At 38.2% G+C, this 72,089-nt stretch overlaps 2 protein-coding genes across 3 annotated transcripts; both read right to left on the bottom strand.

The window, feature by feature from the left end:
* Positions 1 to 20,383: 20,383 nt before the first annotated feature.
* On the bottom strand, positions 20,384 to 21,633 carry LOC111892955 (probable 6-phosphogluconolactonase 4, chloroplastic). Of its 2 annotated transcripts, none has more exons than XM_042896495.2 (3): positions 21,380 to 21,633; positions 21,120 to 21,270; positions 20,384 to 21,001 (listed from the first exon to the last, which is right to left on the bottom strand). In XM_042896495.2, the coding sequence occupies exons 1-3, from the start codon at positions 21,529 to 21,531 to the stop codon at positions 20,531 to 20,533; spliced, it is 774 nt and encodes a 257-aa protein (XP_042752429.1). In that variant the 5' UTR covers positions 21,532 to 21,633; the 3' UTR covers positions 20,384 to 20,530. The 2 variants fall into 2 exon arrangements, with proteins under 2 accessions (XP_042752429.1, XP_023744800.1); XM_023889032.3 differs by having other exon boundaries at positions 21,120 to 21,255; positions 21,380 to 21,631.
* Positions 21,634 to 27,096: 5,463 nt separating this feature from the next.
* Positions 27,097 to 28,354, bottom strand: LOC111892952 (probable 6-phosphogluconolactonase 4, chloroplastic). The gene is made up of 3 exons (XM_023889029.3): positions 28,163 to 28,354; positions 27,919 to 28,054; positions 27,097 to 27,698 (listed from the first exon to the last, which is right to left on the bottom strand). Exons 1-3 carry the CDS (start codon positions 28,318 to 28,320, stop codon positions 27,231 to 27,233), a joined length of 762 nt encoding a protein of 253 aa, XP_023744797.1. The 5' UTR covers positions 28,321 to 28,354; the 3' UTR covers positions 27,097 to 27,230.
* Between the last annotated feature and the right edge of the window lie 43,735 nt (positions 28,355 to 72,089).

Genomic DNA, 72,089 nt, shown 5'->3' on the forward strand with positions numbered 1-72,089 from the left:
GTATAATAAGAACTACTGTTGTACTGATTACTACTACCTTAAACCGGATTTATATTAAGGTATAATGTGATAATTGCACCATACTATCGACTGATAACAACGACATAAAGAACGGTCGTAATAACGGAATGACGTTTGGCACCCGCAGACCTGCAGGTCCGGCTGTAGCTAGCAGCAAGGTGTAGGATAGTCAATCCAGTATAGATCTATACGCAAACTCAACGCTCTCCCTCCAAGAGAATTCTGGCTACAACTCGGGCCATGACATTTAAGGCATGCTCCGATACAGTGGATCACATTTGTTATCGTATTCTTGCATGTGTGATGAAATGTTTCTTGTTCTAGTATAGTTGTATATGTTCTCGTAGTATAGTTGTATATATTCTCTTCCTAGTATAGACTCATGAATGAACTGACTCATTGATCTAGCAGTTGTAATAGTATGATTCTGTGTTACCCCGATGGTAACTTGTTAACAGTGCGTTTAGTACATATGATTATGGAAGTACTTTCATGTCTATATATGTATATTTGATATATAATTAATATGGAAACGACCTTCGGATGGTCACCCAAAATCCTATCAGACCACATCCAAATCGAGGAAAAGGAAACAAGGTGGATAGCCTTCCTAAGTCCTTTAAACATTATTTATACGTCTATACATATATGGGCATGCAATTTGTAATATAAAAGCATAAATAAGTATTTATAAGGCATTTGAAACATAAGTATTATTTTTAAAGAAAGATTGACTTGATGTCAATCTATAAAACCATTTGAAGGTGTAGATTTGATTAAAACAGTTTAAGTATAAGGAACATTTGCTTAAATCACAGTTGCAGTGTAAATTCGAAAACTAAATGGGTTTGGAAAACATTTAGAAGTAAAACAGTTTGATAGATAGTTTGAATAGTGATAAAACCACTGATTTCCCTAGTTATTAATCACATGTGATTAGTACAATCACAGGTGATTGAAACAATAACTATAAGTATTTAACTTGCATTCCCCCCCCCCCTTTTGAAAGCATATAAAAGCATTTAGAATATTTAACAGGTTGATTAAGGGGTATGAAACTCACTTGATTGATTGAAGAAAGCGAGATGGAAAACCGGGCAGAGTTTCGTCTCGGAAAACGGATTTTTCTCGGGAATCTCGGGAGTAAAATCGACCCTCGGGACTTGAGCAAAAAGACCAGAGCTTCGGGTTATAACGGGCACGGAAAACGAGACAAAGTTGTGAGAGAGAGGAGAGAAATGAGCAACATTTTCGGAAAGCCTCGCATCCTATTTATAGGAAGGCTGAACCGCCTCCGAACGCGGGGCGTACGCTCGTACGCAGCGCGTACGCGTACGTCATGCATGACCGAAGCCTCGACTGCCTCGGTTCGGATGGGACGGGTTGCTGGGTACGCGGGTCGGATGGGACGGCGGGTCGGATGGGACAGCGGGTCGGACGGGTCGGAGCTTCGGACGGGTCGGACGGGTTAGAACTCTTCGGATAGTGCGACGTGGACGATCCGAGACCCTCGATCTCAGTACGCGGGGCGTACGAAGGTACGCAGGGCGTACTTCGGTCCAATCCGATGACTCCTCTTCGGATATTACCGGGAATTTATAATTAAATTCTTATTTATTTTAAATAAACTTCAAAAATTCATATCTCTCTCATACGAACTCCGTTTTTGACGTTCTTTATATCCACGCGAAGGTGAGACCATGATCTACGACTTTCGTTTAGATTCCGTTGGCTAATTCCGAAATTATTTTTATTATTTATTTATTAAAATGACGTGATTAAGGAATTTCTTCAAAATTTCATAACTTCCTCATCCGGAGTCAGATTTGGACGTTCTTTTTATGTACGCAAACCTTGATATGATTCCTATTACTTTATTTAATCCGAATAAGATTTTAGGAAGGTTACATTTTGACCTAAATTTGATCGGTTTTACATTACATTGACCCGAAATATCGGGTTGTCACATCATCCCCCCGTTAGAAGGAATTTCGTCCCGAAATTAGAATTTTAAGCAAGTTAGAAATTACGAATAACTAAGCAAAAAGGTGACGGTATTTCAGTTTCATCTGATCCTCACGTTCCCAAGTGAATTCCGGTCCTCGCTTGGCATTCCAGCGAACCTTCACGATAGGGATACGGCTTTGCTTTGTCTGCTTGACCTCACGGTCCATGATCTCTATAGGTTCTTCCACGAAGTTGAGGCTCTCGTTGATTTCGATCTCGTCGAGTGGGATTACAAGAGTCTCGTCGGATAGACACTTTTTCAAGTTAGATACGTGGAATGTAGAATGTACGTTACGAAGTGCGTCTGGTAGTTCAAGTTTGTAAGCTACGGGGCCGACTCTTGCAAGAATCTCGAAAGGCCCTATGTACCTCGGATTAAGCTTTCCACGCTTGCCGAAGCGTATCAAGCCCTTCCAGGGTGAGACTTTGAGGAGGACTCGGTCTCCCACCTGAAATTCCAAAGGTTTCCTTCGCTTATCAGCGTAGCTCTTCTGTCGGTCTCTAGAGGCTTTCAATCGTTCACGGATCTGAACGATCTTCTCTGTTGTTTCCCGAATGATCTCCGGACCGGTGAGAGTACTGTCGGAAGTTTGCCCCCTGGCTAATTGGGTATCACCCACCTCAGCCCAGCACAGAGGGGATCTGCACTTACGGCCGTAGAGAGCTTCAAATGGAGCAGCCTTGATGCTCGTGTGATAACTGTTATTATAGGAAAACTCGACAAGGGGTAAATGAGTATCCCATGCCTTCCCAAAGTCAATCACGCAGGCTCGCAACATATCTTCTAGAGTTTGGATGGTCCTCTCACTCTGTCCGTCGGTCTGAGGATGGTAGGCTGTGCTCATGTCCAGCCTCGTTCCTAGGGAATGTTGTAGTGATTGCCAAAATCTTGAGGTGAACCTACTATCTCTATCGGAGATAATGGACATAGGTACACCATGTAGCCGTACGATTTCCCTAATGTATGTTCTCGTAAGCTTCTCCATCTTGTCGGTTTCTTTGATAGGCAGGAAGTGTGCAGACTTGGTCAATCTATCAACGATGACCCATATGGTGTCAAGTCCACCCGTTGTCTTGGGCAACTTGGTTATGAAATCCATAGTGATCCGCTCCCACTTCCATTCCGGGATCTCTGGTTGCTGCAATAAACCAGAGGGCTTCTGGTACTCGACCTTAACCTTTGCGCAAGTAAGGCATTTACTTACGAAGGTAGCAATCTCTGCTTTCATATCAGGCCACCAGTATAGCTTCTTAAGATCCAGATACATCTTATCTGAACCTGGGTGGACGGAATACCGAGTGTTGTGCGCCTCGGTCATGACCAAGTCTCGGAAGCCACCATGCTTCGGTGTCCAGATCCGGTTCATGAAATATAAAGCTCCGTCACCCTTGGCTTCTAAATTCTTGTCCATTCCTCTAAGGGATTCACTTGACACATTTTCAGATTTCATGGCCTCAAGTTGAGCCGCCTGAATTTGCTTAGTCAGGTGTGAATGGATGGTTATCGATAATGACTTGACTTTGCGACCAGAATATTCCTTCCGACTTAGGGCGTCTGCTGCTACGTTGGCTTTACCCGGATGATAACGAATATCGCATTCGTAATCACTGAGTAGCTCGACCCATCGTCGTTGTCTCATGTTGAGCTCCTTCTGATCGAAAATGTGTTGTAGACTCTTGTGGTCGGTAAAGATAGTGCTCTTCGTTCCATACAAGTAATGTCTCCAGATCTTCAGAGCAAACACTACTGCTCCTAGTTCAAGATCGTGGGTCGTGTAGTTAACCTCGTGTGTCTTCAATTGTCTCGAGGCGTAGGCGATGACCTTACCTCGCTGCATCAGAACACATCCGAGCCCTTGATTTGATGCATCGCAATAAACTACGAAGTCTTCTATTCCTTCGGGAAGGGATAGTATTGGTGCGGTGCACAAGGCTCGTTTGAGCGTTTGGAACGCTCTTTCTTGTGTCTCTTCCCAGTCAAAGGCCACACCTTTCTGGGTTAGGGTTGTAAGAGGCTTCGCTATTCGTGAGAAGTTTTGAATGAACCTGCGGTAGTAGCCAGCGAGACCTAGAAATTGACGAATTTCTGTAGGAGTCTTCGGTGCTGACCAGTTCTCAATGGCCTTAATTTTGGATGGGTCCACGTGGATTCCCTCTTCGCTTACCACGTGTCCTAAGAATTCGACTCTTCGGATCCAAAATTCACATTTCGAGAACTTCGCATAAAGTTTCTCTTTTCGTAATGTCCCTAGAACTTGTCGCAGATGATCGCCATGTTCTTTCTTACTTCGGGAGTAGATTAGGATGTCGTCAATGAAAACGATGACGAACTGATCTAAGTAGGGTCGGCATACTCTATTCATCAGATCCATGAAGACTGTGGGCGCATTGGTCAATCCGAATGGCATCACCACGAACTCGTAATGTCCGTAACGAGTTCGGAAGGCGGTCTTCGGCACATCCTCCTCTAGCACTCGTAACTGGTGATATCCGGATCTCAGATCAATCTTAGAAAAATAGTTCGCCCCTTGCAGTTGGTCGAATAGATCATCTATGCGTGGTAGAGGATAACGATTCTTGACCGTCAGTTTGTTGAGTTCTCTGTAGTCAATACACATACGGAAGGATCCGTCCTTCTTCTTAACAAACAAGACCGGTGCTCCCCAAGGTGAGAAACTTGGCCTTATAAAGCCCTTACTGAGCAGTTCGTTAAGTTGACCAGAGAGTTCTTGCATCTCGGCTGGTGCTAAACGGTAGGGCGACTTGGCTACTGGGGTAGCTCCTGGGACTAAGTCGATTCTGAACTCGACTTGTCGTTGCGGAGGTAATCCGGGTAGTTCTTCTGGGAAAATGTCGGGGAAGTCGCTCACTACTGGGAGGTTCTTTAGTTCTTTCGTTTCTAGGTTCGTGTCGACGACGTGAGCAAGGAATGCGTGGTATTCCTTACGCAGGTATTTCTGTGCTTGAATACTTGATATGATGCGAAGACTTGCACCGGGTTTGTCGCCATAGACTATAAGAGTTTCGTTAGACGGGAGGTTTAGACGGACTGCTTTCTCGAAGCACATGATGTCGGCACGATGAAGGCTTAACCAGTCCATGCCAATGATGACGTCGAAACTTTTTATTGAGACTGGCATGAGGTCGATTAGAAATGAATGGTTGTCTAGGGTTAGGGTACAACCTAAGTATATGCTACTCGTATTTTCAGTTTTTCCATTAGCCATTTCTACTGTAAATAGTTCTTTGAGTGCGTGCGGTGGTTGATTAAGCATGCGGGCGAATTTATGGTTTACGAAGCTTCGCTCCGCTCCACTATCGAATAGAATGCATGCATAGGAGTTATCGAGGAGGAACGTACCGGTTACTACTGTCGGGTCAGCAACTGCTTCCCCGTGGCCTATAGCCAGTACCCTCCCTGCTCCTCCAGCATTCCTCGCTTTGGGGCAGTCCCTCTTAAAGTGGCCTGCTTCGCCACATCCATAGCAGGTTGGGCTTGCGCCAGGGCCAGGGACTTGGTTGATAGGTTGTGCCGGGAACTTACAGAATCGGACGGTGTGTCCTTTCCTGTTGCAGTTAGAGCACTGCAATTCACGGCAGGGGCCGTTGTGGTGGTAGCTGCATTTGGTGCACTTGGGCGAACTTCCAGCATACCTACTCACCGGAGCAGTAGTAGCAGCAGTAGGGGTTACTGCGGCATGAATTGCCACCAATTGCTGCTTTTTGGCAGCCTGATGCTTCTTCCTTTCATCCCAGAATTTCCGCTTAGTATCGGCGGGTTTGGAGGGTTCCGGGATGGCTAAGGTGGTTGTGGTTGCAGGGGTTTTGACTCCATGGTCAATGAGTCGTTGTGCCAATCGTTTGGCACTGTCGAAGGTAGCGGGGTTTGACGCTAGCACATTCCCCTGATACGGAGGCACTAGTCCCCATATGTACCTCTCGATCTTCTTCCCCTCGGTGGGAACCATATTGGGGCAGAGGGCCACCAGCTCGCTGAATCGGGCAGTATAAGCGACCACATTGGTGCCCTTCATCGACAGGTTCCAGAGTTCCTGCTCCAGTTTCTGGATCTCGCCCCTCGGGCAGTATTCCTCAGTCATGAGGTCTTTCATTGTTTCCCAGCCCAGGTCGTTGGCTACGACGAGAGTTAGGGCTTTGACGTGGCCGTTCCACCACGTTAGGGCTTTACCCTCAAAGGTGCAGGCGGCATATTTCACCTTGCACGCAGCAGGGCATGAACAGATTTCGAAGACTAATTCAGTCTTCTCGAACCACTGCGAGAGAGCAATGACTCCGCCGGTGCCATAGAAAGGCTTCGGCTTGCAGTTTGTAAAATCCTTGTAAGAGCACTCCCTTGAGCGCACAGGGATTTCGATCGGAATAGATTCCACAGGGGTTCCACCTCTGCTGGCATCAGAAGAGTGATACTGAGCCATGGCAGTTGCCACTGCTGCAGCTACAACAGCATTCAGGGCTACAGTATCGATGACCGGAGGCGGAGGAGGTGGTGGAGGTGCAGGATTATTCCTATTCCTGGGAGACTTGCGAGGAGGCATCCTTCAGCTAAAAGTTTATAAAGATAAGAAAGATGGTAAGAATCAATTTGTAAGCAACGTGAGAGTGACACACGGACTAACTAACCATAGTCCAACAGTTGAAAGAGTGTTTGAAACCTTAATAAGAAATATTTGAAGGAAAGCATAAGTGTATAGACTTTTCCCAGATAGATAGATCTCAAAAATACTGGCATTACCGATGTAATAAGTTCAGTGAAAATCGACCTAACAGTAGGTCATACATCATACCATATAGAAAAGTTTGACAGTTCTTAGATTTCAAATTTGAGTACGGAAGTTAGAAACATTTTACACATAAGTGCTACTTGGAGCACAGATGTTAAAGGCTATCCTTTAATTAAAAGACGAAGCCGTACTGGACATCAACCAACGGCGATGGGAAAATCCCGGGCGAGTACTGCGGTCGGATACTTGACGAAACACCTCTTGAAGGTGTCGATCCTGAGTCCTCTGACAAGCTCGGAGTTCCAATATTTCATCTCGTGAGGCAGCCAACTGCTACAGCAGGGTTTTATTTGTCCTCCGGGTCCCTTCCATGTCTCCTTCAAGACGGCGGATGTTGACTGTGTTGACACCTGAGTCGGCATCAATCTCTATGACCCGGTCGACGGCTGCTCCACCGTGCTCGACAATACGAGCTATTCTGCGGATAATGACAGGCAGAGCTCGGTCAGTAGAGCCACCATCGCTGACGTTTGTAAAAGTTTCGGTCCCCAAAGTATGGTAAGGGTTGACCCTGATCATCACTCCAGCGGTTCGGTTGTTTGCCCACATGGGTGTAGGACCTGGAAACGCTGGTCGAGGGTTGTTGTTCGGGGCTTGACCTACAATCGGTAGGTTGTTGACTTCAGGCTCGGAGTCGGACCCATCTGAAAAGCCTTCTGCGAGGTGATCATCCAAAGGGATTGGGTGATCAACTTCGGGCTCTTCATCGATCCACCCGGTCATTGCCTTCATTGGGAAAGTACGGGTCGCCATGATGGATACCTAGCCATCAAGATCTACGCGAGAATAGAGGTATAAGAATATAGTATACGTGTAACTAGTAGCGCAAAATACTCCTATAGTATTTTAAGTTTAAGTTCTATTGATCTTCTTGTGGTATTGTTGGTAAGTTTTTAGACTTGCTAACCTATCACAACCATTCTAAGGCATGTGCTAATCACTCCTAGGGGCTTGGCGAGTAGGATCGGGTTAGTAGGAGAAGTACCCGGCGAGTCTGTGCCACGACTCGGTGAGTCCACTCAACTGGAAGTTGACTTTGACCAAAGAGATTGTCACACCCCAAAACCAAGAACGGCGGAAACGTTCTGAGGCGGAGGACGTCATGTAAGGTAATCACAACACAGTAAATGTAAATAGGCAAACAACATCATCCATTGCATTAAATATATAAATTTAATACATGTGTGTTCTGTAAAATTTTTAGACACCAAAAATATAACGTAAATCAAAATAACAAAATGATGAGTCTTGAGTACGCTCCATCATCTCAAAAGCTGGCATCGGTACCTGTCTACTGATGACCTGAGAATACAAGTTATTTTGAAAGAGTTTATCAGCATTAAGCTGGTGAGTTCATAAGAATTTTAGTGTCAATGTTCATTGTCAAAAACGTTTGAACTTGTCCCAATGTATAAGTTTGTAAAAATGTAAATAAATGTTTAAAAGTATTTGCAAAAGTTTGAATCTCTCAGAAAATCCTATATTTTCTATAATAGTAACCTTCTACCAAGGCTTAACTGTTTTGTAAACTCGTCTGTTGTAAAAGTGTGTGATTACCCAAGTATAACTATCATTTGATAAAATATAGTTTGTACATTAATGCTTAAGTGAGATTATCACCAAAATATGTAATGGGTAAATCATTGTAGTACTGTAGTTTTGTATAATAAGAACTACTGTTGTACTGATTACTACTACCTTAAACCGGATTTATATTAAGGTATAATGTGATAATTGCACCATACTATCGACTGATAACAACGACATAAAGAACGGTCGTAATAACGGAATGACGTTTGGCACCCGCAGACCTGCAGGTCCGGCTGTAGCTAGCAGCAAGGTGTAGGATAGTCAATCCAGTATAGATCTATACGCAAACTCAACGCTCTCCCTCCAAGAGAATTCTGGCTACAACTCGGGCCATGACATTTAAGGCATGCTCCGATACAGTGGATCACATTTGTTATCGTATTCTTGCATGTGTGATGAAATGTTTCTTGTTCTAGTATAGTTGTATATGTTCTCGTAGTATAGTTGTATATATTCTCTTCCTAGTATAGACTCATGAATGAACTGACTCATTGATCTAGCAGTTGTAATAGTATGATTCTGTGTTACCCCGATGGTAACTTGTTAACAGTGCGTTTAGTACATATGATTATGGAAGTACTTTCATGTCTATATATGTATATTTGATATATAATTAATATGGAAACGACCTTCGGATGGTCACCCAAAATCCTATCAGACCACATCCAAATCGAGGAAAAGGAAACAAGGTGGATAGCCTTCCTAAGTCCTTTAAACATTATTTATACGTCTATACATATATGGGCATGCAATTTGTAATATAAAAGCATAAATAAGTATTTATAAGGCATTTGAAACATAAGTATTATTTTTAAAGAAAGATTGACTTGATGTCAATCTATAAAACCATTTGAAGGTGTAGATTTGATTAAAACAGTTTAAGTATAAGGAACATTTGCTTAAATCACAGTTGCAGTGTAAATTCGAAAACTAAATGGGTTTGGAAAACATTTAGAAGTAAAACAGTTTGATAGATAGTTTGAATAGTGATAAAACCACTGATTTCCCTAGTTATTAATCACATGTGATTAGTACAATCACAGGTGATTGAAACAATAACTATAAGTATTTAACTTGCATTCCCCCCCCCCCCTTTTGAAAGCATATAAAAGCATTTAGAATATTTAACAGGTTGATTAAGGGGTATGAAACTCACTTGATTGATTGAAGAAAGCGAGATGGAAAACCGGGCAGAGTTTCGTCTCGGAAAACGGATTTTTCTCGGGAATCTCGGGAGTAAAATCGACCCTCGGGACTTGAGCAAAAAGACCAGAGCTTCGGGTTATAACGGGCACGGAAAACGAGACAAAGTTGTGAGAGAGAGGAGAGAAATGAGCAACATTTTCGGAAAGCCTCGCATCCTATTTATAGGAAGGCTGAACCGCCTCCGAACGCGGGGCGTACGCTCGTACGCAGCGCGTACGCGTACGTCATGCATGACCGAAGCCTCGACTGCCTCGGTTCGGATGGGACGGGTTGCTGGGTACGCGGGTCGGATGGGACGGCGGGTCGGATGGGACAGCGGGTCGGACGGGTCGGAGCTTCGGACGGGTCGGACGGGTTAGAACTCTTCGGATAGTGCGACGTGGACGATCCGAGACCCTCGATCTCAGTACGCGGGGCGTACGAAGGTACGCAGGGCGTACTTCGGTCCAATCCGATGACTCCTCTTCGGATATTACCGGGAATTTATAATTAAATTCTTATTTATTTTAAATAAACTTCAAAAATTCATATCTCTCTCATACGAACTCCGTTTTTGACGTTCTTTATATCCACGCGAAGGTGAGACCATGATCTACGACTTTCGTTTAGATTCCGTTGGCTAATTCCGAAATTATTTTTATTATTTATTTATTAAAATGACGTGATTAAGGAATTTCTTCAAAATTTCATAACTTCCTCATCCGGAGTCAGATTTGGACGTTCTTTTTATGTACGCAAACCTTGATATGATTCCTATTACTTTATTTAATCCGAATAAGATTTTAGGAAGGTTACATTTTGACCTAAATTTGATCGGTTTTACATTACATTGACCCGAAATATCGGGTTGTCACAGAGATGACCTTGGACCAGGGGTGGGTCAGTCAATTGACCTAAGGGTATTTATGAATGGCTAATCTATGTTTATGGATTTTTAGTTGGAGGATTACCGGTGCAGCAGCCAGACGTTCAGCAGCCAGAGGTGAGTTTCCTTCTAGTAGTAACGGGTCTAAGGCACCAAGGCCGGCCCGTATAGACGATATGTTAGCGTCGAAGTGTGGGCAGAGCCCGTATCTCATGGTTGAGTTTGATTATGATATATGCCAGTATGATAGAATTGTTTATACTCGTTGTCTGTGTGATACTTGTATGTTATGGTTTAGCAGCTGAGTGTGGGCGAGGCCTGTATCTCTTTGATAGTGGAGTGTGGGCGAGGCTCGTATCTCTCAGATAACAGAGTGTGGGCGAGGTCCGTATCTCTCATATAAGGGAGTGTGGGCGAGGCCCGTATCTCCCAGATAGCGGAGTGTGGGCGAGGCCCATATCTCCCAGCTAGTGGAGTGTGGGCGAGGCCCGTATCTTCATGAGTGTGGGCGAGGCCCGTATCTCCTAGCTGTTCATTGTATGTTTGTATGGTATGAGGTATTATGGGGGAACTCACTAAGCTTCGTGCTTACGGTTTGCAGTTTTGTTTTCAGGTACCTCTTCTTCAAGGGGGGAAGGAGTTGGCGCGGTAGCGGCACATCATACACGTACCTTGTTTTCCGCACCATGAGTAATTCTGAGATTTTGTACTCTGATAGTTGATTGTATGTTATGAAATGGTTTGACCAGACAGTGTTTTAATTACAATTGTTTTCTAAAGTATTGATTTAGGAAGAAAATTTTTTGGACGTGAAATTTGGGTCGTTACAAGTTGGTATCAGAGCCCTGTTTTGAGGGATTCGGACACACCGTCGAGGGTGTCTGAACTCAAATCGAGGGATTAAAAGATTTTGAAAAAGGAAATGTTTTCTACAATTTAAGAAAGAGTTTTAGAAAGAACGAAGTGTGTGATGTGCGCGACCGGCCGAGCTCAAGTAAGTATTCCCCAAAGTACCCATACAAGTTTATGTTTCGTTTATCAGTTTCAGTAGAACAACATGCTAGAATAGGACTAAGGATCTAGGAGTGATGCCTTATGTGCCTACTTTATGTGCTTTAGCTTATGAGAGTTGCATGCTAGTATTGAGTAGACAATAGTAGGATAGTCTGTTTAGGTTATGCCTAGTAGTATGAGCTTAGCATTGTATGCTAGTTTAGCTTCTCATTATGAAGACAAACTTGCTTGGTAGTTCTCCTGCGTCCGAATGCTGCTTGCTATGTGCTTTGTGGGACTCTGAGTGAGGAGAGTTAGTCATTAGGTGAATACATCACATTACATGTGATCAAGGTTGGATAAACTTAGAGTGCTGGATTTGGCCCTATTGTGCAACTCTCGTTTGAGTCTAACCGTTGTAGGGACGAGTCTGTTACTCGAAGGATTATCTGAGCCTCATCGCATGTGATGGTATTCAGGTAATGGCTAATTAACATTACAAGGAGGCCTTCGACAGCTGAGGACCGGGCAGGGTGGAGTCAGAGATTCCCTAGGGCAAACCTAGGACGAGTATAGCAGTGACTAGCAGTAGATAAAGGGATCTGGTGGAGTCGAGGCAGTCCTTGAAGAAGGTACGGATAGATGTGGAAGGTAGTATGGGCCCGTACTACTGAAAGCAGAGGATCCGTACCCGAACTAAGGAAGGCTGAGACAAGACCAGGGAACTTGAAATAGATGTGATCCCTTTAGAGGTATCAGTATCACTAATGGTTGCTTGTGTGTATTGCAGAATGGTGGTACTACGCCAGAGGCCAGCTGGTGGCAGTTCTGGAGAGGGATCGGGTTCGGGATCAGGTTCCGAGCCAGTAGATGAGAGGCTATGCGAGTTCATCGCGTCAGAGATCACCAGAGGCATCCTTGAGTCGACCCCCATCATTTTCGGGTCGATCAAGGAAGGGATAGTTGAGCTGATGGAGGACCGCCTCAGAGCGTTCAAGAGTGACATGGCATCTGGCCAGTCAGGATCTTGCACACTGTCCTTTAAGGACTTCAGGGGCAGTGGTGCGTCGGATTTCCATGGGGAGAAGGACCCCATTGCTGCCAGATGATGGATTGCGGACATTAAGTCCGCACGGCTGACCAGCTTTTGCCCCGAGGGGTCGAAGGTGAGATATGCAGCAGGATGTTTATGAGACCGAGATAGAGATTGGTGGGAGTCCTTCGGTGACTCATTTGGAGCCTCGGCTGTTGAGGCTATGACTTGGTCGGACTTTGTGACCAAGTTCAGGGCAGAGTTTGCGCCGGTTGTTGAGCTTCAGCAGCTGGCCAGGGAGTTTTTAGACATGAGACAGACTACGGAGACTGTAGCGGAGATCACCGCCATGTTCCAGGAGAGGGCATTGATGGTGCCCCAGTATGCGGGAGATGAGGATATGAGGAGGACCCGCTATCATGACATGCTACGGGATGACATCTAGGAGCTTGTTAGCTTTTCAGCTTGCCCTACCCTGGAGTCCATGATTTCCATGGCGAGGGAAAGGGAGATTGATTTGGAGCATATTCGGAAGAGGAAGGCAGAGACGGGGCAGGTGGCTGGGGCTTCGGGGAAGAATCCCAAGGGATCGGATGGTAGGCCGAAAGGCCAAGGAGGGTTGGGTCGCTACGGGAAATGCGGCAGGTCGCACGAGGGAACATGTAGATTGGGATCATCAGGCTGCTACAAGTGCGGCAAAATGGGGCACTTTAATAAGGATTGTACTGCCCCTGTCTCAGTTGTTCAGACATCTGAGTTGCTGTGTTTCCACTGTAACCAGAGGGGCCACAAGAGGGCCAATTGCCCCCAGTTGACAGCAGCATCAGCGCCAGTGAAGGCGCCAGCTCCAGCGACTATGAGGATCACAGATGGCCGGCAGGGCAAGTCAGAGGCTCCAGTGGTGAGGAGCCGAGCCTTTCAGCTGACTATAGAGGAGGCATGCGCCACGCCCGATGTGGTGACGGGTATGATTTTTTTTTTATATATTTATGCTTTATGTTATGCTGTTGTAATTTTGATATGCTATATGTATGTGCTCTGTTTAGGGTCGTTTCATGTGAACGGTATCCCAGTTCAAGTGTTGTTTGATTCGGGGGCTACCTGATTATTTGTTTCTCTTGCGCTTAGAAAGAAGTTTCTTGAGTCTTCGGGCACGTTGGATTGCCCTTTAGAGGTGGAGGTTGCCGATGATCGATCGGTGCGAGCATCAGCAGTGTTCAGGGATTGTGTTCTAAGAAGAGCGTTACTTGGTGGATTTGGTTCCCATTCTGTTGCGTGGGAACAAGGTGATTACAAGCATGGACTAGTTGAGCCCCAATGGGGCAGTGATAGATTGCGCACAGCAACTGGTGCGGATCAGGACCCTAAGTGGGGGAGAGTTGGTGATCCACGGTGAGAGGCAACAACGTGGACCCGCAGTGTGTTCAGCAGCAAGAGCTAGGCGCTACCTTCAGCAGGGTTGCGCGGGATATGTCGCGTATGTTATGGATACCCGGGAGGCGGGTAAGGTGACGGTGAGCGAGGTTCCGGTGGTACGAGACTACGCTGATGTATTCCCTGAGGAGCTTCTGGGAATACCTCCAGAGCGACAGGTAGAGTTCAGGATCGACCTAGTCCCCGGTGCGGCTCTGATAGCCAAGGCACCGTACCGGTTGGCTCCTCCCGAGATGCAGGAGTTGTCTACAGAGCTGCAGGAGCTGTTAGACAAAGGATTCATTAGACCGAGCAGTTCACCCTGGGGAGCCCCGATTCTGTTTGTGAAGAAGAAGGACGGGTCGCATCAGATGTGTATAGACTATCGGGAACTGAATAAGGTAACGGTGAAGAACCGTTACCCACTCCCGAGGATTGATGACCTCTTTGACCAGTTACAGGGAGCATCTTGGTTCTCCAAGATCGATTTGCGTTTGGGATATCATCAGATGAGGGTCAGAGAGGAGGATGTGCAGAAGACCGCGTTTCGGACGCGCTATGGCCATTATGAGTTTGTGGTGATGCCGTTTGGGCTCACCAATGCCCTTGCCGCATTCATGGACCTCATGAACCGCGTGTGCAGACCGATGCTGGACCGGTCTGTGATAGTTTTCATTGATGACATCTTGGTTTATTCCAAGACGCAGGAGGAACACGAGGGGCATCTACGAGAGGTGTTGGAGACCCTGAGGAGGGAGAGCTTATATGCTAAGTTCTCCAAGTGTGAGTTCTAGTTGCGCGAGGTGCAGTTTCTTGGGCACCTTGTCAACCAGAACGGGATTTCAGTGGATCTGGACAAGGTGGAGGTCGTGATGAGGTAGGAGGTTCCGAAGTCTCCATCTGAGATTTGGAGTTTCCTGGGATTAGCGGGCTACTATCGTAGATTCATTCAAGACTTCTCCAAGATAGTCGTACCCCTGACACGGTTGACTAAGAAAGTCGTGGTCTTTCGATGGGGGCCTGAGCAGCAGGCAACATTTGAGGTTCTGAGACAGAGATTGTGCGAGGTGCCAATCTTAGCCCTGCCAGAGGGCGTAGAGGATTTTGTGGTATATTGTGACGCGTCCATTTCAGGGTTGGGCGCGGTACTGATGCAGATCTCGGTCATGTCATTGCCTACGCTTCGAGGAAGCTGAAGCCTCACGAGGCGAACTACCCGACACACGATTTAGAGTTAGGGGCGATGGTCTTCGCCCTCAAGATTTGGCGACATTACCTCTATGGGGTTCGGTGTACCATTTACATGGACCACAAGAGTTTGAGGTACCTCATGGATCAGCCGAATCTGAACATGAGGCAGCGTCGATGGCTCGATGTGGTGAAGGATTATGATTGTGAGACCCTTTACCACCCGGGGAAGGCCAATGTGGTGGCCGATGCACTTAGCCGCAAGGCGGCGCCGATCAGGGATATTTGCATGCGGATGACAGTGGTGACTCCGCTTTTGGAGCGGATTCGGGAGGCCTAGCAGGAGGCCATGAAGGAGGAACATCGGAAGAGTGAGCGCATAGTTGGTCAGGTTTCCTCCTTCGACTATGATAGCAGGGGATTATTGACATTACACCGTAGGGTGTGGGTGCCATACCTCGGAGGCGTGCGCCAGGTCTTGCTAGAGGAGGCACACAAATCTCGATTCTCCATTCATCCCAGGGCGACGAAGATGTATAGGGATCTTCGTCTGTACTATTGGTGGCCCTGCATGAAGTAGGATGTGGCTTGGTACGTCGAGCGGTGCTTAACCTACAGGAAGGTCAAGGCCGAGCATCAGAGACCGCACGACAAGATGTAGCTGTTAGATATCCCGTTATGGAAATGGGAAGATATTACGATGGATTTTATCACGAAGCTATCCAGGACCGCGCGGGGAGTGGATTCTCTATGGGTCATCGTGGATCGATTGACCAAGAGTGCCCATTTTATCCTGATTCAGGAGAGCATCTCGGCCGTGAAGTTGGCCGACATCTATATCAGGGAAATAATGGTGCGGCATGGGGTGCCAGTATCAGTGATTTCAGACAGAGATGTGCGTTTTACTTCCAGGTTTTGGAAGAAGTTTCATGACGAGTTGGGTACTCGTCTACATTTCAGCACCGCTTTTTACCCGCAGACGGATGGTCAGAGCGAGCGGACCATCCAAACATTAGAGGATATGTTGCAGGCATGCATTCTGGATTTCGGAGGTAGCTAGGATACCTACCTCCCGTTGGCGGAGTTCTCAAATAATAATAGCTATCATGCAAGCATCGACCGTCCTCCCATCGAGATGTTGTATGGGAGGAGGTGCAGGACCCCGATATGTTGGAGAGAGGTTGGCCATAGGGTCATGGGAAGCACCGAAGTGGTGCTCCAGACGACAGAGAAGATCCAGCAGGTCCGGAGTAGGCTTTAGACTGCTCAGAGTCGGCATAAAAGTTATGCCGACAAGCGCCGTTCAGACTTGGAATTCCAAGTCGGGGATATGGTTCTCCTGAAGGTGTCGCCGTGGAAAGGTGTCATCCGATTCAGGAAGTGAGGCAAGTTGGGCCCAAGGTTCATCGGGCCATTCAGGGTTGTAGCCCGGGTGGACAAGGTGGCGTATAGGTTGGATCTGCCAGCCGAACTCAGCCAGATCCACAACACTTTCCACGTCTCTCAGTTGTAGAAGTGTGTGGTAGACGACTCAGCAGTGGTGCCTTTGGAGGATATTCAGGTCGATGACAGCCTGAATTACATCGAGCGGCCTGTGGCAATCCTCAACAGGAAATCGAAGGATCTAAGGAACAAGAGGGTGGAACTCGTGAAGGTGCAATGGCAGCACCGGAAGGGATCAGAGTGGACTTGGGAGCCAGTGGAAGAGATGATGGAGCACTACTCCGAGCTGTTTCAGGATCGAGCAGTAGACTTCGAGGACAAAGTCTAAAATAAGTGGGGGAGATTTGTTGCACCTGGTTCCTGGTACGTACTCCTTGTGATTAATATTTTAATAAAGTGCATTTTTGCCTTGGACTCGGCGAGTTGAAGGACCAACTTGCCGAGTAGGAGCGGGATAAGACGCGGTGTTTGAACTTTGGACTCGGCGAGTAGACCCTGTTTGGGCAAAAACCCTAATCCGGGTGTTTGCACCCTATTTAAACGCTCTAACTTGGCCTCCTTTGTCCCTAACACTTCCAGAGAGCTGTAGAAAGAAACCCTAGCCCCCACATTGTTCTTGAGAGTGATTTTTGGCTTTCTGAAGAAGGTTTGGAGCTTAGAAGAAGAAGTAAGAGGTTGAAGTGAGCAAGGAGGGGAGGTAGATCCGGAATCTACACTGTGAGAAGCTTCCATTCAGGTAGAAAAGTTCTTACCTTGATCACTAGTTCATTAGATCCCCTTTTTGTCCCAAATTAGTGGATTTCAAGCCTAAAACCTCAAACTCCCTGTATTTATGCTCTATGTTCTGAAAGGACTTCAGATTGGGACCTTGTGGACATCTTAGAAGTGTAAAGTCTCTGTGGTTGGAGTTATTGAGGTCTCTATTGAGTGTATGACCTCTTACAGAGCTTGGATTTGCCTTCTTGAGCTTATAAGGCCATGCATGCACGTAAATTTTGCAGCTTTACGTGATAAGCATGCCCTAGGAGCATAGATCTACGGTTTAGAAGCGTTGCATGTCTCAGTTTTGGTCTGTTTGGGAGGTGAGTCGAAGGGACTCGGCGAGTTTGATGAACAACTCGGCGAGTCCTATGAAGATTTCCTAGAACTCGACGAGTTGTTCTTCAAACTCGGCGAGTCATATGAACTTTCACTGAGTAAGAGGGGTTTAAGTGTTGAAGGTCCAACCCTTCGTATCTGCATGCGAAATTAGCAATTTAACGTTTAGCAATAGTCCCTGAACCCCAAATCCTCTTAAGGGATGCTCTGGTGAGGATTTGGAAGCGAGTAGGAGATCTGCTCGTGGGGACTCGGCGAGTTGTTCTTGAACTCGGCGAGTCTGTGCCACGACTCGGCGAGTCCAGTCAACTGGAAGTTGACTTTGACCAAGGAGTTGAACTTGGACCAGGGGTGGCTCAGTAAATTGACCTAAGGGTATTTATGAATGGCTAATCTATGTTTATGGATTTTTAGCCGGAGGATTACCGGTGCAGCATCCAGATGTCTAGCAGTCAGACTTTCGGTAACTACTTTTCGAGGTGAGTTTCCTTCTAGTAGTAATGGGTCTAAGGCACCAAGGCCGGCCCGTATAGACGATATGTTAGCGTCAGAGTGTGGGCAGAGCCCGTATCTCATGGTTGAGTTTGATTATGATATATGCTAGTATGATAGAATTGTTTATACTCGTTGTCTGTGTGATACTTGTATGTTATGGTTTAGCAGTTGAGTGTGGGCGAGGCCCGTATATCTTTGATAGTGGAGTGTGGGCGAGGCTCGTATCTCTCAGATAGCAGAGTGTGGGTGAGGCCCGTATCTCTCAGATAAGGGAGTGTGGGCGAGGCCCGTATCTTCATGAGTGTGGGCGAGGCCCGTATCTCCTAGTTGTTCATTGTATGTTTGTATGGTATGAGGTATTATGGGGGAACTCACTAAGCTTCGTGCTTACGGTTTGCAGTTTTGTTTTCAGGTACCTCTTCTTCAAGGGGGGGAAGGAGTTGGCGCGGTAGCGGCACATCATACACGCACATTGTTTTCCACACCGTGAGTCATTCTGAGATTTTGTACTCTGATAGTTGATTGTTTTCATGTTTCGGTTTTCAGACACGATGTATGTTATGAAATGGTTTGACCAGACAGTGTTTTAATTACAATTGTTTTCTAAAGTATTGATTTAGGAAGAAAATTTTTTGGACGTGAAATTTGGGTCGTTACAACAAACATGACAAATAGGCTAATATGATAATTTTTCCTAGATATACCTAGGAGAGAGGTGTCTAGAATAGCCACCATTAGCTTGGTTATTGGATTTTCCAAAAGGTTTTATACCAAAGTGATGCAATACATCTAGCGATCTAGCGATTTTTAAAGTTTATGAGTGATTTATTATTTATAGTTACTTCAATTTTAATTTTAATAGTTAAAAGCGAAAATGATCGCCACTGGAAATATCACCCTCCCTCCAAAAGGCATGATAAAATATACGTTTTAAATCCTTTAGGTAAAAAAAAAAAAGTAAATTTACTCGACGGGTCCATTCATAAATACTTGTCTCAACTTTTATAAATATGTTAAATTGTCATAATGACTTAAGCGATTATATATAGGGGTGGCAACTCTCGACTCATCCCGTAACCCGATACTAACCCAACCAAAAAATAGACGGGTTTGGGTTGAGATTTTTTGACCCACCAACCCGTTTATTTCATTAGTTGGGTTGGGTTATCTGTTTGAGTTCACAGGTCAACCTGCCAACACGTGTGTGTGTGTGTGTATATATATATATATATATATATATATATATATATATATATATATATATATATATATATATATATATATATAAAAGAATGATATATTTAATTATTCATTAAATTTGATTTCCATCCGTGTTCGTAATATTTTGTATCATTGTATTCTTTCCATATTCGTATGTGACTAATCTATATTTACGATTTATTAATTAGAAAAAGAAAAAATACATGTCGTTATTTTCTCAAGTCACGAACGAAGAAAACATTGACTTCTATTAATGTTTTCATTTTTCATTTTTATTTAGATGTTATGGACTTTATCAATTTATGTTGAAAATCTTTTTTTTTTTATGTTAATTACTTCAATCATTTTATGAATTTTTATTAAAAAAAAATCCCATTTTTTAAAATGTGTTGTTTATTTATTAAACGGGTTATATGGGTTGGGTTTGACCTTTTAACTTGTGAACCTGCGAACCCATATACTTAAACGGGTTATATGGGTTGGGTTAAGGTTTCCAACCCACCAACCCATGACCCGTCAACCCGTATATTATATTGGTTGAGTTGAGTTTATGTTTTCTGACCCGCCAACCCGAAGCCAACACAATTGTGAGGCCTAATTATATGTGTTAAAAAATATAATTTAAACGCTTTTCCATCCACATAACGTGTTTTTTCCTATTAACTTCTATTTTATTTAAAGATAAAAGATAATGCAAATCAACATATTTACAAATAAAATTAGTAGAAATTGTCTTCTATGCCTACATAGTAACATATCCGGTCTGTTTTTGTGCAGTTTCTCCTAAAAAAAGACCCGATCTAATACTAAAAAACCAAACTGAAATAGAACATATAAGTTGATTAAATTGGTAGAATGTCATAGCTTTTGGTTTTGATTTTTTTTAACCAAAAAAATCTCAAAAATGGTTTTTGGTTTTTTTTATTACAAATCTTTATAGTTTAAACCCTACATAACTTAAAGCTCACAAAGCCAAAAACTATGACATTGTACCATGGAACACATAAGTTGATTAACTTGTTTATTCCATCATACATCATGCCTTATCAATGCAAACATATCATCATCCGCTCATATCCACACCATCATCAATATCAGTGTCAGTATCAGCGTCAGTGACAAGTGACAAAAACAGTAATAGTAACAGATTACAGTTTATTTGAGTTGTGATGTAGTGGCCTTGTCCAAGAACCATGTGAACTCTCCTTCGGGTGAAACCTTCTGCACAGGCAACGGATAACCATACGAAGCATGTGGGCCCAACGCCACCTTCACTGCATCAGCTGCATCTTCTCCGGTCACCACCATTGCAATCTCAGAAGCTGAATTGATCAAAGGGAAGGTGAAAGTGATTCTTTCAGAAGGAGGTTTAGGTGAATCCAAGATGAAAGTCACCCATTTCTCCTTCTCAAATCGTTGAAAATGCCAGCAAAAAAGTGATGCAACATGTCCATCTGGACCCATTCCAAGTAACATCAGATCAAACTTTGGAAACCCTGTAATTGGTGATGTTCTTAGGGTTTTGTTCGCTACCAAATGTTTAAGCCTCTGCTCATATTCATCTGCTGCTTCTTCAGGTGATAGTCCTTCCTTGATAGGATAGATGTTAGATTCAGGTATCGCAACCTAACACAACATTGAAAAGACACAATAACGCCTCAATTAACATATACAATAACATCTCAATCATAAACCTCTTTCATCTTCTCGAAACCCTAAATGCTACAGTAAAAAATAAGATTACCTTACTGAGAAATCCGTCAAAAGCAAGTTTGTGATTGCAATCAGGATGATCTAGAGGAACAACTCGTTCATCAAGGTAGAATATCAACCATTTGGACCAATCTATTGAACTAATATACGGAGGCTCTACTAATTTCCTGTCGAGAATTAAGCTCAAATGAAGCATAGTGCACGATCAATTAACAAACATACTACGTTCTTATAATCATTCAGCAATCAAAGAGTGAGGTAGTATATTTCAATTGTAGGTTGTATAGTTACCTCATAGTATCGATTAAAGTACCACCGGAGAGTACAACGGAGAAAGAGCCATTGGCGGCGATGAATTTAGCAGACAGATCGGCGATATAGTTAGCAAGAGCGACAGCGACGTGCTCCTCCGTCTCAAACTTCAGAACATTGGGTGGCGACATTTTTTATCGCTGAACAGAGTGAGAGAGGTGACTAAATTCTGATGGTATCGTTGAAGCTCATTTCTGATATGGAATCCTTTTCGCGTCCACCACACCCTGTTTTGCACTTTTTGAAGTGCCAAATGTCACTTCGTTTATTATTATTATTATTATTAAAATTTCATTTAAAACTTTTTTTATTAAAATTCATTTTAAACGTTAATAGTTCAGTTTTTTTTTCTTTGACAAAATTGCAAAAATATCGTTGTGGACGTATTACCAATTCATTTAAAACGTCGAGAGAGTAACAAACTTTTTGTTTTGTATAAAAACTATATATAAATCTTTTTATATACAATTTACAAATAAGTTTTTTTTTGTACATGTAATTCGAACAAAGTTTCTAAATTTTCTTCATTAGATGTATTACCAATTGTAACGATCCATATTTCCTCTTCTGTTGTCGTTGATAGTTTCCATTATGTTCATTTGTTGTCGATGATACGACAATGCATGCTAGTGATGTGATAAATTTTAATATTATGAGGATGTATTATGCATGTTTATATAGCTGTTTTTTGTTTTTTCAAATCGAAATTTTTTGAAGTTTGTGGATAATCTCTGCAACTCTCTGCAGCATAAGAGATGCACCAAACGGCTGTAGCCTATAATAAAAAGTTTGTTTGTTTATTAAAATCTAGAGGCAGTTGCAATAAACTAAGATTTAAATACAATGATTTTACAAGCTGAAATAATTATTAACATCGAAATTTTAATATTAATCTTAAAACATTGAAAGAATAATAAAAAAACATGTAAAAGAAATAAAATTTAAAAATTAAAATATATATATATATATATATATATAAAAGAAGTTATTCTATTTTTTAGAAATAACTAGTTTTAAAAAACATAAAAAAAATTCTAAAAAAATTAAGAAAATATTGTAAACAATGTCTAGAAAATTCGTAAAAGAACCACACATGCTAAAAAAGGTACAATCAAAATCAAAGGAGAGAGAGGAAGCCAACATCCATTGTAACATCCCAAAATTTTCAGAAAAAAAAAATCATGTTTAATTCATTTCAAAACATCCAGTAATCATGTCAAAACAATCAAAACTGTATCATAGTGAAATAATATCGTAGTACAAATCCCTAAAATCACATAATGCGGAAAACGTGGGCGGGTATGGTGCGATCAAGTCGGACCCTTCCCTTTTCGAGCTGGAACTACCTAAAAATCAAATTGAAAACCGTAACCACAAAGCTTAATGAGCTTCCCCAAATTACCCCTTACCATACATACATAACAATCAAACGATAACTGGGTCTATTTCACCCCCTCGGTATCTTTCAACCAGTTCTGGGTCTATTTCGCCCCCTTCAGTATCTTTCAACCAATACTGGGTCTATTTCACCCCTTACATCTAAGCATACAATCATATCAACGAAAGTCACAAAGACAACAAGCATAAACAAACATAACATGAAATTGTCATGAAGACAACTATCATCGTACTAACATAATATAGTGGGCCATCATTGGTGCCTTCGATCCACGAGTATAGTGGAAGAAACCCACGAGTACAGTGGAGGAAACTCACCTCACAAAGCAGCTCAAAAGTAAACATGCTCTCAAAATCCTACAACAGGTGTTAATGCCACCTAGATAACCGCACAAGGTAGGACCTTAATCTTTCTACTACGACATTAACAACTGCATAAAACCACAAGTCAAAAGTCAACCATCAAGGTCAATGGTCAAAGTCAACGGTTAATGTTGACTTCAACTGACCGCCACGATGTGGTCTTCCTTAGCCACGTCGTGGTTCACATATGACCCAACAGGCGGGAAAATCACAGCCGCCACGCTGTGGTGACCTAGGACTACGCCGTGGTTGCCGAGGTTCCAATAGCTTAATGCTTTAAGTTGTTTCCTTCGATTCCAAGAGCTCCAAAGCTCATATTTGGACCAAAATATGATCTTAAGGGATAAAGTTTCAAACTTTATTCATTAGGACCACCCAAAGGTCCTAAAAAGGATTAATAATACAAGAACTTAACCAATAAGCACTTATTCCATAAGGTTCGAAATTCATCCATTCCCGGAGTGAGTCTAGCATCGAAACTACACTAAAAGTTGGTGCTTTTATAGATTTGCATGTCCAATGCATGTCTTGAACCTATATTAGGTCAAAATGAGGGTTAATGACATAAATCACATGCATGGCTTGAAAATCCAACCAAACTCCAGATCCATGACACAACATACTCCAAATGCCTAGAGATTCATAAAGTTGCAAACTTTATGAGACCTTATCCTCCCAACAAACAATAACAAGAAGTTAATGGGACAAAACTCAAGATCTATCAACCTAGCATGATAAAAATCGAGTCTTGGATGCTTACAAAGGTCTAGAAGAATGCTAGAGTGAAGAATGGAGACTTGCTTGCTTGATCCTTGCTTCCATCTTCATTCTTTAGTTTCAAGGAACACCAAAACTAGCTCAATAATGAAGGAAAGTGATTAGGGTTTCTTTGGGGCTTGAGGGAACTGATGGAGGCTGAGGATGAGCAAACCCTAACCTCCTCAATCCTTTAAATTGGGAGCAAACCTCGAAAAAAAATAGGGTTTGCATGCTAGCCGCCACTACATTGTGGCCAATGTTGCCACGTCGTGGTGACCTGAATGAACACACGACTTCTTTCGCCTCACCGCGTCGTGGTGATGCCCACCATACCGTGGTAATCCCCAAAAAGATAAATCTAATTGCATAAAAAGTACCTCAAGATTCGGGCGTTACATCCATATCGTCATTGAAGTACGCCGTCATCAGAATTGATCTGTCGCCACCACCTCTTCAAAATCGTATTTACGAGAATCTGGTGGTGGTGTTGATCTATTTTTCGATTCACAATTTAGATATGTTCACCTAAGAAGGTGATGTGAAGATGGGAAGGTGATGTGAAGATGGCGTTGTTCGCCTGAACTTTGACAAAGGGTTTGATGAGGAAGATGGAGGCGGCGATCTAGGGTATGCTAAGGAAGAGAGAGCCTAGCAGTTGGTGGCGCCACCTCTCCAAAATCATTTTCCAAGTCGTGGTGCTGGTGGCGTTCTGATTCTCCGGCGATGACATTCTTCGACGATGACAGTGTTTTTCGGCGATGACATCGGTGGTTTTTAGTGAACAATATAAAAGAGAGATTAAAGATTGAAGGGGTGTCATGCGGTGGGGTATAACTTTTATTATATTTTCTTTTTTGTTTTCTTTTTAACTATGAAAATTGTAAAATGAACAAAAAAATAAAAAAAAAAATGAAAATATAAAGGGAAAATCATCATTTTATAAAAATTCAAAATAAAATGGATCAAACTCGCAAAAAAATGAAAACGTTTGACCACTGGTGCTGGTACAAACCTTTTTGGACAAAACTGGTAATTTTTAGCTAAAGAAGTTTGAAGAGGAAAGTCAAGTATTGTTTGGAGCAGAATACGCACAGAGGTTTTGTAGTTCGAAGTCTTCCAAAAAACAAATTGTTGTGAGATGGCAAGTGTTGCGTATGTGCTGCATCGCACAACAAAAAGTGGTACGAAAAGTTTAAAAAATCAAACAAACAAACAAACAAACAAAGAGCCTCATACTGATGAGAAAATGATGAAATGTGAATGTCCCTTTGTACGTAAAATAATATCGAATTAATAACTAGGGAAACATACTTAGAGGGACAAGGGTATTAACCTAAACTTAGGTGCATATCATATCCAGGTATTATGATAACCTAATATGTTGAACGATGACATAAAAGAAAGAGCTTAAGAAATTGGCGAAGTCGAGTGATTTTCTAAACGATCATCGTGGTACATGGTTCTTTGATGCGGGGACTATAGTGGTGTTGCGGTTAGATGAAGTCAGTACAAGCATCAAGTTTGAGTGGGTGTATCTAATGATGTAAAGATATCGATAAGTACTACTCTCGAATGAAAACACATCATACTTGTACATACATCGTTGGAATATCAAACGCGGTGAAGTAGGGGCAATGTTACGGGTGAGAGTTGCACATCATTTAGTGCATTGAACCGAGTCTGTCACGACTTAATATGATATTTCCTTTTGGGTTAACGATGGACATAATGAACCACACTAATGATGTTACGGGATGCCTTACTCACAATATAGAAAACAAAACTAGAGACCAAACTTACACCTAACATTCATCCCTTCAAGATATATTTAATTTCCCTAGTTGAGATTTTATTTAGAACAACAAACTAAATGCCCGTAAGTTATTTTAAATGACATAATTATAAATATCTTATCTATGCAATTAAATTTATGTGTAATAGACAAGTATTCGTCTGGTACTAATACTTGAGAATTTTTTATTATATATGTTGCATTTACTGAAAATAGATGGTGAACGTAATTGACACCATGTGTGTTTTTATGGTCATATACGATCTTATTTGGTTTTAATTGCGTTTAATGGCATAAATTATTGGTATTATATACATGACTATTTAAGTATTTATAAATTACGTATTGGTAACATGCATTAGTTGAAATTATTTTCTCAAATCCGTTTATACTTGAAATATTTGTCTTTCTCATTTGTAATTTGATTGACAAATTTGGTGACGTATGCGGAAAATGTCATCTTAAAAACATGATAAGTTATTATTTATTGGTGTTTATAACTTATTTATAAATGTATGTTAGTAGATTATGAATTATTTACTAACTTGGAACTTATGTTCTTGTGTGTCTAGTTGATATTTACTTTCAAATAGAATATATTTGTAATCTTAGAAGAAAAATATCAATTGATAAAGTTATTTATTACATTTTGTTAAAAAAAAAAATTAAAACTTTACAAAAAAATGTTGTTTAGGCATCATACCTTAATAAATAAAGATAAAGTTTATTTAATAAATAATAGAAGTTTTGTAAAAGAAAGGACTTACAGTTGATGAAATAATTCTAAATATTTATTGTCTTGAAAAGACGAAAAAAAATCTTTTTTATTTTGCGAAAAAAAAAAATCCAAAAGTTACTACTTCTCATGGACTGCCTACGGAAATTATCTATCTAGCCTATCAACTACCCTTTGTCATTTTGGATAAAATGACCTCTCATCTTTAACCATTTTTAGGTTTTGAATCTTACGTTTTTCAAGAGCAAAAACTCATAAACAAACTTAATATTATCATCTCCACTTGTTTCAATTTATATCTGCTTGGTATGACTCTCTTATCATTATATTATATATAAGTGTTCGAGTGTGTGAGTGATCTAAAACCTCTTTTCATTATGTTTGAAAATACGATTTAGAAAAACTTATAAAATGTTTTTAAAACCAACTTTAAAGAATCAAGGAATTTAAGGGGATCAACCATAGGTGAGTAATGTAGCTACATCGAATTGTAGAGCAAGCTTTAATATTTATGGATGAAAAAATGGGTCTATGTTTAACGCAAAGGAAACATATGTATTAGTATGTGTTTATCTTCAAGTTCTTTGCATTCTAAATGGTTGCGTGAAAATCGGTTCTCTTGAGTCTTTGACAAAAGCGACTTATATATTTATAAAATCTTTGTCTACTAAAAACTTTTATTTTTATTATAAATAAACGTTCAAACAATACATAAATTATAGCAAACAATATCTTGCCATGCTATATATAGAAAGAAAGGTTTGTGTACAAGTAAACATCATTCAGAGCTCTGAAGTAGCAGCCTTATCCAAGAACCACGTGAGCCCTCCTTCAGGTGAAACCTTCTGCACAGGCAACGGAAAACCATAAGAAGCATGTGGGCCCAACGCCACCTTCACTGCATCAGCTGCGTCTTCTCCGGTCACCACCATTGCAATCTCGGAAGCTGAATTGATCAAAGGGAAGGTGAAAGTGATTCTGTTAGAAGGAGGTTTGGGTGAATCCCTGATGAAAGTCACCCATTTTATCTTCTCAAATCGTTGAAAATGCCAGCAGAAGAGTGATGCGACGTGCCCCTCTGGACCCATTCCGACTAACATCAGATCGAATTTAGCAAACCCTGTAATTTCCGATGTTCTTAGTTTCTTGTTTGCTACTAGATCTTTCAGTCGCTGTTCATATTCATCTGCTGCTTCTTCCGGTGATAATCTTTCCTTGATCGGGTAGATGTTTGATTCTGGAATTGGCACCTGAAATATGTTGGAAAAGTTCATATCATAAGTTGATGCATGGAACTGAAACAGATTATTCAAAGTTCAAAATGGGATTCGCGATCAAAATCACTTCGAAATATGAAATTTGTGACGAAATCATGAAGCTCGTCATTCATACTTGCTTCAACCATGGAACTGGAAATTATAAGCATATCATAAACGAATTTTAAACCTCTTCACGTAAAAAACGAAATACCTTGCTTAGAAATCCATCATAAGCAAGCTTGTAATTTGAATCAGGATGATCCAGTGGAACAACTCGTTCATCAAGGAAGAATATCGACCATTTCGACCAATCTATGGAATCAACGTATGGAGGTTCAGTTAATTTCCTGTCAAAGATTAAGCTCAAATTCATCGATACAAAACATAACATCGATCAAAGAGTATTGAACAAGTAAATCTGAGTAGTTTGTTTTACTACGTACTACTACAACTACCTGAGAGTATCGATTAAAGAACCGCCGGAGAGAACAACCGAGAAAGAACCATTGGCGGCGATGAATTTAGCAGAGAGATGGAGGATGTATACAGCAAGAGCGATGGCGACTTGATCCTCCGTCTCAAACGTTTGAATATTCGGAGTTGATGGCGCCATTTACGACCGATGAACAGAAGTGGAATACGGATATGCTCCTTCATTATGTCTTTCTTTATACTTTGTAGCAAGTGAATACATTTGACCGAATTCACTCGTACCTTTTTCTTTTCCTTTTCCTTCTAATCTAAAGTTTTAATATTATACCTAAAGGGAAAACGTGCATTCAACACCACTATATTTTATTAACTTAATTAAATATATAGAAAATTAGTTATAAAACTATGTATTATATGAATTGATTGAAAAAAATAAACGATATAAACACTTAACAATTTAAAAAATTTAAATTTGTAAGAAAAAAATAAATATTTAATTATTAAAAGTTAAATTTTTATTTATCTTTTAAATTTAAACTAATAATTTAAATAAATAAACAACTAAAATAATTGGATTCAATTTAGAAATTTATAAATATAGAAACTTTAAGGAAAGTTGAATTAATAAACTGAATATACATTTATTATTACATTTAAGTATTATATGAAGTTTAATAAAATGGAAAAAACCACAAAATGATACATGGATATAATTTAATCTAAATTTACCACAAAATGACATGTGGCATAATGCGTAATAAGATTACAATTGAAAAAGTCATTTTCGTTTATTAGAAAGGATTATAAATTTTGATATTTGGGTATCATTTCTGTTAAATATCATGATATGTTAACACATCCTACATGCCCGTCGTGTGAGGGTAAAATTTTGGCCTCAACTTCGTCACATTACCGTCATTATGGAAATAAATTACTACTTATACTCCACCTATACCCTTTAGATTTTGGTTGTCCTTTCATCTTGTTTCTCTTTCATTCTAATCCTTGAACCCCTAAAAACCCTAATTCTAACCACCATTTAGGTAGGAACTCCAATGTTCAATGCTTCTTCGGCCAAATACGATATACAAATGGACCTGGACTAATCATCGCAATTATATTTATGTGAATATGGTGTTCCAAATATGGACAGCTCGACCATTGAGCCAACATTTGATATGAGAGTCGTATGTGGTAAGTTCTTTAGTCTACATTAATGAGATGATTGTGATGTTGGTGTATGTGGTGACCAGGGTGGTTTATGGTTTATGGAATCATGAAAGTGATCTTAGATTTCAAGTAGGATCTTCTAAATCACTTTTCAAATTTGATATTTTACCCCTTATCCATGGGTTATCACAAAATTCAAATTATAGGGATAATCAAAATGAACGACTTTGATTGTAAGCAAATGAAAGTCGCGAGAACTACAGAATGATTATAGAGAATTCACATTCATAAGGATTCAAAATTTATAAGTTAATGAGTCCAGAATTTTGATAAGAATAATAGTTTTTAGGATGTTAATGGATTTGTAAAGAGATATATGTCTAAAACTGATTTATTAGTTTTGTCCGCACATGGTTAAAAGCAAGCAGCTACAAGGAAGCATAAACTTCATTCTACTATCTTAAAACAATTCATACTTCATAGTATCCAGTACTCTTCCTTTTAATAAACTCGTCTTAGATAAGTGTGTTTGAAATAAAGTCAAATGTCATTAACTTTTTTGGTAATATCTATAATAATAGTGGGGTCTTTTTAGGTTGGCCTCATAACACAAATAGCATTAAGAAAATGGATAAAATAAATTATTAAGGAATTAAGGAATTAATAAATCAATTAGAAATTATATTTGTAATTAATTAAATTGTTTTAATTAGTTAAAGAGCTTGAGTATTAATTAAATCCTAGAGATTAATTGGAATATTTCAAAAGCTCCTAGAGAGCTGATATAGACTATTTTGATAGGCTCCTTGGATAAGGATACAACAGGTTTGAATCAGATAAACATTAACTAGAAGAGTCTGAATCCTTCTAGGATCATATCTACAAACTATAAAGAGATTGTTAGGGCGTCAAACCCTATAACTGCCTTTTTGCTTTATATTTCGTCCATATCTCTCTCCCTCACCTTAGGAACGAAATTCATAACCCCTCTCTTAGGGTTAGTGAATTTCGAATAAACCTTATTATAGGGTTCTTCCTTTTTGCTTTTGGACATTATGGGTCTTACTACATTAGAGGGATTCTATTTTAGATCCTTCATCCACTACAATAACTGGCATTCACATGATCTCAAGTAAAGAATCAAGAGGTTAGTATGTTCTTACTAGTTGGTTTTTAAAGTTTGTTCCTATAACTAGTAAAACCTAGAACTTAGTGTGCAAGTAAACTTAGGTAAATTTTTTATTGTTTTCGCTGCCTTAAGATGATAGTATATTGATGCTAATAAAACCCAACAGTGGTATCAAAGCTTAATAGGTTTTAAGTGATTTCATAAACTTTGTAAAAAAATGAATATTAAGAAACTCGTTTGTCGCAGCCGCGATGCGACCGGTGAGCTAAACAGATTTCATATTATTTTTTAATCTCGAAAATTATGGGAAAAACCTCATGTTTAAACTATTATTTTAATTGTTTAGATCTTAATATTTGAAATTTAGATTAATTTGCAGTATTATTTAATAAGAATCTGAATCTAAATATATAATTAATTAAAATTTGAATAGTATTTAAACTTGAATTAAAATTTGAATATTTATCTTGAACTTTATTTACTAAAAGAATTAAATTTAAAAGAGAATAATATAAATTTTAAAAGTTTAAATTTAGTATATAGTATAATTACTATATGTATATCAATTATATCACAACCTAACATGTTTAATAAGAAAACATTATCGTCAAATTAATTTAAGCGCACTCACTCCAACACTCTAAGAAATGTTTAAATAGATCTATATGATTTCTAATGAGATTGGTTTTTAAAATGGTTCAGGCTTACCACCCTCACCGCCTTTTTATATTTTGAGAATGGAGTTACCAAAAGGATTCGGTCGGATTTTGTTTCAAGATTTAAAATATTAATTAATTAATAAAACCAAATTCTCGTTTTATATAATAAAAATGTGAGTCATGTGTTACACATGAAAACACACATATTGTTTATATTTTGATGATGGAGCATATATGGTTAACCGAAACGTCATTGCGAAAATATAACTTAATATGGTGTGTGACTCGTGAGATTATTCTGTTGATGGAATGTGTGTAGTTAATCGGAACGCCAACTTGAGAATGATTTTGTATTGAGTGTCAAGCGGTTTTGCATGGTTAATTCACTATCTATTCAATGATCTGTGACATCTCCATCATTGGATCGAGATAACCACAATCAAGATTAACATGCCATTGCGAATAAATTTCAAATTATCTTAGAGTTTCAAAAGTTTGAAGCTGGCAAATTCCATTAACTACCTAAATAACTTTATTGTGTGTTTACAACATCCTTTTTCTGCAACGACCCAATTTTCACGTCCAAAAATTTCATTTTAATTAATTAATTAAATTAAACATTCATAGGAAAATATTGTCGAATCATAACATGTCATAAAACATTGTATAATGTCTAAAAACCCAAATCGTAAAATGGTGATAATGTCAGAGTACAATCCCAAGGAATCTCATAGTGCGGAATCTGAAGTGTGTGTATGATGTGCAGTTACCACGCCGACTCCTTCCCCTTCGCTGAAGAGGTACCTGAAACCCAACTGAAAACTGTAAGCACGAAGCTTAGTGAGTTCCCCCATCGTACCACATACCATACAATCACATAACATACATATACTGTCCGGAATATCTGGGTGCCCGACCTACCCCTTCGGTCCTCTCGACCGGATACTGCCTAGCATACCTAGGTGCTGGCATCCCTTTCGGTCCTCTCGACCGGATACTGCCTGGCATATCTGGGTGTTGGCCTCCCCTTCGGTCCACTCGACCGGATACTGGGGACTATTTCACCCCCTTACTACTACCACATAACACATATCACATAATCTAACTAGCATGGCTGGGTATGACTACCCCCTCGGCCCTATCGACCGGTAATCTGGGGACTATATCCCCTACTGCCACTAGCACATAGCATCATATCATACTAGCACACAAACATATCAAGTAGTAGCAAACCTAGATGAATATCACAGAGACAATCATCTAAACATACAACTCCTACTGATGGGCCGGCATTGTGGTCGTAGACCCACCGCTACTAGAAGGTAACTCACCTCGAACAAGTAGCTGCTGATAATCTGTGCGGGAAACCTCTGTCTGCTGCTGCTCCGAAAGTCCTCTGGTTATAATCCCCACAAAACACTCAGTCAGAAACTGATATCTACTCTTGGGGTAAAATGACTATTTTACCCCCAACCAAGTCCAAGTCAAAGTCAACTTCCAGTTGATCTGAGTCGCCGAGTTGGGTCGTCAACTCGTCGAGTCCCTTTCCTTTACTCGTCCTTATCCACGACTCGACTAGTCGAGTTTGGCAACGACTCGACGAGTTCCCCTTCTACAAACATCAATGAACCTTCATCCGACTCGCCGAGTCGGATGAACACTCGCCGAGGGCGAGTCGGATGAACACTCGTCGAGTTCACCTTCATCTGATGAACAAGTCCTGATCCCAACTCGCCGAGTTATATAAACAACTCGTCGAATTCATCTTCATCCATAAAAAGATTGACTTGAACTTGCCGATTATGTTCTAGCACTCATCGAGTCCCATGAACTCCACGTCTAAAACTAAATCCAATGCGTTGGTTCACTCTTTCTGTCCTGCTACAACCCTTCTAATCACCCAACTGAGTTCTTTGACCCCCAACAAATATGGGACTCAAAGCCTTGGACTCGTCGAGTCCCAAGAACAGTCTCGCCGAGTCGATAATGTCCATGCTCTATTTCCTCGATTTCTGATGTACAACTTTTGACCAAATGATAGATCCAAGCCCCTAAGCTTGATCTAGCACGTAAAGTTTCAAACTTTACGTGCATGCATGGGACTTTTGAGCCAAAAAGGCTCTAAAATGCCTCTTATGTTGCATGGTACCTTCCTTGGGTGCAAAAGCAACCCAAATATGCTTTGTGACTCCTTCCAAGACTTAGATCCGAAGTCTTGACCCCCAACCATGTTTGCAATCATGGTTGGCCACCTCATTTGGCTTAAAAAGCCCTAAATCTTCCCCAAAAAGGGATCTACCAAATGAACAAGCAAGGTACAGACTTTATACCTTTAAAGGTCTGGAAATGATGCACCAAACTCAAATCCTTCAGTCTCCTCTTGATCCTTCTATGCTCTTCCTTCTTCCTTGAGGTTAAAACCCACAAAAATCACTCAAAAGCCTTAGATCGTGCACCAAAACACTTAGGTTTTACTAGGGAGGGTATCTGGGATCATTAGGGACGAGTGGTGGCTGAATGAGATGATTAAATAGGGTGCAAACCCTCAGATTAGGGTTTTTGTCCAGTCAGAGCCTACTAATCGAGTCCGGGACCCGAATCGACGAGTCCATCACTTAAATCCTACGTCCCATCCCTCTTCTACTTGGCGAGTTGGTCCTTCAACTCGCTGAGTCCAAGGCCAAAAATGCAAAATACTTAAATAAATTACGTACCAGCAACCAGGTGCTACATTTTCACATCGCAAAGCCAAATATGGATCCTATCCTTGTTAATAATTATTTTAAGGTTACGTTCAAACAAACTAAACCACTTTTATCATATAGATGTCTAACAACAACAACAACAATCCTCCTTCTCCTCCTCCACCTCCATCAAACTCAAATTTCTCTCTCATATCGATCCTATCTAGGGAAAAACTCACCAGTCAAAACTACTAGGAATAGATTCATAAGTTAAGAATTGTTTTGAAGTATGAAGGCAAGGAGTATGTCCTCAATCAGTATATCTCCTACTGGATGATGATTCCTCCAAAGAAGAAGTGGCTACTTATAACAAGCATTACGATGAATTGACGAAAGTTGCTTGCTTTATTGTGACATCTCCAATTTCACGGCCAGAAAAGACCGATTTGTTTATGCTTTATTTAAAAATCAAGGTATCCTTTTGAAGAAGAATTGCAGAATTTGTTCCCAAAATATGTTAAATATATTATCAAAGAATATTCAAAGAAATGTATTTTAATTATATTAAAAAAATTTAGGATGTCGTTGCCCAGTGCATAAGCATAAACGAAAATAACTTAGGCCTTACAAACATCAATTATTCTACTGGCCTATAATCCATAAATCTCTTATCTGATCATCACATTTGTACTCTTGTGCCACTAACTGTAAGACAAGAAAGCGAGTAGGTTGGGCTTCGGAGCTTGGTGAGCACATAAGGTTTTCAGCCCACAATAATTAAATTATTTATTTTCAACAAATCATTTAACCCGATTACCAGTTCCCGTTATCCTCATTTTCTGTCCCTAAAGCATCTAATTTATGGGACCTATCCTAAGGATTATCTTGAGGATAGATAATAATGCTTAGAGGATTCCTCAACAATATATGTCAGTAAGGCAACCATGAAGGGGATGGAGTACACTTAGTGAACACTTTTCAAAAACACATACAGGTTCTGAGCTTGCTAACGTTCCACTAGACTATCTAGAATAGTCTGTGGTCGTCATCTAGACTCCGCTAGACGGCAAGATCATCTTTAAATTCAAGGCCTCTCATCATCTATTTTATATTTCATCTTTTATCATCTATATTATCTTTTATTTAGCCATCTTTACCCAACATATTTATAGGTTTTATATATATATATATATATATATATATATATATATATATATATATATATATATATATATATATACAGTTTAAATCAAGTAAAACATGTATAAATCGTTCATCTAGCATAGATATCAGGAACACATATAATAGGAATATATATCATGTAATTTATATTAAATACTTCATATATATGTGCAAGATGAAAGTAACTATGTACTCATTTGTTAAAGTGACGATTCGAAATTCGGATAGCACTGTGCTTCTAGCAACTGCCTTTTCCTTTGACGAAACCTATTATCATTATCACTAATTCTTAGTTTAATATTTATTGTGACTAATTATTAGTCTTGATTCATCATTAATTCAAATTCTACTTCAAGATCTATCAGGTAAGGATCGGCCAGGCAGGATAGTTGGGAGGCAGGATCATTTCGGCGTATAGCCTTTTTGAAATCCAACAACCAAGCCAACGTGACCATTCTAGACACCTCTCCCCTAAGTAGATCAATCAGTATAACAACTTGGAATCACTGATAAATATTGTTTATAGGTTCATAATAACGATAATGAACTTAAACATAATTTATAATTAAAGTACGGTAAGCATAACTCAACTTACAGGTGGTTTAGCGAGAAACCAGACTCCGCACGGGCAAAACTTCTAAGCCGAAAGCTCTACTTCTCGGGGCTTTCTGGAACTCCAGAGCTTCTCTACTAACACTTAGGAAGTGCTAGAGAAAAGTTCTTAGGACCTTGTGGGGTTTGGCAGAGAATATAGTGGAAAGGTGTGAGGAAAAGAGTGAAATTTGGCCTCTATGTATAGCTGTCAGCGCCCAGTACGCGGGGCGTACTAAAAAATTACGTGAGGCGTAATGGGTTTTTATGGGTTACCTGAGGCGTACTAAAAAATTACGTGGGGTTACCTGAGGCGTACTAAAAAATTACGTGGGGTGTAATGTGCCAAATGTCAGCATCTGGTGGCAATCCGTGGGGAAGACGGTGTGGTGCCGGATCGCGCCACGTGTCGCCATTTGGTATACGAGCTCCTATTTTGACATTTTTTTTATATCCACGCATATATTATCTTGTAAAATTCATAAATTTTGTATACGAGCTCCATTTTTGACATTTTTTTTATATCCACGCATATATATCGACGACATCTACAACTTTCATTTAGACTCCATCGACTAATTTTTAATTTATTTTTAAAGTTATATTATAACAGGATTAGAGAGTTAAAGTCCATTAAAAATTCATAACTTTGTCATCCGACATCCGTTTTCGACTGTCCTTATATCGTTGAGCTCCTATTAATTAAATCTTAAATTCTCGTTTATATCATCTTGGCTAAAAATCGAACGATCTAAAATTCTATTTCCGAGTTGTATACTGCTACGTTGAATCTTCGAAAAATCATAACTTCCTCTACCGAAGTCCGATTGGGACGTTCTGTATATGCACGATCTCGGTTTAATATCTACCATGACTTCCATTTAGATTTCTAAGGCTAAAAAGTATTTTTTTTGAAAAATTTATTTTTTACGATACGCGGAGCTGTGCCGGTTTATTCACGAAATTTCGACGGGTCATAACTTCTTCGTTATAACTCAGATTTCAACATTCCTTATATCTCCAGAATCTTTGTTACGGACACTTCAACTTTCTACAAAGATATTGGGTCTAATTATTATTTTATTTTATACGCATATTTTATTCCTATTTTATTATATCGTTATAAGCTCGTATATTGCACATAATTTACACGTAAATCACATAATACTCAAATAATTCTTCTTCATTGCATCAAATAGGTTACAATTATTGACCCAAAATATCACTTCATCATAATTATGCTTAGCCAGAAACGCAGGCATTACAGTAATGTTTGCACCATATCTCCCGAACTCCAAAAGAGTTTCGAGAATATTGGGGTGTTCAACATTAGCGAGCAACTCAAAAAAATGTTCCAAGAGCGGGCTCTTCAAGAAAAGTTTGAGATCGTTAAGTCCTTGATGACTTGTAAATCAGGATGGGAACTCTCCATGTGTACGTTCAGAAAATGAAGTCATACATTGATAGACTAGGGAATCTTGGTGTCATGTTTCCAAAGGGTTGGTCATTGACATAGTCTTCACCTCAATTTCTAGTTCATATCATCAGTTCTTCATGAACTATAATATAAGCAATCTCGACAAGACCCTAATGGATCTTCATGGAATGTTGAAAACTTCTGAAGCTAGCATGCTTAAAGCAAAATCTCCAATTCTACTTCTCTTGTCTTGGCCATTGGGCATGGTGGTGCTAATAAGAAGAAGTTTCTCATCCTAAGGGTAAGGCTAAGTTTGGATCCTCCGATCAAGGTCATAAAAGAAAAGTCGACTCTAAGATAGCTCCTAACACAGACCTAAAAGAGGCAATTTTTACTACCAAGAAAATGGTCATTAGAGATATAGTTGTCTGAAGTAAGGAGATGATGGAATGTCAGGTATTTTGATAGAACATTAAAAGTGATCCTTATGCAAATCGAGATGAAGCTTGTCAGAAGTTGAATGAGAATCAGAGGAGAAGACAATTTCAAGATGAAGAGTCTATCCGAGATAGTTATGTATTTAGAAGTGATTGAGTCTGTAATCATTCTTATGTGTCAAGTACTATTTTGTATTCTACTAAGTGTCTTGTGGTATAGTATGGGAGATAAGATCAATAGGAACGATTGTGTCAGGTTGTTGTTCTTCAGTTCTTTAGTCCATGTGCACCTTTTTTTTCTGTATTTGTCTTTTAATAAAGCCCTTTCCTATATAAGGAGTTGTCAACTTTTGTAATAGGTACTAGAGTGCACCTTTTGAACAACTTCACTTCTATTAAATCAAAGAATTATTTAGTCAATCATTTTTCTCTAACATTCTTCATGTTCTTATTTACTTTACATTATTCATACTTTATATTATCTATCTTGAGCATTTTGTTGAGTTAATCATTTCAAGGCTTAATTGGCTAACCAGACATGGCTGGAACTCTTATTACAAGAAATCATTAAAGTTAGGTTAATTCAATTTTTGAGTTTTCAAACCTAGTCCGTGCAAATTTACGAACTCATAATTGGTATCAAAGCCTAAGTGGTTGTCCCTTGAATCCATAAGAACATATTATAGTTGGTTGAAGATTAACATGGTATCTCAATCATTTCGGTTCAGGATAAAAGTTCTTCTATATATCACTTTAGCTCTAATATATTAACATAAATGGTTGCTTCTAATCAATCTCAACAAATGTATTCAACGCAAATCACAAATAGCATGGGTTGCCCATTGTGTGGCCCATTGCTAGTTGTCGAAGAGTATGATCACTGGAAATGTAGAATGGAGAGATTTTTGGTTGGTAAACAAAAAGGTGAAGAAATATGGAGGTCAATGAAAGAAGGTCCATATGTTCCTATTAGGAAAATGGTCAGAGATGTTGCTATTACTCTCATGGGTCAAGAAGAGCTCCGACCAGCACCTCTAATTTCTAATGATATCGAGAAACACTAGGTAGATCATATTGTTTTTTCCAAAATGCTGTTTGAAGGATCGGAAAATATTAAAGACAAGCGCCTGGCGTCTATGGTGAACGACTTCGACACTTTCACTACCACTCTTGGTGAATCTATTGTCTCTATATCAAATAAGTACATAATTGTGGTGAACAACATGAAAACACGTGGAGTAGTCTGAACTCCTATTGAGTAGAATCTCTAGTTCATCAACAGTATTGGAAAATGTAAGGTCCTGAAACGGATCTTACTAGTGATCAAACAATCAAGACAATCAATAATAACAAGAACGATGTAGAAATAGAAATCAAAACAAGCTTGCACACGCTTCTATTAGTGAAAATGTCTGGTACAACTTGTGGAATAGCAGTCGAGAACTCTGTGGCATCAACAATCATTAAATGACCTAGCTAGCATCTATATATAGTGGACCTGGGGTTTACGACCGTAAACAGGCTTACGGCCGTAAACTCACAACCTGGTCGTAAACAGCTAAACAATCTACCAAAAATGCATATTGACACAAAAGAACCTATTACAACGAAAGCCTAGACCAAACCATTAATTAGACCCTTCAGAAAAAGGATGGGGAAAAGTTAAGTCTTGTCTTCAGAGTAATGGATCCCTGAAGAAACTAAAGTGTAACACTTGCAGATTCGGGCTAGCTAATTTAAAGATAATAAGAGTAAAAATGACTTTTTATAGAAGATTATTTAGGACAAATAATCTTAACCAAATTCATAGTATGTATGACAAGGATTATGTACATATAAAGAATGTTGAAATCCAAATTCGTATGAAGAAGTTATACTTCCTCGAAGTTACGTGATTACTATTGGATTAGTGTCTAAGTCCACAACTATAATTAGTATATACTTGACCCGACCCGGCATGGTCCATTTAGGTTGCATGGCATCAGAACATTTGGGTAGACCTTTTATGAGAAGAGGATATTTGTGACATATTAATATATTATAAGTTCTAATATATTAATATGAAATCATATTATTTAATTAGTATTGATCAAGAATTAATTTGGAATTAATTTAGTGATCAAAAGAGACTCATTAAATATATGGGGTTTGATTGTGTAAATCATTCACTCTTATATACAGCTAAACAATCTACCAAAAATGCATATTGACACAAAAGAACCTATTACAACGAAAGCCTAGACCAAACCATTAATTAGACCCTTCAATCTCCCCCTTGGTTTGGTGCTAGCTTGAAGTTAATCTTTGTCAACTATCATCACATCTTCTTGCCCCATTGCCCCATTCCACATGCGCTTATTTATGATCTCAGCAACCATGGATGTGTATTCCTTTGCGGCTAACTCAAATATCTCCTCAGCAACTTTAATCTAATGAAGGCTTAGATGATGAATGTCCCATTTCCTAAACTGGAACAAATCCCTTCAATCATACAGACGGATGCATCCCTCTTTTAGTTTGATAGTAGCAGACGCTATGGTTTCATTGAATACCTAATAGACCATGGAGCTTAGGGATCCATCCGGGTAACTCTGAAGCACGGGGATTTGTTTGACCTGATTTGTTGCAGGCCACATCACCACCTGAAGTGGATGACCAGTTTTGGGATCAATAACATCAGGATAATGCTTTATAACAGATTCAACAGTCTTCATGGAGGGAAAGCCCTTCTTCACCTGATTTTCAAGAAAGTGTTTGAACTGAGTTGCCTGTTGATTATCTAAAGGATTTGAAAAAGGAGATTGGGACAGCTCTGAAAGATCGACCCTCGTCCAAGAATTAAAATCATGACAATCTATATAGAGCTCTGTGTTGCCGTTCTTTCTCTGCACGATCCACATATTTAGGGTGTCATGAAAACCCCAAGAAATGATTCCTGATCGATCACCATACGTGTCTCTAAACCAGGCGGCCTCAAGATCCGTAATGGTGATTTTGGATTGATTCCCTGGTGCGTTTTTCTCGGAACTCCTCTTGAACAAGAGGTGTCCCTTCTGAGCAGCTTTAGCTTGTCTGTCACGAATAATTTCTGCAACATGTGGAGCATGAGTGGGTTCTTCTTCAAAATGGTCTACAACCCGCGGAGTTTGAGCAGTTGGCACGACAATAGGATGAGCCTGAGAATAAAGATTGATTATATACTCATCTGTAGATGTTTTATATTTTGCACCAAGATCTTCTTCAAGCTTCTTCTTTAAATCAAAATAACTGGAGGTCAGAAGATTAAAATGAGCTTGGAGCTCAGAGATTTGCTTGGTCTTTGTTGCTCTATCTTCTTGAAAATCAGAAACTTGAATCCTTAAATTTGTATTCTCACTCAAAAGATCTTCGACTCGAATGCTGAGCTCAATATTCTTCTGGTCCAGCACGTTCACTCTCCTCTAAAGCTCATCAATCACAGGGTCATCTTCTCCTGAATGACCTTCTCTAAAAGTAATTCCTTTGGCTTTAGAAGAAGGTGTAGTAGTTTTTTCCTAGGCAAGATGCAAAGCCAACCGTACAGAGGCCTCATCAAGATCTGCCCTTGGAGTAGAAAATACTGGTGGAGCAGAGGAGCCACCGGCTTCAAAAATGGTGCTAGGACCTCCACGTAAAGGTTCTGTAGATACAATAGCAGGATTATTTGTTAGCGTAATCGACAAGCCGTGAGTCAAGCTAGAATCCAGAGGCCCGAACCGAGGATCACGTCTTCTTCTTTTGGATGGAGGCTGCAAGGTCTGGTTTGTTGTGCGATCACCCTGAAGTGGGTCAGGTGTAGGCGAGGCACCATCAGGGGGAGGAATCCCTGACACTGTCACCATTGGAATTGTTGAACCAACCACTTGCTATTTAGAAATAGGTCTTGAGTCAAGAACGTCTTCAGTATCCCTTATCTCCGTTGTTGGGAGAGCAACATCACTGATATTATCCAGCAAGGTGATGAGGATGACATTTGACAAGAAGTCATCATTGCTTCCAAAATTGGTAGGAATTTCATCTCGATCAAAACCTGTAAGGTCAAGGTCTTCATACTGACCAGTCTCAGTCGCATTCATGGAAGACCATTCATTGTAGTCACTTCCAATTCGAATTGATCTCAGGTCATGCTCCTCAGCTACAACCACATTAGGACCAGCTGTCTCCTCCCCTTCCTGATCTGATACGGTGATCACATCTCCTTCCGAGATCACCCTTTCTGATGATGTTTGTTCTGAAGATATTTTATCAGAGGATCCGTGGGACTCGGACACCTCATTCGCCTTAGCAAATCGTCTGAATTTGACTAATGGATAAAGTCCTTGAAAAGTAACCTTTCCTTTGCGATTTTATTTAATTAGCCCAATAGTGTGACGGCCCAAGGACTTCATCTCAAGCGTATCACCCTCCTTTATCATGTCAGGAAATTGTTTGCTGATGAAAAGTTGAATGAACCTAGGATACATCAAGAAGGTATCCCGTGTGATGGCATTGATGTTGACCACAAATTCATCCAGAATAAACCTTGAAAAATTGAAACCAATTCCTGCAGCGAGAGAAACTATAGCTCCGGTGTTTCTCAGTGATATTTCATCTGCACCAGACCACCTGCCGGAGATGCAGCTCACGAACACATGGGCTAGAAATCTCCAGTAGGGTGGCAAAAGCTTTTTCATTGTAGGTGGAGAATCACCCTCATACCCCATCTTCCTCAAAATCTTCTGAGCATCTTCAATACCGATTTCGGTGGGAAAGCTTGGTAGGTCATTGATCAACAATGTTTATCTGATGAATTGCTCATTGATCACAATTTTGCATCCTTGAACGATTGTGTCCACAGTCACAGCTCCATCATCGGCTCTTGTCATTTTGGCAGTCTGCCAGAACTCTCTTATGATTTCTGATAGACAACGTTGTTCATGGTGATGGAGGAGGCCAAACAACATTCTCGTAGTACATGAATCATTGATTTGGAATCCACATGAGCCACTAGAGGATCAGCCAGCACCATTGCCAGATTGTGCATGTCTGCAAACTTTAAGGCTGCCATTTGATCTGCACTAAAACATACCAAGACAAGAAGCAAATTTGAGCAAATAATATTTTAAATGATTTAATTTCGAGCCCAAAAGTGAATTATTAATTTTAAAATTAAATTTCAAGTCAAAGGGGAGTTTACGGTCAACGGGGGTTTACGACCGTAAGCCTATGGCCGCAAACGGAGTTTACGGCCGTAAGCTCTTCACGGTCGTAAGCTTGGGCCGTAAACCTCGACGATCCCTTTTTCGTCGATTTTAGGCTCAAAACTCGTCAAATCTCAGAAATAAACACATATCCATGGTCGTAAACATGATACCTTCGAAGTGATCGGAACAATTTCACAAAAAAAAACAAGAAATTTTTTCAAGGAGAGAGAGAGAGAGAGAGAGAGGGAAAGAGTTTGCGGCCGGAATCAGAATAGTGAATGAGTTTCCGGTTGTAAATATTGGACTGTGCCTTACACTGACCACAAAGTGTAAGGCACAGTCCAATATTTTCAAAAAATTTCAAAAACAAAACTTTTGAGGATTAAAATTAAAATTAAAATAAAACAAAATAAAATTAATTTGCAAAATTTAAAAATTAACAATTAAATTTTAACTATTAAATAAATAAAATTAAAAATTAAAAATAAAATTAAAATTAAAATTAAATAAGACAAACAACCTAAAAATTTTAATTACTGAAAATGATTTTGTGTCACTGGGATCAAAGTTGTTGGACAACCCTAATCCACTTGTCAGTACCCTTATTTTCATGTCTTCGTCTGATCGATCGCTAGTATTGTGGTCCACTAAAGCACGAAACATTTGTGACAAAATTTGGACAATTTACGAATGACATGACATTTTTAGCCCTCATCTTAAATAAATTTCCTTGGGACCATTTAGCTGACTACAACCAGGGATATTGTTGTCCACCTAAATCGAGCAGCGAGATCTACAGACAATCTGTATGTGTTCAATTTTAATTGTACTAGAACGTGTTTCCTGCTTCCTGATATGTCCTAACATTCAAGGACTTCCAGAATACTCCTTACACCGGGTGAGCAGACAATTATTAAGAGAGAAGATAGATTTAGAATGCATATGCTATACATCCAGGTCAGATCTCTTCCAATCACGCAGAGGATGAAACATATGACTAACTGAAGTTTTTAGAGGGATTGAGAAGAGAATTATGCATATACTGTGTACCAGGTTGGATTATAAGTCACACAGAGGAGACAATATATGGCTAACAAAGAGAAAGAATTGTATAGAGACAAGATGCAGAGAGATAGAATTGCATATGTTACAGTCCAGGTCGGATCTCTCGATCACGCAGAGGAGGCAACATATGACTAACAGACAGAAAGCAAGAAAATAACCTTCTACAGACCTAGTTTATCGGAATTCTGCGGTCACCCCATCAAAACCAGAATTAAGGACAGAATCCGCACATCGAAGGAAAGTTAATTCACAGTTCAAGATACGGGTTCTTTTAATGTGACCGGTAGATTCTCATGTATATCTCCATGCTCAACCTATCCGAGCGTCGTATTGTCAGGCTAAACGGATCTAACTAGTTCAGTGTTTGTCAAGCCCTTGAATTCCTTAAGTTCAACTCTTCCTAGTCAAGTCCATTTAAAATCTTTCCTGCCTACCAGCGCATCGAGCACAGAGCATAGACAATTCAATTTTGGTACGTTACACAGAATCAGATTGCCCGTTATCACTTGATAATATCATTTCCCGTCACAACACCTACAAACAAGACTGTTAGCAACATTTTTAATTTTCTGGATTTTTTATTGTTTTTGGATTTTTGAATTTTTTATTGTTTTTGGAATTTTTATTATTTTTGGATTTTTGATTATTTCTCCCCCTAAATTTGTGCATGGGTGAGAATGAAAATAAAAATGAAATAAGATGCGCAAATTTAAACTAACCTACCTACAAAAACAAAAATAAAATAAAAAATAAAAAATTTACAAAAAATAAGAAAAACTTAAAAAAGACAGAAAAAACTTAATCCTCAAAACGAATCATTTTCAAAAACTATAATAAGTATAGTTTATGGATCATATGCACTATTTTACATATTCAGAATACATTAGGGAAAACAAACATACAAACTATAATAAAAATATTTTATGAGATATACATATATTTTATCCATTTCAAAGTAGATTTTCATTATTTTACACATAACCGTCAATATAGCATTTGTGAGACACACTTCACGTACTTATTTAAGTACCAACCAACTTCTGAAATTATAATCAGAGTCTCCTGAAGGGAGAGCGTGACAGTTGTGTATAGATCTATACATCTATATAGGACTGACAATCCCGCACCTTAACTATTCGCTACTGTTAGGCTGGCAGGCTTGGGGTGACAAATGTTGTACTGATTGCGACGCCTGAAGAACGTCGTGTTCAGGCCATCTTAGGTCATCAAGCATGGTTATGATAACTCACAAATTGGTATTTAACAATACGATTAGTGTATGAATAAGTAAACAACTTCACATAGTTTTATTTAAAATAATAAAACTATAATACAATATTTTAAAAGTACAGCTAGTGAATCTAGACATTTACAATTACATAGTTTTCATACAAGTACAAATATAGAATACTATTTCAGTACAGAGAAAACATACTTTTCATGGTTTTATGTGAATTTAAAACTATATTATACTATTTCAGAGTACGATAACATTTACACGTTTTGAGTACAACACATTACAACAGAAAATATAGGATTTTTTGGGAAAACATACTTACATTTTCAAGGAATAAACGACAGATTTCAATTACAAACATTCTTATGAACTCACCAACTTAATTGTTGACACTCTTCTCAAAACTACTTATATTCTTAAGAAATCAGTAAACAGGTATCCATAGGTTTTGAGAAGACGGAGCTTCATAGACTCATGTCTTTGTAGTTTTGCTATACATTTTGGTGTCAATATACAATGATTTGAACACATATGTAATAACAGCCCGGAATCTCAGGTATTGTTAAAATTATGTTTTGGGGTGATTTAAGAGGGGACTTGGCGAGTTGGAGCCTAGACTCGCCGAGTAGGGTTGCAGACTTGGTCGCGGGTTCGCGACTGGACTCGACGAGTCCGATATGGACTCGGCGAGTCTACGCTGTTTAGCGAAAACCCTAACCGTTCAGGTTTAGGTCGTATATAATGCACTTATAGGCCGTCATTGTCCGTCTTTAGTCGACTGAGAAGAACCCTAATCGGTTGTGGGCATCTAGAGCAAGATTGAAGGATATTAGGGCTTTGAAGAATTGTTGTACAAAGAGGAGAAGAGCTTTGGGCTAAAGGAACAGCAAGAGATTCGACGTCTGCGGTTTGGGGACACAGAGAGTGCATATTTCAGGTAATAATTCGGATTCCTTCTGTTATATTGATGTGTGCATGGATTTAGGGTTTATGGAACCCATTTGGTGATTAAATGAACTAGTACCTTGTTACCCAACGTCTATAATCCTGTATTAGGACCTTTAGAGGTCCAGAAGGTCCCATGCTTGTGTATTTCGGGACGAGACTTATCTCAGGAAGCAGTTTGATCGACTGCATGGCGTGGACTCGCCGAGTCTGATGAACAAACTCGGCGAGTAGCTTGGAGATTGTCTGGAACTCGTCGAGCTGTTCTTCAGACTCGGCGAGTGGAGTCGGGGTGGCCCCGCGATTCTTCCAGGAGTAACTCGTCGGGTCAAGGAGGATACTCGACGAGTAGGTAGGGACTCTCAGAGAGTTGGAGAACGTCTAGACTCGCCGAGTCGCCATGGCACTCGCCGAGTCCGGTCGAGTTGACCGTTGACCGTTGACCGTTGACCAGAGTTGACCTAAGTCTGACTTCTTAGGGATAGTCACACTTAGAAGATATAAGTGTTAATGAGAGATATGTGATGTTATAGGAAGGTTGTAGCTCGTCGGATTGTGCACGAGAGATTTCAGGAGTTGCTAGCTTTCAGCATTTACGAGGTGAGTCTTCTCACTATACTGTACCCGGAAGGGTTTGACTGTGTGACCGGAAGGTCGGATATGATATGTGATATGTATGATATATGTGGTAAGTTATTGTTATATGTGCTATATATGTTATGGGCCGGAAGGCGTTTATGTTATGGGCCGGAAGGCAATATGTTATGGGCCGGAAGGCAATATGTTGTGTGATGGACCGGAAGGTCGGCGTGGGTAGGACCGGAAGGTTTACCCAGCAGGGACGGAAGTCCCCTGAGACACATGGATCGGAAGGTCAGGGCCTGGAAAGGCATATGTGCGTAAGTTGTATATTGGGGAACTCACTAAGCATTTATGCTTACAGTTGCTATGTATGTGTTTCAGGTACTAGTGCGGACCGTGGGAAGGCGCCGGCGTGATCGATACACACTGGAGAATACTTTTATGATCTTGGGATTTTGACTATTTGTATTTGACAGAATACCTAAACTATTTATGCCTTGTTTTGACTGAAATTACTCTATTTATAAAAAGAAAAATTTGTTTGAAAATTTGAGTTGTTACATTATACTTTATCAATACATGGTTGTTGTACTTTGATTACTATTATACAATTTTTGTGATACTGTACATGACGTCCTCCACCTCCGAACGTTTCCAGTTTGGGGGTGTGACAAAGGCGGTCTTTTCTTCATCCTCCTTGCTCATCAGGATCTGGTGACACCTCTTGTATACATCCACTTCAATCTGAATCACTATAAGGACTCCACCTTCTAATTGATCTCTAGCATGGGGTAACAGTCCTTGGGGCAGGTTTTATTCAAATCAGAATAGTCAATGCACATAAGCCATGTACTGTCATGCTTTTTAACCATGATTTTGTTTGCAATCCAAGTTGGGAAAATCGCTTCCCGAAGTATTCCCGCCCTAGTCAGCTTGGCAACTTTGGCGTTGATCGCTCTGTTCCTGTCCCCTCCTTGAACTCGTTTCTTCTGTTTTACCTCCTTTTCCCCCGATTTAATCATGATTTTGTATTCTATGATTTCCCTGTCTACTCCCACCATGTCAGTCGGAGTCCAGGCGAAAACGTGCTTCTACTTCTTTCGAAGATCGATCAGCGCCTGCCTTGTCAATGGTAGGATGTTAACCCCTATATTCACCGGCTGGTTTGGATATTCTATGTTGATGATCTTGCTTCCCCCGATCGAATCTGCTCGCAACCTCTTAGATTCTTATGCGATCTCCTTCGGTTGCATGATCTCATAGCACCACAATTCTTTTGGCATATTCGATGGGATTGCTCCAAATTTGAGTAGGGCTATTCGTCCAAGGATGATATTGTGTTCTGTTGGATGCCTAATTACAGTGAAGTCTATGAGGGTTGTTGTCACACCCCAAAACCATGAACGTCGGAAATGTTCTGGGGCAGAGGACGTCATGCACAGTATCACAACAATGAAAAGTAGTAAACAAGCAACAACATCATCCATTGCATTAATAATATAATTTTAATACAAGTGCGTTCTGTCAAATTATGATAAACACTAAAGAATAAATCAAAATGAAAGATGAGCCTTGAACGAGCACCATCTTCTCTAAACCTTGCATCGGTACTTGTCTACTATTGACCTGAGGATACAAGTTATTTTGAAAGAGAGTATCAGCTTTAAAGCTGGTGAGATCATAAGTATTTTAGTGTCTTATTTTGTAAGAATGTATTTGTACGTATGAAATGTAAGTATTTGTACGTATATAAAATGTAAGTATGTGTACGTATTTGAATTGTAAGTATTTGTACGTATATGAAATGTAAGTATGAAAACGTTTTGAACATCCTAGAAAGCCCTATGCTTCCTACTGGAGTAGCCTTCTACCAAGGCATCTAGTATCTGTGTGTGTCTCTTGTAAGAGTGTGTATTTTCCCAAATCCGACAATCATTAACCAAAAATATAGCTTCTACATTACCGTACATCGTGTGAATGTTCACGAAGTGAATGTAAAGGGAAAATGAAATAGTACTATGGTGCAGTATCAAATAACTACGACCGTACTAACTACTTTAAATCTATTGTAATTTAAAGTAACATGTGATCGACCTGTATCCTGCTACCGACTCTAGTAAAACGACGATGTAAGACACCGTAAGAAATGACATTTGGCACCCGTAGACTTGCAAGTCCCACTGTAGCGAGCAACAAGGTATAGGATAGTCAATCCAGTATAGATCTATACGCAAACTCATATGCTCCCCAATTAAGGAGATTCAGGATACAAAAACGGTCATGGCAGGAAGTGTCATGACCCGCTTAATAGTTCACATAACTGCATGAATGTACATGAAATGAATGTGCTACTGTAAAGTGTACTCTTTCTCTGTCTAGCCTGTATGTACTGTAATGTTCTACGTGTGCTAGCTGTACTGTGTGTTCTCTCTCTATCTAGCATGTATAGTAATGTAATGTTCCGCGTGTGCTAGCTATAATGTGTGTTCTCTCTCTGTCTAGCATGTATAGTAATGTACTGTGTGTACTAACTGTAATGTGTGTTCTCTCTTTATCTAGCAAGTATTGACTCATAAATGAACTGACTCATTGTATGATTCCGCATTCTAGTAATCGTATTAGTATCTTCCTAAACTACCCGTATGGTAGCTTACTAGTAAGGTAACTGGTACGTATGAACATGGATGTAACACCCAAAGTCAGGAAGGCCTAGAAAGGAAAGGAAACCCTAATTTTAAGGGACGACTCGGCGAGTCCAAGGAGGAACTCGGCGAGTCCGAGCGGGATCCGGGTCGAGGAGTAAGTGACCGACTTGGCGAGTCGGCCAAGGAGACTCGGCGAGTCTAGTCTATGCGAGGAAAACCCTAAATTCGGGACTTGGAGCCTATTTAAACGTCTCATTCTCTCCCCTAGGGTTCCTTTACCCAGAACATCGAACCCTAAGCCCCATTGTTGCTCATTCAAGCTTCCAAGCCATTTTTGAGTGATTTGAAGGAAGAAGAAGAAGGGGAATCATTGAAGCTTCAAGGATTGGCCTTAGATCTGAAGATTGTGGAAACCTTCTGAGTTATTGAAGGTATTAAGTCATTTCCCTCCTTTAGATCTATTATGGTTGTGAGTTTTGGGGGCTTTTTAGCCATGATTAGCTATCCATTTGAGTTAGAAGCCAGATCTGAAGTTGCTACTTCGGATCTAAGCATATTATGGTCTTGAGAAGCATAAAGTATCTGTCCTTGAGTTGATTATGGAGCCTCTTTGCCTTAAACCCTAGTTTATGGTGTATTTTTCCTAGATCTCCTTCTCTACACATAAAGTTTGCAACTTTACGTGAGGAATAGGCTTGGGAAGGTAGATCTACAATTTGGAGTCCATGCATGACTCAAAAGTCCTCTGTATGTATGAAGATCTGAATGGACTCGACGAGTCCTTTGAGTAGACTCGGCGAGTAGCATGAAGATTTGGAGGAACTCGACGAGTGGGATGAACAACTCGTCGAGTCGGATGAAGTTGGGCAGGAACTCGGCGAGTTGGAAGAACAACTCGGCGAGTGTGTTGAAGGTTGTCTTGGACTCGGCGAGTCTGTTCTTGGACTCGGCGATTCAGGTTGCGAACCCCAAACCCTTCGAGTTGAGACTCAAATCAGTGAGTCGAGTGGAGACTCGGTGAGTTGGGCAGGTCAGGACTTGGAAATCGGTAGACTCGGCGAGTCGAGTCGCGAATGGAAGGACTCTGAACATATGAACTCGACGAGTCAGTAGGGTGACTCGGCGAGTAGGGTTGACCTGGAAGGTTGACTTTGACCAGGACTTTGACTTTGACCAGAGTTGACTTGGTTGTCTTTCAGGGGTCAGCTAGACTCAGTGTTGCGTTGATATTGGTAGCTTGGGGAGCGAGTGGAGCAGGAGTTCAGAGAGTTGTCGGGCAGCGGCTAGTGGGATCATCAGTAAGTTCAGCCAGTGCAGGTGAGTTTCCCTTTGTGTGAATGGGTCTAAGGCCACAATGCCGACCCATGTAGTTATGAGTAGAAGACCCGATGGTTAGCCCTAGGCACATTATGCTAGTATGATATTCAGGACGAGGTCCAGTGGTAGCGGGCGGGTGCCCAAGGATTGGTTATGTGATAGTTTATACTTGTTGTCTGTGTGATGCTTGTATGTGCCTGGTAGGGAGGTGAGTGTGGGCGAGGTCCCGTAACTCACCAATAGCAGAGTGTGGATGGTGTTCCACATCTCATTAGTAGCAGATCAGGGGCAAGGCCCGAGTTAGGAAAAGAGTGAGTGTGGGCTGGGCCCGTGTCTCACAATCAGTAGGAGCATGGACGGGGTTCCATGACTCATCAGTAGCAGGGCAGGGGTGAGGCCCAGGATAGGCGAGGCCTTAGGAAATGATCAGTTCATATGTGTTTAGCTTATGTGTTGTGATATGTTTATGTGTTATTACTTGTTGGCGGGCGAGGCCCTGTGATAGGCGAGGCCTAAGTGAAACAGATATGTATCCGAGCGGGGCTCGAAGCCAGGCGGGGCCTGGAGCGGCGGGCCAGTTGTAGCGGGCGAGGCCCGAGGTAGCGGGCGAGGCCCAGGATAGTGGGTGTGGCCCAGTATGTGCATTATGTGGTTATGCATGGTATGTGGTAGGGTGGGGAACTCACTAAGCTTCGTGCTTACGGTTTTCAATTTTGGTTTCAGTTACTTCCAGTAGTGGAGGGAAGAGCTCGGGGTGATCGCATGGCACACACCATAGATTAGACAGCCTGGGAATGTTTACTCTGATAACGAACACGTGTTTTGGAAATTAATACTCTGTTTATGTTTTGGATTGATGACCTTGCTTAAAGTATTGTTTTATTAAAAGAAATTTTTAGTCTTGAATTTTGGGACGTTACAATGAAAGTATACCCTTGCTACCCAAGGGTATTGAACTGACTGGAAGAACCTTTATGACTATATATGTACACATGATATATAACTAATATTTATACGACCTTTAGACGGATACCCGATACCTTACCAAACCACATCCCAACGGGGAAAAGGAAATAAAGCGGGCAATTCTTCCTAAGTCCTTTAAACATTAATTATATAACTATACATATATAGGCATGCAATTGAAAATATAAAAGCATAAAATAAGTTTTGTAAAACCATTTGAAGTAAACTGTTTGGTAAAACAACAAAAGAAGTAATAAATCCTTTTGTATGCTACTTATTAATCACATGTGATTAATATAATAACTAGCATGATGCAACTTGTATCCCCCCCCCCCACATAAAAACTTTTAAAAACTTTTAAATCATTGATTAAAGGGGTATGAACTCACCTGTAGCAAGTGGTTGGGATGAACGGAATGAAATAGGATGCTAGGTGTCAAGTGAAGACTTGTACACACTCTATGATCCTAGATGACATATAATATCACATATGTGTACCCAATTAGTCTCTAAACAACTAATAAACAAAGGTAAGACATCCTAGGGCATGATAAACACTTTGTATAAGTGTTATAAGTGCCAAGGAGTGCATCTAAGTGTTATAGGGCAAGGCTATTGGGTTTTAGGGTTCAAAAGAACCCCTAATATGAGTTTACTCCCCAAAGACCATATCCCATTGAGTTTACGGTCATAAACTCTTGAGTTTATGGCCGTAAGCTCATAACCTTTTGACCATTTGATGGTTTGAAGTCTTCTAAGCCATTCCAAGCATTCCTACTTCATGTTTAGGCCTTAGGAAATGTTTTGTGGCATCAATACACTCCTAAATGGATTTTACGGTCCATGGACCATTTCTCCATGAATTTACTACCGTAAACTCTTATGTACTAAGGTATTTTGATGTTTTCAAGTCCCAAGCATAACTAGGAATAAATCTAGACTAGTTTCCAAAGCTTGTGAAGGGACTAGGGCCATTTTTACACACCTTTGGGGTTTTTACGGTTTTGGGAGATCCCCAAACTGTAAACACATATAAATGAGGGGTTTTGGTGGTTTTCATGTGCTAAACACATCAAGGTAAGGTTCTAAGTTAATACCCAAGGCTTAGGATAGGATAAAGCACACTTTGGCACCCTATATAGGGTTTACGGTCCAAGGTGTTCTTGGACCGTAAACACCCTTGATCTTGCTGTTCTTGGACTATTTCTAGATGTGTAGAGGCGTAACAAAGCTTGTAAGACTCTAGGATAGAAGCACTTACAAGTTAGAAGCTCAAAAAGGTCCAAAAGGATTTCACGGTTAGAAGTGTGTTAAAACACTAGATTAATTCATATAACAACTTAAGAAAGCTAGAAACACTTACTAGATTGAAGATTCCAAAGAAAACCGGGATGATACTTGAGAGAGTTTGGGAGTTTACTCTTGGAAAGGTGGAAAAATGCTAAAAATGGCTAAGTGCCACTTTTATACCCCTCATCTTTAGGGTTTACGACCGTAAACACCAAGTTTAGGCCATAAAATATAAACTTTTGATGTGTCGGGACTTTATTGTTGCACAATAAACCCTAGGGCGTCCTCTCTCCTGATATCTCTTAAAGTGTTAATTCTAGAAAACTCAAACTTATTCCAAAAAGTCTGAAAATTAACAGCAACTGCTCTGACTTCTACTGACTTGACATGTTTGTTCAGAATGGAAATTTCGGGTTGTCACAGTTGTCTTCCTCTTTGTTTTATCGTAGCCTGTCAGGGTGAATGGCAGGTGGATCGTGCCTAGAGGCCACAAGTTGTGTCCTATGAAACCCGTCAATTTTCTTGTCACAGGCTTGAGCTCCCTTTCCACTTATTTGGAAGTAGATCGAAATAATGCTCGTAGATAATGTTTGTTGAACTTCCGGTATCTATATACACCCGGTGTATAGTGATGTCTTTGATGGACCCTTGGATTATGAGTCGGTCATCTCCTTGCCAGCCTACGGGTCATGGATCTTTCGTAGAGAACGTTAAGCATTACATGGATTTTGCGAGGTTGTCCAACCTGTTGCATTCTCCTTGCTTCCCTTTCTTGGGTCTGATCATCAAGATTTCTTGGGGTCGGTCATGTACCTTTGCAGCGTCTTTAGTATTCTCAGCGTCAAACTTGGCACGAAGGCTCTATGCTACCTCTATCAAGTTTCTTTTTAGCTGTTTCTCCTCTATTTCCCTTTTGAGTATTGAGAAATTGGTAGTATCGTGTATCTTGATTCTGGTACTCGCAGTACCATCCTTTTACCCCTTTTGTTGGTTATCTGTCAGAGACGACGTAGACATCCGGTCGTCTACCTATTATGTCGTCTCTCTGGAATGATTTAAAACTTCCTTGTGGGTGTTTCCCACACCTAAAGTATCTACTTATGCTAGGAGTTTCTTGGTGATTTTGTGGCTGGCTCGAGTGCTTTGTGGCTAAGGCGGTCATAGAGTTTAAGTAAGCTTGTTTAGCTGCCTCTCCTTCTTCTTGTCTTAAGTAATGTTCCACCTTTTCTTTTAGTTCAACATGTGTTTGGGGCTTCTTCCCCATGAGTTTCTGGGACAGTGGTCTCGGAAGGAGGCCTCATGTGAAGGATCCTGCTATTAAACCTTCATCGTGCCCCAGAACGTCTAGTGTAGCATTAGTGAACCTATTGAAGTATATCGCACCGTCTCTCCTTCCTTTTGTTTACAAACAATGATCGAGTGTGAATCTCCTTTATACTTATGTAGCTGCATGAAATTTTTCAGGAAAATATACTTTAGCTAGCCGAAATTGTAGATGCTTCTAGGGCGGAGTGTTTTGAATAATGTTCCCGCGTTTTTATCTAAGGTTGTCGGGAAATACGTAAACCAGAACCATTCGCCCAACTTTAATGAGGTCATAGTCTATTCATACGTGTCTTTGTGGCTATCTGGATCTGTGGTTCCGTTGTAGGTTTTAAGGTGTGGCAACTTTGTTGTATTTGGGATTTCATAGTCAAAGAGTTCCTTAGCGAACATAGATGACACACTCCTCGACAAGCAATATTGGTTTGGGATTGGAAAGATGCTCTGGGGGTTGAGCTGTTGAGCAATGAGGCATGATTGCACCAACATGTTGTTTTTTTTCTGAGCGGTGTCCTGATGTTGGCCATAAAACTTTGTTGGTGGAATGAGAAAAGTGGTGGTTGGGTTGCCAGGAGTGGCGAGTTAGATGTGAACAGGTGGTTTGGTGTGAACGGTGATTGTTGTGAGATCATTGCGGAGAACGGTATGCTTGTTGCCAATGAGGATGTTTGGAAGGGCGTCGTTTTCCCTCATGTTGCTTGGATTAATGGTGGTGCTTGTGGGAAAGTGAACATGTCGCCCGCGTTGTCCACCATAGGTGAGGCCATCCTGCTGAAGATTGTTGCCGATTGCTTGCTATGCGATGAGGCATTTTACACCGATGCGGTAGCAGGGGTATCGGTCCTTTAATGGATGGTCTCCACGATTCACTCATCGGAGCGGCCGTCATCATCGAGCCACTTTTTTTTGGTGCTTCACCATCGAATTTCGTTGGCTGCTGAGGTGGGAGGTTTATTGATTCCAATGGCATCATGGATCTGATGGGACTCGTCGGTGTTCCACTAGCCTCACCGGTGTTGTCGGTTGTCATCTTCAAAAGTTTTGAGGTGTGCTTTTTATTTGTCATTCGTCACATAACGGGTGGCGCCAAATGATGTGACCTGGTTCTCCGGCGATCTTCTTCAGAGTTTTGATTACTCTGGCGAACCTACAACATCATGGCATGGAGAAGCCGTTAGCCTTTTTGCGGGAGGGGATCCTGGGAAAATGCTCTGACGGTCAACTCAGTAGATAGAGTTGGGTTGTATGGAGTGAACTGAGAGAAATAGAGAGAGAGAGAGAGAGAGAGAGAGAGGCTTACTCTTCCGGGCACTAGAGGAGCCCTTCTATTCTAAGGTCTCTTGCTTGTCCGTACGAGACAAGGGTGTCAGACCCGATAGGATCGGGAGCACTAATTGACCAATTGTGTTCCTTGTTCTGTTTTAGCTATCGATTGGTTAAGGTGGTAATGCATTGAGCATCTCCTTTGTTGTATGGAGCCGTTATGCTTTGTGGCAGAGTAGAAGCTGCCCCTGGCGGGGCCAAACATTCTCTACGGCGCCCCGTGCTCAAGGGATGTTCGCGGGTGTGAGATTCCGTCGGGCTAGTTATCCCGGGCAAAATTTTTCCTTGGGGATTTTTAGCACGTCTGAGCACGACTTCTGGCCCGTACTGATTATCCGTGGTCCATATAACTACGAATAAACATGTGTTCGCAGTCATATAGCTACGGATAATCATATATGTGTTCGCAGTCCAAAAATATCCATGCATATTTAGATATGCATACATGTCTATTTCCAAAAAAAAATTGTCAAATCTTTTGTTTGAACATTGATCCCTCTTCGACGTTGTATTTCGTTAGTATTTGTGGTTTTCGTTCTAAATTTTTTCCTACATTTAGTAGTGATGCGCATTTTCCTTCCAATTGTATACACTCCAGAAAACCTGATTGATCGGCTTGTTCAATTTGTTTTGGAAATTGATTGTTTTTTTTTAACATACTAAGTGAAAATCAACTATCAAAATACAATAACCTGGTTTGATCCGGTTTAGAAATTGGTATAAAACCGCTCGTTGTTGAACTGTACTTGTCCCCGGTTTCTGGTCCAACCGTTCAACCGACCAATTCAAACTACTTTTTAAAACATTGAATATTATAGTGATTTACAATACGTAATAAGAAATTTACTTCTAAAAATTTTATTAAACAAAAGTTTTCTTGAACATACGATGGCGTGTTATGATTTTTTTATAAACAAAAATCTTATCGAAAAGAATTATTAATTTGTCCCTTTCGTTTTTATAGAAAGTTAGAAACAAGCTTGTCCAGCACTTCATTCCGTTGATAGAAAAAGAGACTTCTCCATAAAATATTGTTTGAATAAAATGTAAATACTATATAAAAAACCATTTAAGAACGGAACTCAGTTAAGAAAAGAAGATAAGGTATGTATAGTTGTACTTAATGAAATAGCGAAGAAATGGAATGGACCAAGTATAAGAATAATTTTTAAAAAATAAAATTCGATCCTCTTGATTTTGCTTGATCCAAATTTTTAAATTTGCTAAAGAGTCCAAGAAAAAACTTTGGTAGTGGAGTTGTTCCATTCCGAAATTGAAATGATCATATATAACGTGGGTTTAATTTATTTTTTATATTTTCTTAACACTAATTTATTTTCTTATGGTTATAGAATAGATTATGTTTTTTCCGTCCTTATTTTCACGGACTACTATCTGCCAATAATCTCTTTCACATTAATTTATTAATCACAAAAATTAATACATCAATCATTTAACAGATGATCTAATATTAATTTATTATTCAAATAATAAGTAACAAATTAATTGTTTATCTTCAATTAATATATTAATCATAATACGTTAACAAATCATTTATTGAAACTAATAAACATATCATATCTTTTTAAATGTTATTCTAACAAAGTTCTAGTTATAAGGACAATTTTAAAAAAAAAATTGCTTCTACCTATAAATATATACAAATTTAGTTATTGGTTTAACCATCTTAATCTAACATAAAGATAGGGTTCAAAGTAGTAATTCAAACTAAAAAAATAATGGAAAAATAAATAAATCGAAAAAAATTGATACTGATATAAAAATAACACAAGTTGACACATATCAAAGTATCAAATTTTGTCCAAGAATCCATCTGTCCTGCTATGTTAGAAATGTAATAATACGGTGCTACTTCCATTCACAAATCCAAATTCTTCTTTCCAAAAAGACGATTTCTTTTCTTTACGCCATTAGGTTTATTAGGAAAAAACATTAATTCTCATTAAAGTTCAATATCTAACAAGAGTGAATTATAATTCGTCCGACTTTTCATAATTGATGGCTATGGTTCGGTAGGTCTTGTAATTATCACATCTAGAAAACCAAAAAGTCACAAGAATCATCCTTTAACAATTAATATTTATAATCCAGTTTACTAATAAGATTTTGGTTTTTTAATTATGAATTTCTAATAATTTTGATTTAATCCCAGATATATATTAACTTTTTCGTGTATATATATATATATATATATATATATATATATATATATATATATATATATATATATATATATATATATATATATATATATATATATATAAAATGTTAGGTTATTTTGTTTTTACTAACTATTGTGTGCCAGAATGCACTGATCTGAACCACTGGATGGAATAAAATCAAATGTCATGATCTGAAAGTCTATGATATTACAATAGGCTAACATGCACCATATAATCACATAATTTTCAGCATAATGGTAATTTGGACAATTTACCTATATTAAATTTCTGGATTTTAAGGGATAATTAATTCCTTTATTTTTAAAAATCTGAATATTTTGAATTAATTCAAATTTAAAAATCTGATTTTATTCTATCAGAATGACAGAATGCAAACCATAAACTAGTAAATATATTTTCGATTTTATTCTTACAGAATACATTTTCAATGCATTAATATTTAATAATTGACCTGATTTAAGAATAAGATATTATTTATATACATCCACCTTGGGTCTATGATTTTATTCTTAATATACATCCGAAATTAAATACAAAATCATACATATTTTTACCGACTACTATCCTTATTTATTTTAATATAATTATACATATTCTAACAGAATATCATAAAAAATGAATACAATTCTTAGAAAATAACATTCTTGAATATACAATTATTGAACAAATACATTTGATCCTCTTCAATGGTCCATATAATCAACTTGATCTTCACATATATACATGTTGTTGAACTCAATTCCAAATATTTCTTTTGTATAATCAATATTGAATTCATTCTCCATGCAATTCTGAAAGAATAAGATACATTACTCGTTAGTAGCTCTTACAAGTTAAACAAATATATTTGTTAACAAACATTCTCAAAGACATTCTAACAGAATGCATTTATATAAATACACTCTAATAGAATACATTATAGAATGCACTAAAATCATAGTCTTTTTTTCTATATGCATAAACATTTTAAAGCATGTATAAATGTATCCTGTCAGAATTACTAGCAACGCATGTTTTATGTAATATTTACATTCTAATAAAATGAAAGTCGTGAATTACACCAAAACTCATATGTAAAAATTGAAGAAAATGAACAAACTAATGAGTAAATGCAGAAAAAATAACAAGTTTTAGACATGATAACTCATACAAAATTCAACGTTTATGTTGAATTAGAACATAAGCATTGGAATCCAAGATTTCATTCTAACAGAATTGGAATTCGAGAATCCATTCTGACAGAATTACCCTCATCATATTAGATACCAAGGCGATTTTGCTACTGCTACTAATTAAAGATTATTCCTTTGGTGTTTGATATTCATGAGGATACACCCATAATCAAAAAATTGTGGTAATTATCCAATCAAAAGAATCAAAATTGCAAAAGGAGAGAGAGGTATAAAGGACTTATAGAACGCATACCACAAGGTTAAATTCTTTAGATTCTCTTTCAGGCATTTCAACAAACACATGTTAGGCATTATCATCAAACAAGCCAAAATCCTATGAAAGGCTTAGTGTTATCGGAAGCAAAATAAAAAAAATACAAAAAAAAACATAGATGGAATGAATATGATAAATGAGGTGATGGAAAAGTTTAAGTAACAAAATACTTAATTAATTACCTGTAACTACAAGCAATTAAGTTTTTATGTTCCTTTAGAATTTCATAAGAGTTCATGCCAAAAATCCATAAAAGTCTTGCAAAATCAGCTTCTAGTGAATACACTGATGTCACTGTGTTATCAGATTCAACCTGTTACATTGTAATCATTATTTATCACTGTTTGAAACAATCAAGAAATCATTATTTATCATTATCACCATGTCTGAATTGAGAGAGAAATTAAATGAGTAATAGTACCTTTAACAGAATTATCACCAAGTTCTATTGATACAATGTTTGTGATTGCATCTAAGCTACTTCCACGTCGATCTAACAAGAAGCCATATGAAAAAAAAATCAGTGATAAGATAAATTGTTGAAGAAAAGTATGTAAAGAGTCAACAACGTACCAAGACTTGGAAAAAAATACTTACACGAAGGAAATATCTCCAAAAAGCCGATACTTGGAAATCGAGAATGGTAGGCAAGAACAGAAAGCAAATCATCATCTTCAACCCACTAATAACAATATTTTGATAATCAGGGACAAGAGAAAATATGGAGGCGGTAATGGTATTGATTGATGGTGATGCAACCTATGATGGGAATAGAATCGACTGTGACAAAGAATTCCAACTCCGACGTCCTCTCTTTTTCAATCACATGAGGGTTATGAATGAGGTCTGACCCTCCTTTCTTCTTCGATCGTCGGAGGGTTAATTAGGGGGAAGAACAATTCTGAAGGACGAATGAATGGAAGAAATATGAAGGTTTGATTATTAGGTCAACATATTTATTTTGGTGATTTTAAATCAAATCCCCATTTATCTCAACTGCCATAATTTTAGAGTCAAGATTTACTAATCTACCCTAATTCATTTATTTAATTAATTAATAATTTGTTAAATTGTGATTGGTGCATTCATGCACACAATACTTGCTGGAAACATTTGAACCTAGTTCTCTCTCTCTCTCTCTCTCTCTCTATATATATATATATATATATATATATATATATATATATATATATATATATATATATATATATATATATATATATATATATATATATATATATATATACTAGTTTATAACCCGTGGGAACCACGGTTACAAAATTAATTAAACTTTCATAGTATAAAAATTCAAAATTATTAATCAATTATTTTAAATAAATTATTAATTAAGAGTTTTTTTTATTATATAAAATTATAATCATCGAATTAAATAAATATATGAAATTACATCACTTTATAATTTGTATTAATTTTATTGTAGTTTTTATTCTAATGTTATTAATTTAATGTAAATAGAGTGGAAAATTTAAAATTTGAAATTTGAAATGAAGAATTAATAGATTGACAAGTGACATGCATTAATTAGGAAACTTAATAGGATGATACATGGCAAAAGAAAAATAAAATATGCATTAATTAAGAGACCTAATAGGGTGACACATGTCAAAAGGAGAATAAAACTATTCTTTTATTAGAATAGGGATATATATATATATATATATATATATATATATATATATATATATATATATATATATATATATATGGCTAGGTTATAATGTGAATGTTATCTATTGTATGGTCGTAAGGAGAATTCTGACCAATAGATGAATATAATGAATGATCATGATTTGAGGGTCTATAATATTATTATGGGATATCAGATACCATACAATCACATAATTTTTAGTACGAGGTCTTTTCAGTCAAATTACACTACATTTAGAAAAGGAAATTTCGGATTTTAAGGGGTAACTAATTCTATTAATTTTTAAAATCTAATTTCAATAGATAATAATTATTTTATTTTGGATCATTCTGACAGAATATGTTTATAAGTATCTGCAAAAGTAATGCCCTTCTTGAACCATAAAAGAATACATATTCTAACAGAATACATATTTTGACAGAATGAACTTCTTGTAGAATAACAAAAATTCTTAAACCATCAATTGAAGAATAAAAACAAAAATTACATTAATTCTTATAGAATACGGGTAACAATTGCTAAAAATTATATTTATTGTTATAGAATAAAACTAAAAACACTTCTAAATCGGAAAAAAAAACATCAAAATCTAACAAAGATACTAATACATTCTAAAAGAAAGTTGTTGCTAAGAATCACTTTCAATTTTGTGGTCCGTTCTTCGAGTATCAACTTTTGTGAAACCAAATCCAACTGCAGTTTAGAATCCAATAATGCATTAGCAAATAAAAAATAAAAAAAACTAAATTTCTTTAGAAAAATATACGGATTTGTGAATTGTACCAAACCAATAATTAAGAATTGTAGAAAATGCATAAATCAGTGAGAAAATATTTATATATTCCATTCCAACATAATTGAAATTCGTGATTTCATTCCGACAGAATTGGAATTCAAGATTCATTGATGACCGAATTACTATCACCATTATTATATATCAATGCAAAATGGAAATTTAGAATGTTAAACAAACCAAGTAAATGGAAAGTAAGATGTAAGAAATATAAAAAATGGAAATAACATCTTTTCTAAAAAAAAAAATGAAAACAACATGGCATTGGTTATTTCAAGGACAAATCACACACAAAAAAAAAGCTTCCTTTGAATTCGTGCTTGATCATTTCAGAGGATAAATAACCAAAAAAAAAAAGTTTCATTTGTGTTTGTGGTTGATGAGAGATACTTCTACTACTATCCATGATATTTATGCCTTCACATGCTAAAATGCAAACAACGATACATCCCTAAATTAGAATATTCAAGCATCAATTTTCACTTATCACAATCATGAAATGGACCATAACACACACAAAAAACACATAAATCAATGAGTTTACTAGGTGCTTCTAGGGTTTTTTGGATTGAATTTATATCTTTATATGGAGACTTATAGTATGGTAGAATGTATTTATAAGTCAAAAACAATTGATAGCAAAAATTAAAACATGTTTGCAAAAGGTTATAGTTCTACTAGCAGAAAATCCATAGATAATGGGCAAGAAAATAAAAGAAAACATTTAGAAATGATACATTCACTTACCCAAGGTATGGAGGTGATTCAAACATTTATAAAAATTTATATGAATTTTTATTTCAGATTAAAATTAAAATCACACAAGCAAATTGAAAAATCAATGAATTCATTAATTCTAGAAAGTAGCACAATAATGTGAAATTCAATTAAAATAAATATAATTGGAAGCAAGGAAAACCCTAAATTCATATTTACCACTCGCTGTGTTGCATTCCATTATATGGGTCTACAAAAAATCATTATGAAATATCATGATTAACTCCCTAACTTTATCATTATTAATCAATCCAAACAAACAATCGAAAATGTAATAAGAAACAAAATACTTTTTTTTATCCGGCACATGTGGTAGGGACGAAACTTGGAGAAGAGACAGTATAGGGAAACATTGAAATAAGAAGATACGTATTATATTTTATAATAGGTGTAAAGGAATCATGAAATTTGCAACCATTAAAGTTTTATCGAACTTCCTTTCTCTCTATGACCGCTGATGGAATGATGGTTTGCGTAAAGTCCAATGGACAGATGGCCAGTAGGAATATGCTTTCCGGAAGAAGCGATCATGAAATAAAAATGGAGGCCAATTTCCTAGTGTTCGACAGAGGTATCGCCAATTTGAGGCGACTATTTACTATATACATTTGGAAGAAATGGAGACATGAAAATGATATTAGGGTTGTGGAGATCAATGTACCGAAGAATTACAACGTGATTTAAGGATATCCCAAAGATATAAAATATTATTTTTGGCTTAAAAAACCAAAATAACCAAACTAGCCTTTTTTGATAATTTAATGATTTAAATTTTTCCGGAATTTCATTGATCCATACGTCCACACAATAGATAGTTATTTACATTTGAACCTACCACACTCTCACTCACTCTCTCTCTCTCTCTCTCTCTCTCTCTCTCTATATATATATATATATATATATATATATATATATATATATATATATATATATATATATATATATATATATATATATAGAGAGAGAGAGAGAGAGAGAGAGAGAAAGAGAGAGAGTTAGGTTCAAATGTTTTCACTATCTATTGTGTGCATGTATGATTGATTATTGACCAATCATTTTAGTTATTTTAAGAAAATAATTAATATATATTAAATGCTGAAGATATAATTAATATTCATTATATCTTCAACATGTAATATGCATTAATTACTTTCTTAAAATAACTAAAATGATTGGTCCAGAATCAATCATACATGTACAAAATAGATAGTAAAAACAAAATAACCTAACCATATATATATATATATATATATATATATATATATATATATATTAAGGTTGTAAAAATCGTTCTATAGTAGCTCGATAGTCGACTGGTGTTAAGGGATTAATCGGTTTTGGCGGAGATTAATTAGGGACCATAGATTATTAATAAAATATTAAACTTAATCAAAGATTAATATATTTTAAGAAAAATAAGTACTTCAAAATTAAAAATAAGAGAATTTGTAATTTGAAAATTTGAAAATACAAAAATATAATCATTTTGGTATAATATTTGAAATTTTGAAAATTTAAAAACTTTAGAGTAAAAAAAAAATTTTGAATTTTTTTTTGACTTTTATGACTTTTGTTGACCGATAATCCCGCCAAGACCGATTAATCTGTAATCTCCGTTAATCACACTAATCATAGTCAGTTGGAGAACGTCAAACGATTAACCTACGATTAATCATGATTTCTACAACCATGATATATATATATATATATATATATATATATATATATATATATATATATATATATATATATATATATATATATGGTCCGATTACGACGATGACTCTTTTTTCGGTGAGGACTCGTGATGACACCTTAAAAAAATTGAAATTTAAAAAAAAAAAAATACAATTTTCTATGATTACTAGAAAAGGTAAAATTAACTTTTTATTTACAGATTTGTATGATTCTTGATTGTTTGTATGGAGCATGAGGTGATGATCTTCGAGCTTTAATAGGGATCCAACGAAGCCTTAACTTGGTGTTGTGCCTATGGTGATAGAGGCATTGTGGGATCCTAAATCAATGATTTTATTAACATAAAGGTTTCATCACTCACTAAACTTCTATTTGATGTGTTACAAGAAAGAGTTCGAGAGAAGGAGGAGAAATTAACGAAAATGATTTAAAAGTACTGGAGATGACTTCTATGTATCTTTGAGTAATTCCATGGTTTGGTTAGATTCTTTATATTGGTGAATGAAACTGAAATTTGCTTGTTCTTTGAATCTAGCAACCCTATTGTTTCTTTTGTAACTACATTAGTTTGTGTTTACATTTACAGGTTTTTGGAACAATAAGAGACAAAATCTTCAAAAAGAATGAGGTTTTTTCCCTTCAACATTATATTTACGTTACCGAATGTTTTGAGTTTGAAGAACCTTACTTTATATTTATCACTCTGAAGATTTCTTAGCCTAAAATCCACAATAAATGGTTCAATGTTAGGAATAAAGCTCAAGAGTTTCATATGCATGATTCCAGTCACGGCGGTACTTTTCTCACTTGCTATTTCTTTTATTTCTACATCAAATCACTATATTTCATATTTATGGGGTTTTTAGCTACCCTCTACATGAGAATTTTCTAAAAGATGCAAAACTGAAAGTAAAAGAAAATGTCAAATAAAGAGGCCTGTTTTTTTTTTGGAAGCTTTAAACCATATCACAGTGACACAGTTGATTCAGGAAGACAATTGGGAAGACGCAAAAAGTTGGAATTTGTATCAGATAGGATATTTCATCAAAGGAAGTCCATTTAAATGCTATGAGATTGAGGTTTTCAATCCGTGTCCCATAATGTATTTGCGCATCTTACCGTTTTAAATTTTTTTCTCAATCAACACACTTATTAAAGTTTAATTATTTGTGGTCAGTGTTCACCTATTCAAAACTGCTCTTTCTCTCTTCATTCAGTTCTTTAGATTATGAACTTGAACTTCGTAAATATAGGAAGATGAAACAACAATAGCAAGGAGAGAAAAGAGTGATGTCCGATAAACATCTTTCTTTAGTGTCGTTTTTGTCTTTTTTGCATTTATTCTTTCCTGCTTGAAGAAATTTTCTTCTTTTATCGGTATATATCTTGCAAAGCTTATTAGGGAACAAAAAATGGTAGTATAGTGTCACATATTGGAACAAGAAATGACAGTAGTTGTCCTTTCTTCTATATGAAAATGGAACTGCACATTATTAGCAGGATTTCCTGTGTCCGATAGCTGAAGATATTTCTAGAATTCAAAAACTGCCCCTAAGCCTTCTAACACTGTGAATTAGTCCCGCTACTACTATAATGGGCATCAATGACATAATATGATTGAATTAAAACTTCACTAACCTTACACATTCGGGGTCTAGCTAACATTTGGTATTTAAACTAATTCATTTTCATCTTGATCTTGATCTTACTTATGAATGGTGAGTTTTTCACTTCATTTATCGTATACATCAAAATTTCAACATGGTTGGTCTTAATAGCAACTTCTTCTTTACGTTCTACTGTTAATGTATGTTATTCACATGTATTTTGTTCATTTTTCTTGATTTGGTATCTCTGAAATTTGTTACTTTGTATAAGGTTAGGTGGATCTAACTTATAGGGTAATTTTAGCTTATAGCTTATGATATCTCTTGATTGTGTTTATGCATGTTCATTTAGGTGGATGATGTAGTGGTTATTCATGTCAAAGGCAATTCTTTTTCTTTGCTGTTCCACGATTAACAATTTTACTTTGGTGCTATTTAGTTAATTGTGGTGAGTGTTAAATTAGTGTTTTCTGTTATTGTTGGTTTACTGAAATGGCATTGTAGTTTGCTATTTTTGGATTATTCGTTTATTGTTTGAAATATTCATTTATTGTTTGAAATATTCATTTATTTCAATCCATTAATTATGAAATTATATTTATATTAAATTCGTCGGTTGTTAAAAAAAGATAAAAACTTACTTAAAATGTTTTTTTAATAAAATATCTATAATACTTAGGTAAATTTGTATTGTAGAATTGTATTTGTTTTGTAGCAACATTGTAATTATAAATTAGTTTTAGTTAAAACCTATAATTATAAAAATTTATTCAATATGTAACATGTTAAAATTTAAATTTAATGTCAGTTAATGTAATGAAGTAAAAAAAATTGAAATTAATAAAAGAATAATTTAAAATATTTATATTGTAAAAAAGATCAGGATACTAAAATAATTCGAAGTGTATTATTAGTTTGTATATTTATCCCAATATTAAACTTATCTTTAAAATATGTATTTTTCGTTTTAATAAAAAACAGATTAACATCGAATCGAAAAATTCTATATCTGAATCGAAAAAATCTAAATTCGAACCAAAAGAGCAAATGAAAAAACCTATAGACCAAATTGGTCGAGAACGAAACCAGACCGGAAAAAGAGATGTTTCAAAAAAATAACCGGTACGAAAAAAAAGCGGTCGGTATCACCTAAAATAAGTCGAAAGCAAATTATTGTCAATATATGTGGACTCTTTTTCTACCAATCATAATTGTTTGTATATTTATAAGTTTTGTTTTTTTAGTGTTTATGTTGATTGATTATATTATGGAATAAAGTGGTAGTAATCGATCTATTTTAATGGATTCTCAGGGTGGAAATAGTGATTCAGTGATTATGAAGTCCAACGATGTTGAAGCTTCTTAATAAATCATATGGATTCAAAGCATCACGACAATAATGCCTTAGGGGATGAAGTGATGAAGTACTTTTGAGGCTTAATGACCTAAAATTTGAAATTTTGATGTAAAACGGATTGTTCTGAGATTCTGTAAGGAATGCCTTGGTTCATTATTGAAAATCCTCCAAGATGGTTAGGATGCATAACCATGACCAATTTAAATCACCATTTGCTTATAAACAAGATGTAGAAGTCTAGAGGTGTTTACGTTGGTGTATATACAATGATCTAATGTTTAGCAATTTCTTGATTTAAACACTTGAATTATATATAAAAGTGGTAATGTTTAGCAACCGTCATTTTAAAGCAGCTTAATTTAAGCACTAGAATTATATATACTTGGTCATTGTAAGATACCATTTGCTTATAAACAAGATGTAGAAGTCTAGAGGTGTTTACGTTGGTGTATATACAATGATCTAATGTTTAGCAATTTCTTGATTTAAACACTTGAATTATATATAAAAGTGGTAATGTTTAGCAACCGTCATTTTAAAGCAGCTTAATTTAAGCACTAGAATTATATATACTTGGTCATTGTAAGATAAAAGTGGTAATTTCATCCATACGAGTTTTGATTGTAGGTTTTCAACTAATTAAAAGTTGTCTGTAATTTACCCAAACTGAGATTATTACCCTAGATCTAAACTTCAACACAATGGATCCAACATATGAAAACACTTATCCAACATCCATAATAGCGGCGAATATATTAAAGAATATATTGTTAGTCTTAACGTAATTGAATCGTTAAATTGAAACTAATTATTGTATTTCGAAAAGAAACTAATCAAATGTTGTGTATAAAGAAGTGTTGCACGATTAATAATGCATAATCAATAATGTGTTTATGTATATTTGTAAAGAATCTTCACTTTTCACTTTTAATTCTTATTGATTTCTTTTCCACTAGCATGACTATTATTGATAAGTGTTTAGATGTAGTAAATTATTTGCGCAAAAGAACTAATCGTTTCTAGAAACTAATTTAAAAAAAAAAAACAAAAAAACAAACAAACAAACTATCCACACCTGTCGCTTGGCACGGGTAACCGACTACTATATATATATATATATATATATATATATATATATATATATATATATATATATATATATATATATATATATATATATATATATATATATATATATATATATATATATATATATATATATATAGTGCGGTTCAATAGAGAACTATTATACACTTGTTTCAAGATGATGTTTTGGATAATAGTTTTATTAAATTAAAAACAACAATTTTTAGTCTTATTTTTTGGGATGTTACAGAATAGCCTTAGAATGATCGACTTGGCCTTACTTTTTGTTCCTTTTTTGGTTGTGGACTTAGGGCATAGTCAATTATTCGACAGTCTATCTGATCTCGTATTGTGTACAACAAGCATGCATAAAAGCAGCCGGTTGTGCGGGAGCGAGGATAATCCTAGGAAGAGTGCCTAGGAAGCTAGTTGTAGCTCGTAAGAGGAGTGGGTGTTAGCACCCCTAGGAGTGGTCTAGTGCAGTGACTTAGGACCTTGGGATGAATTCTAAATTCACTACAGATAGGTGTGGAAGGTAGTGTGGGCCCGAACTACTGAACACACAAGATCCGTATGAGATTTTAAAGGAATTTTGAGGCTACTAAGGAACTAATAGAAGTAGGGCCATGTGTATTAAGCACTTTGTTGCGATGTCTGATATTTACTTAATGTGTTTTCAGTATGACGACTATTGAAGGTTTACGATTGGGGGCCGGCAGCACTGGGCGAGCAGGTATGGGTGAGGCGGAGATTTGTGGGATCATTGCTGCAGAAGTGGCAGAGATGATCAGGGAGGTTACTACAAAGTTAATTGATTTGGTCGAGACCTCCATGATTGAGCGGTTTGATGATCGTTATGAGCACTTTCTGAGGTTGTTGTTGTTGCAACTTCCGTCGTTGTCGCTTCCATCGGGGTTCAAGGATAGAGAGCTTTTAAGTATCATGACTTTGACAATACGAAGCCCCTCAGAGTTTGATGGGGTCTCAGACCCGATTGTGGAAATGAGATGGCTGTTTGATGTGGAGGGTTGTTTCTTCATGTGTTCATGTATGAATGGCCAGAAGGTCAAGTGAGCCCTGAACCTTCTCAGGTTAGGGGAAAAAGATTGGTGGATAATGGTGTCTAGTTCTTACACGTCTGAGCAGAGGGTCGTGGTGACTTCAGAGCAGTTCTCGGAGTTGTTCTGTGCAACGTATGTTCCCTTGGTGGAGAGGGAGAGACTGGCCCAAGAGTACCTTGATCTGAGATAGACGACTGAGTGGGTGACGGAGATCACCAAGATGCTCACTGAGAGGGATTTGTTGAGTCCTAAGTTTTCTGCACTGGTGAAGGCTTAGAGGGTATGCTCAAGACGGAAATTCGGCAGTTTGTGTTCATCCAACGCTACGGTTCTCTCGCTAAGCTTTAGGATACCGCTAAGAGGTGAAAAATAGAGATAGACACCCAGGTGAGGGACTAGTGTCAGGCTTCGGATTAGTCTTAGCTTGCTACAAAGTGGTTCAAATCCATCGATCAGAGTTCCGAATCAATTGGAGGGAGGTGTCGATCTTTTGTATGTCATAGGTGTGGTGAGGAGGTTCATTTTGGAAGAGACTGCAGGTGAAGTGCGCGAGTTTGTTTCCATTGCAGTCAGGTAGGTCACATTAGAGCTCATTGTCCTTTTCTCGTTTTCAGTGAAGTGCTAGACCCTTCACCCTTGGCTTGGCAATTACCCGACAGTCGTCATGTGACAACCGGAGTCCAGAGGACCGAGAGTTGAGTTGCAGATATCATGTTCAACAATTGTGGTGGTATTGGTATTTATCTGTAATTTCTGATGTGTTTCAAAACTCAGTTGTAATCTTGGATTAGAATTATTTTAATTAGCTCAGTTATATTTCATTTCTTTTTATGAGTGGATTAATTGTCTTTGTCGTCAAATTGTATGTGTATTGGGGTTTATGATGGTTGTGTGGGTTCAGATTCTCCTATGTATTTAGATATCAGTGGTTGGGATCAAGTGGTGAAGTTCAGGTAAGTCTGGGTATCGAGGGATTATGAAGTTGTCATATTTTAGCATAATTTAAGTGGGGGAGAATCGTGATATCCCATTCTGACATTGTGGGTCGTTTGACCAAGAGTCCAAGAGTGCCTACTTTTTGGCCATTGGGAGAACTCTTCGGCTGAAAAGGTTGGCCGATGTGTACGTTCGGGAGATTGTTAAGAAAACTCATTCAAACTAGCTTATTTGGACTAGTGAGTAATTAAGGGTTGTCGAGAGTATCAGTCGTGCCTCAGAAAGTCTCATGCAGAGTGGTTGCATTACGAATCTCATTTTCTCGCTAGCTGTTATTGGAGGTTTAGTAACCAAGGTTGGGTATCGTTTATGGAGTCATGAGTCACAAACGTTATCATGAATGACTCGAATGATTCGCCAGCTGGAGGTACCTCTAGGCTGATAAAGGTTGGGTGCAATGTGGAAATTCTTGGATTGGTCATCTTTGCTCATAGGAACAGTGGTTAGTACTGGCGTGATTGGGAGTCAAGGGTTTATTTAAGGTTTTTGAACATCTTATAGATTTGGAATTTGGTTGAAGTTCACGATCGACGTGTTTCGAGTTCTCATTCCGCGTGTTTGATGGTGTTCTTAGTCAAAGATAAGGGCCAGGTTCAACGAACGAATGAATATCTGTCCTGGAATACAGGTTATGAAGTTTAGAACTAATGGGCTTTCGGTCTTGGGAAGTATATTGATAGGTTTGATTCGGTGATATTAGTTTTGAGTGTACCCGACTTTATTGTTTTCGCTAGAAGTTAGGTCTTATTGCGAAGAAGTTATGGAATATGCTGGCATTGTACGTGTTTATCCGCAACAGTTATCTAGCTGAGGATCGTATTGATAGTCACCTGAAGGAAACGAATTTTGGTTCGGATCGGGTTCCCTGGAGAACCGTCTGAGCGGACTGAGATGAGATGCAAGATTGTGACAACCCGAAATTTATTCCGTCATTTTTAACCTCCTTCCGTTAATAAGCCTCGCTTTATTTAATTGTCCGTTAACCTTTTGGAAGAGGTTAATTAATTTGGGATTTTTATAATGACTTGGTAAGGGTTGAAATAAAATTTGAATCACCCCAAGAATTTTCCTTTGAAAATTTTTAGTTTCAATCAAGTCAAAATATGACCACTAAATCGGGTGCGACCAAAAGCCCCGTTTAACGGCAGTATCAGGTAGATTCCCACTGAGCACCAACTCAAACCCCTATATAAGGGTGAGTGGAGTCCATTGGAGACTTTTTACACTCTCTCCACTCCCTCTCTCTACAACTTATTTCCGAGCCAAAATCGTCCGTTCCGAGCCCCAAACTAGTAGGTAAACTATCCTAACTCGTTGTATAGCTGATCTAGCATGCAAATTCATGTTTAAGACATAAAATAGGGGCAAGTTTATGTGTTTACAGCCCAAGAACACTCTTGGACCGTGAACACCATTTAATGGGGTTTTTAAGCCCCAAACCCCCTCCAAATTGCCCCTAAGGCTTAGATATGACTTGTAGGCTTATGGAATCGGACTTAGAACACCTTAAACTAGCATTTTGGGGAGTAAACATGAGTTTACTACCCAAGAATATGCTTGGGCTGTAAACTCCTCTTCATGGGGAGTAAACTCATATTTGAGTGTTTAAAATCCACTTAAACACCTCAATAGCCTTAGATTAAATTCTAGAATCGGCCACCAACAAGTTAGGGACCTTAAACTTGATTAAAACAACTCCATAAGGAGTTCATAGCTGTAAGCCCCTCATGAATGGGTACCTAGGCCGTAAACTCCTATAAAGGGGTTAAATGGTGCCCTAAACTCCCCGTTTGGCTTAGAAAAATGCATGGGATTTTATTCTCTATCATTTAAGCCCTTAAAACACCCAAGGAATATGTCCATAGGAGCTTACGGCCGTAAAATCCCTTGTTTAGGGTCGTAAACTCCCATTTGTTCCATTTAGGTGCCTTAAATCCATTCACACACTTTATATTTGGACCTAGCAAAATTCCACAATTGATATAAGGCCTTTAAGCATCCTAGAACACCCTCACCATGAGTTTACGGCCGTAAACTCATGGGGAGTTATCCCAGGGCCGTGAACTCTGTGACATCCCCAAAATCACGGCCAG

This window comes from Lactuca sativa, chromosome 7, assembly GCF_002870075.4.
Source record: "Lactuca sativa cultivar Salinas chromosome 7, Lsat_Salinas_v11, whole genome shotgun sequence".
Taxonomy (NCBI): Eukaryota; Viridiplantae; Streptophyta; class Magnoliopsida; order Asterales; family Asteraceae; genus Lactuca; species Lactuca sativa.

Bases quoted from the DNA above. Each gene is read 5' to 3' on its own strand.
- LOC111892952 (XM_023889029.3), bottom strand. From the start codon at position 28,320: ATGGCGCCATCAACTCCGAATATTCAAACGTTTGAGACGGAGGATCAA. The intron at 28,055-28,162 runs GTAGTTGTAGTA...AATCTTTGACAG, and splicing joins TCTTTAATCGATACTCTCAG to GAAATTAACTGAACCTCCAT. The intron at 27,699-27,918 runs GTATTTCGTTTT...AACATATTTCAG, and splicing joins ATGATGGATTTCTAAGCAAG to GTGCCAATTCCAGAATCAAA.
- LOC111892955 (XM_042896495.2), bottom strand. From the start codon at position 21,531: ATGTCGCCACCCAATGTTCTGAAGTTTGAGACGGAGGAGCACGTCGCT. The intron at 21,271-21,379 runs GTAACTATACAA...GCTTCATTTGAG, and splicing joins ACTTTAATCGATACTATGAG to CTTAATTCTCGACAGGAAAT. The intron at 21,002-21,119 runs GTAATCTTATTT...ATGTTGTGTTAG, and splicing joins TTGACGGATTTCTCAGTAAG to GTTGCGATACCTGAATCTAA.